The sequence below is a fragment of the Carcharhinus amblyrhynchos genome, chromosome 11, assembly GCF_965287045.1.
Source record: "Carcharhinus amblyrhynchos chromosome 11, sCarAmb.v2.hapA, whole genome shotgun sequence".
Classification (NCBI taxonomy): domain Eukaryota; kingdom Metazoa; phylum Chordata; class Chondrichthyes; order Carcharhiniformes; family Carcharhinidae; genus Carcharhinus; species Carcharhinus amblyrhynchos.
Genome location: NC_137334.1, coordinates 63,479,037 through 63,551,125, shown reverse-complemented (window position 1 = coordinate 63,551,125; position 72,089 = coordinate 63,479,037).

Sequence of the window (72,089 nt, the reverse complement as noted above, 5' to 3'; positions counted from 1 at the left end):
CCAATAACTACTACGTTCCTTTTCCTTTTCTCTTTGCCTATGTCCTGCTGCAGCACTGTACCGTGTGCAGCTTGCTCACCAACCTCACCTGCCTCATTATCGTCCAACTTGGAAGCAAGAACCTCAAACCTGTTATGCAGATTAAGAGGCTGAGGCCTCCGCTCCTCACCCCCTTTCCTCTTCCCAGTAGCCCCCTCTTGTCCCTGACTCTTAGAGTTAGCCAGTCTAGGGGGGGTGGATGTCACTTGCACCCCATTGACAATGGCACCCTCTCTCCCCTTGATGAGCCTCATCCTGCCCCCCATTGCCACCTTTGTCTGCACTTTGACCTCCATCCCCACTGAAATGAAATGCTTTGACTTTCAAGGTGCTCCTGTGATTGTGCTAAGGGCTGATGAATCTTACCCAACCAATGCAAGTAAAAAAGTGACAGATATTCTGAACGTCACAGGTTTCTGGTTGAAACTAATTCACCTACTGCTGAGATACATCAACTCACCTGAGAAGTTAAAATGGAATTTGTACAAAAACTAAATAAATATGTGTATTCTGCTCCTTCCTGAAATGCAGTCTAATAATATTACAGCAAGACTAAGAGGATAGTAAGCCTATAATAATACACATATGTAATCCATTCCAATAATTTGGAGGTTTCAAAACAATCCATTGTTTCACCAAGTAACATTCCACAAAATTCAGGATTGCTGCTATGATCTTAGATTTGAATACAGTAACATTATTGAAGCAGTAATGCCTATTTCTTTCTTTATGCATATTGTAAGAGAAATAGATTTTGTGGCTTTTAGATTTTTAATTGGATAGATCGGAAGTTTGAGATGAATTGTAGGTATAATGAAATGCTAATACAGTGTATTTTGTCATTTGATCTCTGAAATTAGAATAACAATTACAGTATAAATTTGTATAATGAGAATAATCACTGCATGGTGGACAAGGTTTGATGGTTATTAAACTCAGAATTTGGCAGCAAAAGCAAGTACAAGAGAAATGTGCAAAGAAGTATGTAAATGAATCAATAGTTAATTCTGAGCTGTGTTCTATATTATCAAATAATGAAAAGTATAAGGGCTAGGGAAGGGGAAGGAAGCACAGTTAGCAGTTTAGCCAAGTGAACAAAAAATATGCAAAGTTCTGAAACCAAATAGTGCCCAACATGGAGGGGTGTCTTTATTCACAATGCTGGACTGCAGGATGAACATTGGAAAAAATGACACAGAGCCTGCTTCTATAACGTCATGGTAAATTCTGCCTTATTGCTGTTTGCCATCTTTGAAAGACAATGACTGAGAAAAGCTTGGCACTCTGCCACTAACTTTCTACATTTCACCCTGCTTCATTCATCACATCTTTCTGCAGCTGCTGTCCTTTTATCAGTCTAAGCATTGCATTTCATATACGTAGCGACACATTCGTGTTTTTCTACACAAATTGCAAACTAAAAGCTTGCCATTTTTTTAAGAAAATGCTATGGTGAACACTGCCAAATAATATTGCCATTCATGCTGGCGCTGTTTCAATTTGGATTCTGAGAAACTGGTCACTGTGAGGCACCTTATAGTGCCTATCTTATTAATTGTGGCCCTTTATTCTAACCACAGAGCCACAAACCTAGAGAAGCAAAGTATCTACACATCTATCTCTGGGACAAGGCAACCATTTTAGCAAATGTAATTGAAAAGTCTTACAGACACCGGTATCCAATTATTCAACCTGAAACAATACCGATATAAAATTGCACTTAGCCCTTTTTTGAGCTGTTTCTGAATAAATAGGGGAACATATAAAGCATTTGAACAGTTTTAACTGTACACCAAATTGGTGGAACTTAAGGTCAGCCTGTTTTTAATGTAACTACCAGTCACAGTATATAGCAGCACCTGACAATGTTACAGCTAATGGGGCCTACAAAGAGCAGTTAAGGGAACAGGCTGTTTTTAACAGCCTCTATATCTTTTTGCAGATGACAAATTAAGTGAACACAAGTTGCATTTTCTCAGCATTCCTCCATAAACTGCTAGTACGTCTAATTGCCACATGTTTAAAAGATCAAGAAAAATGTGTCCTGTTTTCAATCTGACAAGTGAATGTCAGACAATGGTACAAATATATGCACGCTGAATTTTTAAAAAAGTCCACATATTGATCACATAGACAAGATGAAAGAACCAAGATTTTTTTTAAAGTTGTGAATTTTTTTTCAACATTTTTTTCAATAAAGCAGATGATAAACCTGGTGGCAACATGATTACATTGCCAAACATGCAGTGAATATAATGTTAAGTGCTGGGGTCAATGCTCCAGGATTCACACCAGGGCAAATTATATCACATGCCTTAGATATTTATGTAAAGTGACCTACTGTCTGCTCTGTGAGCTGTGGACATTTCCTATAGTTGTATGCATGCCTAATTAATGCCTTTATATAGGATGAATACAATGGCATGCAATTTGCATTTTGAAAAGAACAGAACTGCATGCTGAAATAGGTTTACTGTTTTTTTTCCATACCAGCTAATAGTGTTTTCAGGGCAGCGACCCATGTGTCGGCAAGATGATAAATCTGGTTGTGATTTGGCATTGTATGAGAGTTACTGAAACATAGCTTTTTGTGGCAACTGCCAGTTAAAGTGCTGAGTCTGACCACAAGCAACCAAATGGCATTCATTAGGCTTTTGTTGCAGAAGCACTCTCTTTGTGACCAAACCTGTCAGGCTATACTCCAAGTTACAATATGCTCTTCAGAATGGAGGATTTGTTATTGAATCTCATGCTGTTCAGTGTGAAACCTTGTAATCACTCAAATCGGCAATGCTGAAGGAAAATTTTGTCAATTAAATAAGCATGTGATGTGATCACTTACTATTCACCAAAAAAACTAAAAACCTAAGTAAGAGATTTATACTTTGATATGAACAGAAGATGAAAGCCGAACAAATTAAAATTACTGATTTAATGCAAGGACTCGGGTGCAAAATTGAATACTACATCAGTAATAAACATTAAATATGTATTAAATTAAATATGATACCATGTTATTCCCATATGCAAGAAAGACTGAATAATTCACCAACAAGATGGACCAAATTTATTTGGATATTTTGTTAAGTAAATTATTAGCCAGTTTGCGGTTTTAACATGAAGCTTTAGCTGTGTAAGAATACAACACCTGAGAGAGATATGCATTCAAGAACAGTTTTTCATGTTGTAAGACAACATAATTTTTCTAAAAAATTGATTGCTAAATTGGAAGGCATATGTGGATAGTAATATGTGATAAAAGCTCGTGTTTCTAATTTTAGTTTAAGGAGAATTATGAGAATGTATGCTATCTATTCAGTTTTAAATAATCCCTTGTAGCAGCCTACTATTTAATTTTGATTGAAGCATTTTTGCTCAAAAGTATATCTGCTAACTTCTAGCAGTTTCAACATTCATTTGGATATTTCCATTGTAACAACAATTCAGAGAAGATTAAACAAAACAGGACAGAACACAAGTCAGACAGAGTGGTATCACATTCTCAAAATGCCTATGATCTTTGCTGGGATTCAGATTTCATAATCAACCAAATTTTACCATATATTCTAAGAAAAAGTAATGGAGCCCTGGATTTTTTAAAAAATCAATAATTATATAACTAAAATTGCACTAAATGATAGCAAGGGACAAATTTACAACAATGTCAAATGAAAAGTTAAATGCTTTGTGTGGCTGTATGAAATTAACATTGCTAAGACATGATGTTCTCAGTACTTCAAGAAAACCATTGCTGGCCTGAATTCTGTGCTGGTAATGATGGTGAAACTGTTAATGTTTGCAGCCACTGCTTCACTAAAACTGACAGCAAATTTTGGGGCCTGGACATGCACAGGATAACATAGAAGTTCCTGTGATTCAGTACTCCTCCAGAGGTTGTGCTACAGAGTAATCCACGCACAGGGTACACTACTGAAATCTTTTATGTTATTATCTTACTGTAAAAACCTTTAACAACTTTCTGAATCAAGTGCAAATGGATTTAAATAGTGTATAAACTTCATAATTATTGCTAAAAACTCTCACTGGCTGTAATTTATATTTGTACAATGTCAAATTTCTCAATTATGTTAAAAACAATCACTGATTTCTAAAATCACATTTTCTAAGTTTATTTCTAATGTTGTAGCTTTTATCTTCATCCATAATCATAGTCATTTAATTTTCTATCCGAAAATTTAAATTAAAAGTAAAGACATTCAGTGCTTTTAATGTCCTACCTTGCTGTCTGTAAGAGTATCCTAATGTGATTAGCTGGTTACCGTCCTTGCTCCTCGACACATTATGATTCACTTGAATCAAACAAAAGCTGGTAAATGGAGGTCAGTGCCAAAGGGATCACCAGATTTTTGTGGATAAGTTTTGTTGAGACCAGTGGCAAGCAGCATTGTTCCATTGTTCACTGTATAATCTCAGTCATTATTTCTGAGTATTTTAGGAAAACCTTCAAGAGTTTTTGACCAGCAGGGATCTGTATAATAAGAAAGTTTATGTCCAATATTTTGACTCTGATTTGCTTTTGCAATAATGCAAGGTATAATTGCTTTGAAATATTCATTAGCCTTGCTATCAGAAAAAGCTGAATGAAGACATGATTACCAAATAATTGGCTTGAAATGCCAAATTATGTATTTCCATATTTTATTTTACAGATCTATCATCATCTCCATCTCTTTCTGCAGTCATTATATTCGAGATTAAGCCATGATGAACAGCAGCTTAAAAGTTCAGTTAGGACGGAATGATTTCTTTTAGCACCTGTTGTGTCCAAGATTTCTTCAGTCATTCTATAAAATTATCCTTCACCAAATCAAGAGCTTATAGCAGAGACAGGCCTTAAAATGGGGAGCCAGCAGCTTGAGTCAAGTGTACGAAAAACTGGATGATTGCATGAAGTGAGATCTGTCTCATTATGCAAAGCTTAATTCTCAGGCTGTTAATAACATCACAGAACAGTACATAATACAGTCCTGTGACTGCTATATTATTTCTATTGGTTTCTATTAGTGACAGCCTTATATTACCAGTATTAATTTCAGAGTATTGAGATATGCTCCAAAATGATTCAACACAATTGTTGTTTTGCTGTTTTATGTTGCAGCCCTTTACACTCCTGAAGGCATTGCTAACATAGTCTGACATCCAGCAGTGACAAAGATGAAAGTGTCACATGTGGAGGTAGCAGCCCTCCAGTAAGTTTTCCTTGGAGATAAATTAGGTAGCGAGCAAGGAACCTGGTAGCGGGGGAAGAGGAATTATGGGAATAAGTAAAATATCCAAAAGGGAGAATAAGTGGAGGAAGAAATTAGAGAGCTTTCACATGTCTGGGAATTAGTTGAGAATTGGTTTGTGCATACGAACATATAAAATAGGAAAAGACATAGGCCATTTGACACTTCAAGCCTTTTTCGCTATTCAGTAAGATCATGGCTGATTTGTTTGTTTTTCTAATTCCAAATTCCAATCTACCCCCAATGACTTTTGATTCCCTTGCTCAACTAGAATCTATCTACCCCCTCCTTAAAACTATTCAATGATTCTGCCTCAACCATCTTCTGGAGCAAAGAGTTCAAGTTTGTACAACTTCTGAGAGAAATAATTTTGTCTTCTGTCCTAAAAGGCTGATCCCTAGTTTTAAAATGGGATGCAATAGTTCTGGACTTGCCCAGAGGAAGAAACATCCTTGCCATGTCCACCTTGTCAAGACCGTTCAGGATTCTATGTATCTCAATCAGGTCTCCCCTCGCTCTTTTAAATTCTATTGGAAGCAAGCTCAGCCTGTCCAACCTATCCTCATAAGACAACCAGCTCATTCCAGGTATCATAGTAAACCTCCTCTACAACATGTTTACCTCCTTCCTTGCATTAGAAGACCAAAACTGCACACAGTGTTCAAGATATGGACCGGAATTCTCCCATTCCGCCCTCCACTGGAATTTTGGCGGACAGCTTGTGGACAATGTGAAACCCCATTGGCAGTCGGACGTGAATCATCAGCTTCTAGACTAGCTTGGCATTGGTCTCAACAATGCGCTGCACAACTGAAACATATCATATTTACTTTTATGTTCGATTCCTCTTGTAATAAAGGACAGCATTGCATTTCCTTCTTAATTTTTTTTGTACCTGCACGCTAATATTTTGTGACTCATGCTCTAGAACTACTACATCCCTCTGCACCTCAGGGTTTTGCAGTCATTCTCCATTTAAGTAATACTCTTTTTATATTTTATATTTTTCCTGCCAAAGTGAACAACTTTTGACATTATACTCCATTCGTCAGATACTTGTATACTCACTTAAACTATCTACATCTGTTAGAAACCTCCTTTCCATAACATGCTTTCCTACCTCTCTTTGTGTCAGCTGCAAATTTAGCTACCATGCCTTTGCTCCCCTCATCTAAGTCATAGTTATAAATTGTAAAATGTTGAGGCCCTACACAGATCCCTTACATCCTGATAATCAGAAAAAGGCCCATTTGTGCATACTCTCTGTTTTTTCCCACCAATCTTCTATTCATGTTAATATGTTAGCTCCTACAGCCTGAGCTTTTATTTTCCATAATAATCTTTGATGTGGCACCTTATCAAATGTCTACAGATTTCCCTTCATTCACGTTGCATGTTATTTCTTCAAAAGATTCCAATAAATTGGTTAAACATGATTTCCCTTTCACAAAATCATGCTGACTCTTCTCAATTACCTTGTGTTTTTCAAAATTCCAGCTATAATCTCTAGATGATTGACTCTAACACCTTCCTCACAATAGGCATCAAGTTAACTGGCCTATAGTTTCCTGTTTCCTGCCTTTCTCCTTTCATGAATACAGAGGTTTTATTTATGATGTTATTATAGACCCAATGTTGGGATCTGAATGGCTCATTTTCACTACATAGCAACGAATCAAACAGCAATGTCAGAGTTTCACTATTATAGAGAATTACAATATTGTATTGCAATCACATCACAAGCTGTTTCCTGCATTGCTCGTGACAATATAGTGAATGATCACATTTTTAATGAGTTAAAAAATTAAAGAGATCAAGATAAATGAAAAATCAAGTTAACATTGAGGCTTTCATAAAGGAATTAATAAAAAAGATAGGTCAACGTTTGCAATTACATTCTTGTTACCATAGCCCTCATTACTAGTGCAAACATTGCTGAAGCTCATTATACAATTGCCTATTGCTACACTCTGCATGGGATCATGATACAAAGTAAAATCCAAGTACTGCCTACACTCCAAGTGTGATTTATTGATGTTACATTGTGCTAATCAATGGTAATAGTTGGAGGAACAATCCTAGTTTAAAAGTATAAGTAAAAATGCCAAAAATAGATCTTACCTGTAGAGCACAAACAATACGATAACAGTGATAAAGATTATTTAAAGAGTCATGCACGAACATGCAAGTATAAGAATTTTCTTCAGGTCAAACATCATTCCATTTGAAAAAACAAATTCATAATAATGAAGCAAATAATCAATAACCACCAACTGTTAGAATGGATCATATTTTTTCTAAAATTAATAAATATTACTTTTTGTAATTATGCACCGTGCCATACTAATGTACATAATCTACATCTATTATTTGAAAATTTCAGACTTGCAGCCCTCGTTCATTGAAAATCCATTGGAATTTTGCTGTTCAAGTTATCCCTGCAGGTGGCAGTGTGTCAGGTATTTTCAGTGCTCGAAGTCATGCATTGCATAACATACAATCGCTGGCTCCTTTCCTCACCAAACAATGCCATGCAATTTAGCACTTCACACCTGCAAGGAGAGAAACAGAAGAAAGAAAGGCAAATCCTCATCCACATCAAGAGATTTGAAAAAAAGAATGAAGAAGAGATAGCAGGCAAAGAAGAGAAAGAAAGAGCAGCAAAAGGAAAGATAGACATCAGCGCAAAGCCATCAGAAACAAGGAAGAGTGCGACCACTTTCTCCGACTTATCTGTGCAATGCCATAATAAATCAACTGGTATTTTATGTACACAAAAGCTCTTACATTCGGTACATTTTCACTAAACGGTGTGATGCATGTGCAGCACACTTCATAGACAAATGGCTAATAACCTAAACTAAAAGTAAAAAAAAAGCCTCTGACTGCATCTGTGACTAACCTGCAAAATCTGTTACAATATAGATCAAGGTTTGGAGACTTAAAAAAACAAAAGACTCTGGTGGTCTGGCCACCCTCAATGTCATGGTACAGCCTGCAGAATCAAACAGCCTATCTAAAAAATTAGTTCCATGAACATACACTGCCTTGCAAACACTGCTGTAGCAGTGGAGTGTGTCACCAACACATTTTTGATGTATGTCTACTTTTTTTTTCTGAAAGAGCGAAAAATTTCCCACACCACTCGTCTGCACTTGTGTTTCAAGATCTGCACCTGGCAACAAATGTGCTCCAAATGACTGAAATACTGATCACATGGATATCCAAAGGTCACATCTTGTCTATGTAATCATTTTGAAGAGTTGCTGTTCACTTACTTGGCAGAAACAGGGTTTCTCAACAAGAACATATGCTATCCAGCATTTTTAAAGGAATGGCTCTTTGTAAAAATCAATCAGTGGCAAACTGTCATCAAAGCAGCATTAAACATAATATTCCATGCTTTCCACAAGGAATACTGACAATGATACTTGCTTTCTAAATGTCAAAATATTAACTCAACAAGAATTAAATTGATTGTCAAAGCCAACTGAATGATGGTAGAGAAACCTAAAATGGGAAACCTGGGGAGATTGAGTTTAATCAACAGATAGTATCTTTAGCTCTGAGCTAGATTTTCCTACATGCTTTAGGACCCTAATATTGGAACCAACTAGGCAACCCAAGCCTCCACTTGTTGATTTTGTGCCTGATGGAGCAATCTACTGAGATGTGGCTATTGAATCAGCCTCCTCAGTGCTCGCTGCGTGATTAAGGACAGTGAATGCTATTAATGTTCCTGATCCAAACAATGACCCAACTGCCCTTGGCAGCTAGGTCAGAGAGGTGATGTGAGCAAGGTTGAGGTGGGGTCGAAGACCACAAGTGTATCTCAACACGGAGGTATCCTCATTAGTCAGTTCAGAAGCATTGCGCTGAAAACTCCAGAGGCTGGTTGGAACACCAAGATGGAGAGGAAACCTCCACAGAGGAACTGTTTGGGCAGTGGTAATGTGATCTTTTCTGTCCAAGGGCATTGTGCTTCTGGCTGTGAAGGCCTGGCTTGTTTAGGGAAGCTGTGTACACTGACTTGACAGGCTCCGCATGTTCCGCCAGTAGTAAAATACCAGCAAGGTTGTAAAATACCCCTAATATGGCCAAAATCATCGAAAATAGCTTCCCCCTCTATGGTGCACGCAGCTTTGATGGATCCCTGGCACCCAGGGAAACCTGGATGTGAGTGCATAGATTTTGTAATGATCTAGCTATTAACCCACTATATAAGTTATTATCCATCTTGATGAGCTAGGAAGACATATCTCTATATAACCATTGTCTTAGTAAAACTGTCTCCACCGAAGGTGTAGCCTTATAGAAATGCAAATTTAGGTCCAGTACATTGACATTCTCAGGTGTGAAATTCCAGAGAAGGACCTGTTGTGGCACATCTAAACTGTATTCATCGTGGAACTTTTTAGAAACTGATCAAACTTGCAATACCAGATGTCAGGTGAATTGTGGCAACCTGCTTTAGTCAATACCTTTCTTGTCTTTAAAAAGTCCCTTTAAAGCAGTTCAGAACATGATTGGTTAGCCAGTGAAATTACAGGTTAATATGCACAAGTCAGGTCACTGGGCCTATGTATATAAAGATTATTGAAGGTACAGTAAGAACCGACTTGAAATATTATTGCCAATTAAATTATAGAACTAGAAATAGAAATTTTAGGAATGATAGCAGGTAATTCTCCTTCACACAAAAATTGGTCAATGCGTGAAATAGATTTCCAAATAGAGTAGAGGAGTTCAAACTCTGGAATAAGAGAATTGAATGCTTCATGGGAAAATGTTTGGATCTCACTGAATGAATAAAGTATGACAAATCAAAATGTCTTCCTCATCTTTAATTATCTAATGCTGTTCTAAAGCCCAATTTCAGTGGAGCTTGATTATACCAACCAAATTTAACTGGTTTGGTGATTAACTTGCAAACTACAATTATCTCCACTCTGAGATATCAGTCTTTAAGATGACAGTTCTGGCTGAACAGTTGAACAGCAAACTGGAGTCAATCACTTAAGAAAGGAGCAGTGTTTCCCTCGCTCACTACGGCCTCGGAAAAGTGAGACTCTCAGCTGTGATTCACGATTTTTTTCCCTCTGATACTTCTCAGGAGTGTCAGCAAAAGGAAGCACTGAAACAAGCAGTCGAATAAGGCACCTGGGTATGAGACGCAGGCAAGGATGTAAAACACAATATTTTACAGATTCTGACTTTCAAACTATGTGTTCAGAAGGAAATAGGACTAAGACTGCTAATTGTCCTTGCCAGCAAAGTATCTAGGCACCAGCTCAGATATCATTCTCCAGAGGTAATTAATACTGATCTGATTTGATTTTGAATTGATTGATTATTGTCACATGTATTTGTATACAGTGAAAAGTATTGTTACTTGCGCACTATGCAGACAAAGCATACTGTTTTCATAAAGAAAGAAGAGGGTGCAGAATGAAGTGTTACAGTCATAGCTAGGGTGTAGAGAAAGATCAACTTAATGTGAGGTACGTCCATTCAAGAGTCTGATGGCAGCAGAGAAGAAACTGTTCTTGAGTCAGTTGGTATTTGATCTCAGGATTTTGTATCTCTTTCCCAACGGAAGAACGGGGAAGAGTGAATGTCCAGGGTGGTGAGGTCCTTAATTATACTGGATGCTTTTCCAAGGCAGTGGGGAGCATGGACAGTGTCAATGGATGGGAGATTGTTTTGAGTGATGGACTGGACTTCGTTCATGACCCTTTGTAGTTTCTTGCAATCTTGGACAGAGCAGGAGCCATACCAAGCTGTGATTCAACCAGAAAGAATGCTTTCTATGGTGCGTGTTAGTGAGGATGTAGCACTGGATGATTCACAGAGGACAAGGAAAACAATTATCATGGTTTTTGAGTCATGAGATCCAGCACTTAAGACACACCTGAGAAAGAGGGAATTTGGACAATATGGTACTCCACAGATACTGTCAGGCCTGCTGAGATTTTCCAGCATTTTCTGTTTTTTTTTCAGATTTCAGCATTTGCAGTATTTTGCCTTTACTTCCAGTTAGTTGTGTTGTCTGTATTCAGGAGGATGGGGAGTAGGTGCAGAATGATACTTGGCATGGTGCATCTTCCTTGAAGGTGGCCTAACTCCATTGCTCCTCTACCTCCGCAGTAATGACACTGAAGGATGCCCATATGGAATATCACCTTTGCTCTTGAGAAGATCACACAGTGGGTAGGGGGATGGTGGTCTGACACCTTCAGAAGCAGTTAAAATAAAGTTCAGATGAGTTTAGGCAGAATGGGCAGAACAGGGAACCACTGCAGCAATAAAAAAAATTCCAAACTGCAGAAATCACTAGTCAAACTGTCCAGACTCTTCAGGCTTTTCACATGTCTGCCTCGGTCAGCTGTTCCTAGTAACAGCTGCACCTTATAATTCCCAATAAACGCACTGTAAGGGTGAAAACAGGAAAATCCCACCATTTGTCTTTGTTTATACAAACCTTTATATGACCTTGATTGAGAGAAACATTCATGCCCACGACATTCAGTTCTCAAACTGTGGTTGGCTGTGCATCCCTACCACTTGTGACCGAACCTCTACTCCATCACTTGCCATCATCCCAGTGCCTCGCTGAACTCCCTTTCCAGCTTTTGAAGCCCTCCTCAAAACTCATAAAACTTGACTCTCCTTTCAGGCATAGAAAGACTTGCATTTACATTGTGATTTTTAGGACTACTGGACGTCAAAAAATAGCCAATGATATACTTTTTTTGAATTGTTATCACTATTGTGATGTTGAAAATTTTCTACCATTGCTATTGTGGCAGAATTTCAGTTTCAGGTCCACTTGTGCCTAATTAAACATTTACTAAGGCAAGTTGCTAAAAGTCATTGGGTGGAATTTTACACAAATTTTTTCTCAGTGTTCACCTGGCATGAAAACGGGAGAGTTGTTGATCTGTTTCTCGGGCGAGTTTTCACATCCAGTCTTATGCACTGAGTCTTTGAAAATACAGGCTAGCCATTTGAGGCATAATTTGCCAGACAGCCAGCATCTTGGAACCACAAACCGCATATGCACAGGCGATTTATAGGATTGAGGGGTATAGGTAAGCCTAGTAGGTAGAGATAAGATCGGCGCAACTTGTGAGCCGAAGAGCCTGTTTGTGCTGTAGTTTTTCTATGATTTTAGAGCTGGGAAAAAAGCAGAACTCCCAAGGGCCAGATACAGCCTCCCCCCCAACAGACATCAGAGACCCTCCCCCTGACATTACTGACCCCTTAACCCACTGGTCCCCCCACCCTCCCTGGACCCCCTGGCACATAGTCCCCTCATCACCCCCCCGGCCCCAATGGCTGATTGACCCTCTCTCTCCCTACTGACTTGACCATCACAGAGGCACAAATTCCAGCCCCCCCTTTCCCCTTCCATCAGCACACCTGCAAGAGCTGACTTGGCCTCCACTTCATGGCAATAACGTAAACTTCATTAAGCTCGCTAGGATGCTCTAATGGGCATGTGACTCACCCAAACCTCCTGCAACTGATCTGCCCTAACAACGGATAGCTCCACAAAAGCCCCAAGGAAGGACAAATAGGCAGGCAGTGCAGGAGGAAATGGCCTCCAGGAAGTTCTGTTTTTCAGATGCTGATCTGGCCGGATTCTGGAGGCGGTGGAGGCAAGGTGGGACACCCTCTTCCCCTCAGCAGGATGCTGTCCCAGAAGAAGGGATGGAAACACAGCCTGGGACATGCATTGGCCAGGAGAACTGGAAAGCAGCGCCGCAAAAAAACTGAATGACCATAATGACCCTCACATCTTGGGTACTCCTGCTGCTTTATTCATTAGAAAGGTTCAAATAAGTGATTGACACAGGATAAACTAGCAGCCCTCATCAGAAGGTGGACCAGGAAAGATCGAGCGAGATGGGCGAAGAGTTCTCTAACGCTGAGGAGCAGAATGCTGCTGTGACGAGCCACTCAGATCAAGACGCTATGCCAGTGTCTGTTCATCTTCTGGGATCAGTAAACCACTCTCAACTGTCGCGGGTCATATTTTTGTCTATTTAGCTAATTCATCATATTTAAACTTAATACCCTTTCTCCAAATTACTTACGAACACTTAACTGCCTTTTTAGGTCTCTGTGGCTCCCGAACCCAAAACCTTATAAGTAATCACATTTGTTTTCTGTGTGTATGAGAGGGTGGTAATGGCAACCACTCTGTATAATTGAATTTTGATAGAGATGTGCAGTGCATGGCTTGTTTCCATAGATGGCCAAAGGAGTTGTCGGCCTTGAACAGTCAATTGTCTATATCCTTGTGACAGTGACATCATTTGAAATGATATCTACATAGGTAAATGGTTGCCCTGCATTGGGGTTGTTGCTGTCAATGCTGATCTGTGGCAGATTGTAATGGTTGGTTGGCTTCTCATTTCTTTAGGCTAATTGTAAGGCCAAAGGCTCTTGTTACCTCAAAGAAATGGTTTACCTTGAACTGCATTGCATCATCTGAGGGTTTCATGAGACATAAGGAGGCAACTCTGATAAATGCACGATGTTGTTATTGACACTGTAACAGTACCAACATTACTGAGTAGATATGGAGCAGGCGAGGGGTGGAGAATGGGAAGGCTTGTTGAAATCGGGCAGGATTTTACGGTTTCAGGATGAGCAAGGCCATAAAATCCTGCTCACATACTCTTTCTACTTGGTCAGAAGTAAAATCGAAGATGGATATAACTCCCAGAGGAGATGACCTTGCTCGCTTTGACTGAGTCCTCACAAAAAGACTGGAGTGGTGCAAATATTGGGGTAGTACCACTGCTAAAAGTGCAATTTATAGCCAACATAATATTCAATGATTAAAAGCGTCACTGCATTTAAACAGTAAATGTAAATAGGATTAGTACTGTCAAGAACTAGCCACACATCAATATCATTAACTTGTTAAGTTCTTCTCAATTTCTAATGGATACACTTATCAGTAATACCTATAGCAATGAATGCATGTGGGCAGCTGAAAAAACTTTCAAACATAAAATTGCACCAGTAAAATTTAATGACTATTAGTAACCTGCTGAGTAAATGTTTAATTAGACACACATCGGCCTGGAACTGAAATTCTGCCATGGTTTCTCTTGTGCCTCAGTATAACTCTTTCACTGTAACTCTAATATGCAGAACATCCCCCTCCCCACCCATCCCCTATGTTCACAGAATTTTAACACCAAGATAATTTTCTGAGTTATTTCAGAGTAAAGCAAAATTCATCCCCATAAAGAATGTTATGTGAACAGGCTCTTAATAAGTCTAAACAAAGGAAACAGAATCTCTGTTGAATGTTTTACCTTTCAAATCAGTCTTGTATAATAAAACAAAAAAGTCTTTTGGCTTTTTAAATTAACTACAAAGCAGTATTGGAGTGCGACGTATAGGAGGGTGGTTTATTCCATTGGGAAAAGGAAGCGTGAAGAAACTGTGGGTCAGGAATAGGGAGACAATAGAAAGACATCAATTCTCTGACTTGTGCTCTCTGTGAACGTGTCTTTGCTGCTGGAATCTTCCCTGGTGTCTTAAGGTATCATGCTTTTAGGGTGCTTTCATACCTCTAGCATTCACTGACAGAATAACATGAAACAAAACCACTAATTGTCTCATCAAACTAGTTTTTTTGTCAGCTTGAGGTACATTCTCAGCATTCCAAATCAACTGGGGGTTTGTTCTCTGAAGTGTCTAGAGCAGGACATAGCACTCAACACAGTATGATAGATGAGGAGGGGCCATGGTGGCCTGAGCGGACAGTGACATGAGAGTGATTTGTCCCTTTTGTCATTGTTTTTTTCTGGTGGTTCCACAACTCTACAGGGGGTGATAATTGAGATCTTTTCAGAAATCTGTACTGTCATCAAACCCCCTTTAATCATAATTGTCCTTGCACAATATTATTCCTCTCACCAGTGCTGAACCACAAACATCAGCTTGAAAAACTGAAAGCAGGAATATGGGCTAAAATTAAAATGAGAAGTTGATTAAAAATGAATAATAGTCTGGTCACTTAGCACGAGTGACCTAGAATTGATTCCCTAAATGTCAGATTCAGATAGGTTGATTTAGTTAGCTTTAAAAAGGTTATATCACATTTCTTTGCATTTCAGAACATTGCATTGATTATTGGTGTTGACCTAAATGATTACAATTTTTCTCTGTTCCACACTATATCAGGCCTGATTTTATCATCAAGTTGCGCCCGTTTTTGAGTGTGAAGAATTGTTTAACTCAGGGGACAGCCCAGTAGCAAAATCCGTGACTGCCTCCATGGCCATTCCCACTTTACCAATGGCTGAAAATGGCCTCGATCGGGACTGTGCCTGAAACAGGCACAACGTCAATTTAAATGCATTTGCATGTCTTTAAATTGACTTAATGGGCTGAACACCCAAACTTACCAGCGCTTCCCCTTTTACCACCGCATTCACCCATCCAGATTCGGCGCGAAACAGTCATGGTCCACAAAAGTCTGTTTCAGATGCTTCAGCTTCTGAGGAAGTAAGAGCAGAGCTTCCAGCTTCCGGGGGGGCGCAGGGCGCGGGGCTGGGGGTTGGGGAAACCATGTCAGATGGATCCCTGGTGGGGAGGGATGGGGAGGGAGGTGGGTCAGATGGATCTCTGATGGGTGGGGCAAGAGGGTCAGATGGATCTCTGGTCAGGAGGGACATAGGTCAGACAGCCCTTTGGTGGGGGGGGGGCGGTGGGTAGGGAGGTGAGTCAGATTGGTCTCTGGTGGGGGGAGGAAAGTGGGTCAGATGGATCTCTGGTGGGGGGAGGGAGGTGGGTCAGATGGATCTCTGGTGGAGGGAGGGAGGTGGGTCAGATTGCTCTCTGGTGGGGGGGAGGGAGGTGGGTCAGATCGCTCTCTGGTGGGGGGGGAAAGAAGCAGGTCAGATGGATCTCTGGTGGGGTGGAGGGGAGATAGGTCAGATGGATCTCTGGTGGGGTGGAGGGGAGATAGGTCAGATGGATCTCTTGTTGCGGGGAGGGAGATGGGTCAGATGGATCTCTGGTGTGGGGGGAGGGAGATGGGTCAGATGGATCTCTGGTGTGGGGGGAGGGAGAGGGGTCCACTGCCATTCTGCATGTGGAAGGAAGGCAGGGGCCACGATCATTTTGGGTAGCGGGAGATGGGGGGATAACGGGGTCGGTAATGTTGTGGGGAAGGGGCAATGTCTGTGGGGGCCAGAGGGGGAGGTATTATGTGGCCCGGGAGTGGCAGCGGAATGTTTTTCAAAATATTTTTTACTGCGCATGCACAGTTGAAGACTCCTATTGGAGCTGCAGTGTTTTGGTTGTGATAAGCCCCACCACAGGCTTTTGTATCACGATTCAGAATTGCTGCTATTTTTCCCGGCTGAGTGCATATGGGAGCGCCTGAGAACATCCCTAAAAGTCGGATCTGAAACACTCCCAGATTCAAGTCCGCCCAGAACTTAGAATCAAAATGGTAAAATCGGACCTATGATGTGAGCACAAACAGATAAAACATTAATGAAGGTACTGATGGACTACTTATCCATGATTAACATTCTTACTCCCCCACTCCCTTAATGGATTAACAAATCCAAGTGAAAAGTAAACAGTTGATTTTTTTCTAAGTAGAAACACATGCAAACTTTCTCACAATGTGGTGACTAGGGGATTTTCACAGGAACTTCATTGCAGTGTTAAATGTAGGCCTACTTGTGACACAAATAAATAAACTTTTTAAAAAACTTCAGAACAGTGAGCATTTTCAGTTCAAACCTGCTTTCGTGAAGTTAAAGACATCAGGAAGTGATAAAGTATCATCACTGTAATGTAACTTTCAACAAATGGTTGAAAGTTAAATCAGAGACCACTGCCTCTGTTAAGGAAACACTGGATAAGCTTTTGAAGCAAAAAAGATCCAGGACTATGGGAAGAGAGTGCTGCAGTTGAATTAGTTTTGGATTATCTGGCAGACACAATGTACCATATTGTCTCCTGCTGTGCTGTAAACATACATGGTTCGAGTTAATTTGACTCTTTCACTAATCAGATATTCTGAAACAAACTGTTTGATCTGCAAAGATAAAGTTACAATATTTACTGGTGTCTATTCTCCACAGTTGGAAACTAAATATGTAAAATAGCTTTCCTCATTCAAAATTGCCTTGTATATAATAAAAACAAACTGGTATTTTTTAGAGTGGTGTTAAAAAATCTATAAGACAACTTTTTTTTAAAGATAAATAATCAGTCATTCTCTTAGATGAATTAAATACATTGATTTTGTGACAAAGAGGGAGGCTGTCAGCTGATGCTATCCTGTTATAGAGCTATCTAGCAGTCAAAAATGGCAATGGGACAGCAGTCACCCTATCGATGTCCAAGGCCCATTTGATGAAGTTTCTTGTGGACTGTGTAAATGGTCACTCTACACTCATTCCTGAAACAGATGAAATATTCTGTGCATGTGTAAATCAGGGAGCCAACCAAGATCCTGATGGTATTTTTGGGATATTAGGAAGAGCAGGATTGTACTCCCTGATCACAAACTGTAGTGACAGGAATAGGCCATTCGGCCCTTTGAGTCCGCTCCATCATTTATTTTGATCATGTCTGATCATCTAATTCAATATCCTAAATGTCCCCTTCCCCCGCCATATCCCTAGGCCCCTTTAGCCCCAAGAGCTATATCTAATTTCTTCTTGAAGTCACACAATAGTTTGTACTCCCACCCCCATTGCTCAGAGTGCATGCACCAACACACCTTTTATATTTGCCCTTTCATATCCTTTCTCCTCACCATCCATTGCCCCAAACACTCCTTTGGAGTAAGTCATGGATTTGCGTGTGCCTCTTTCAATTTATTGGTCCGAATATTCCAAGTGATGACAATCACCTTCAGATTTATCCTATTTCTATTTTACTATGCCATATTTGAGTTCCACATTTCTGGCTGGGATTTTCAGCTTCTTCATTAATGCCTTCAATCCAACTGTTTGCTTGTACCATTAGATCATAGGTCAAGAAGGACCATGCTCTAGTTTTACAGCACTGGCTAGGTATTAGCTGCTACACTGAAAAGCTGGCACATTTAAACAGTTTTTCAGTGTGTTAGTGTATGAGTGTCTGGCTGAATGAGAGACTGAATGGGTGAATGTGTAGGTGTGGTCGTATAAGTTGGGTGAGTTAAGGGGGTAAGGAAATAGAGTAATTGGGTAGGGTGTGCAGTCAGGTCAAGTCTGGTCAGGTCAGGTCAGGGGATGGAGGGCGGGGTTGGGGGGTGAGGTCAGATCAAGTCAGGTCAGGGGATAGAGAAGAATCAGGTCAGAGGATGGAGGGAGGGGTCAGGTGGTGAGATGGGTCAGGTCAGGTCAGCTTATGTTGAGGGCAGTTGGTGTTGTTGAGGGAGAGTCATGGGGATCAATGGGGTGGTTGGCGGAGGGGGTAGATTTCAAGGTGGGAGTCAGGGCTATCAGTATGAATGAATGAGGGGTCAATTTCACTGATACCCAGGAGTTAGACTCAGATTTTATGTTTCACATTTCCTGGGTAACTATTCAGGTAAGGAAGGCAGAATTGTCCGAAGTCTCCTACTCTACTCAGAGTTGCAGACTTTTTCCTGAGGCTCCAGGGAAGCGGAAGAACTGCCCATTGGAAGTTCAAATTTCTGGGGCAAATCCCATGAAATCAATGTATTGAGGCTTCCAAGGGTATGCGATGACCTGAAGATCGGAAAATGTGGACAATCATACTCTGCTACAAAATATAACATCATAATGCACACATGCAGTTTAATCTACACTATGGAGACAAAACGCAAATTGAAAATCAGTTCTGGTACACCTTGGTTCAATCATGTGTGACCCTGAACTTCTGACCACTGGTCATTTTTATTTCCTCCATTGCCTTCATGCTAGCCCCTTCCAGTGTGTCAGCAAAATTCAATGTAAACTCAATGAAAAGTACCTCATCTGTCGATTAAGCTCTTTACAACCTTCTGGACTCAACATTGGTTGGGATTTTCCACTCCCATTCTTCTCGGGTAGGATTAGTGACAGGAGCAGAAAATCTTGTGAGAGGCTCAAATCTCACTTTACATCACCAGGAAGTCTCATCATTATTATCCCCACCCTCTGCCAGTGACATAACATTCAACATCAGGAACTGCATTTAATAAATCTGAATGTAATTATCGTGCCTCTATGTTTGATAATCACCCCATTACGTTATCCATTCACACAGGCATGAAAGCACGCTGATGGAAAGTATGACTCATTTCCCATAGCACGCACCTGGTGGGCAATCCCGCTGGAGGAGCTCAGGTGATTATATTGCTCAGTGGGTCATGCCCAGGCAGTGCCAGGACACTGCCCTCATTCTGCCCTCTGTTGCTGCATCTGCACTGCCCTTGGCACTGCTCAGTTTCAATGGGCTGTACTACGGGCCGTACTGGGACAGCGGCAGGGTGCAGTGTCAGGACGCATTGCATAGGGGGAGTGCAAGGGGGTGTTCCATTTTTACTTTTGTTTATTACAGCAGCCTTTAAATGGCCTTCATTAAAAAATTAAGTTGTTGGTGGGGCAGGCTCAATCAAAGCCAATGTGGTATTGTGGGCCCAGTTCTTTCAATTGTTTTTGATTATGTCCTGAGTGATATGGTGGAGAAAGCCAACGCTGAGGGCTTCATTGTCGCTTTTCCAACACGCTGCCGCACTCTGCCAAAAAAAGGAGAAAAGCCCACATGTTGTGTTTAACAACTCCAGTCTGTAAACTCTGTCACAGAGTCATAGTGGTATACAGCATAGAAAAAGGCCCTTTGGCCCAACTTATCCATACTGCCCAGGTTTTACCACTAAGCTAGTCCCAATTGCCCACATTTGGCCCATATCCCTCTGTACCCATCTTACCCATGCAACTGTTTAAATGCTTTTTAAAAGAAAGTTGTACGTGTCTCAACTATTAACTCTGGCAACTCTTCCTAGACACTCACCACCCTCTGAGCAAAAACACAAAACTGTCCCTCTGGACTTCTTTGTATCTCTCCCCTCTGACTTTAAACTTATGCCATCTAGTTTTAGACTCTTCTACCTTTGGGAAAAGATGTTGACTATCTACCTAATCTATGCCCGTCATTATTTTATAGGCCTTTATAAGATTACCCCAAAGTCTCCATGCTCCAGGGAAAAAAGTCCCAGTCTACCCAGCCTGTCCTCATCAAGTCCCAGTAGCATCCTAGTAAATCTTTTCTGCACTCTTTCCAGTTTAATAAATGTTCTTCTATAATAGGTTGACTAGAAATGCCTCCCTTTTGCTTCCTTTTTCATTAGGCTTTGGTTTCACTCTCATTTTTCTCTTACTTTTCTTATGCACAGCAACTATTCTTGACTCTGTCAGCCACACCTCCTCTGGACATATCGTGTGTTTCTTTATTTTTGGTTTATTCATTTACAAGGAGTAAGGAATTCCTGCAGTGGTGTTCCAGAGCCAAGATGATTAATCTTCAATCGCCACAACCACTTTCCTTTGTACCAGGTATGAATCTAACCCGTGGAGCATTTTGCCCCTGACTCCAGTTTTGCTAGGGCTCCTTGCTGCTATACTTAGTCAAATGCTGCCTTGATGTCAAAGGCAGTCACTCTCACTTCAGCTCTGGAATTCAGCTGTTTTGTCGATGTTTGAACCAAAGCTGTAATGTGGCCAGGAGCTGAGTGACCTTGGTGGAACCAGCTTGAGCATCAAAGAGCAGGGTACTGCTAACTAAGTGCCTCTTTATAATACCATTGATGACCCTTTCCATTACTTTATTGATGATTGAGAGAAGCATGGCTGGGTTGGATTTGTTCTGCTTTTAATGTGAAGAACCTGCACATTTTTCCACATTGTCAGTTAGATGTCAGTGTTGTAACTGTTCTTGAGCAGCTCGACTAGGGGTGCTGCAGGTTCTGGAGCACAAGTCTTCAGTACTATTGCTAGAATATTGTCAGGGACCATAACCTTTGCAGTATCCAGTGCCTTCAGTCATTTCTTGCTATCATGTGGAGAGAATCAAATTGACTAAAGACTGGAAACTTATGGAGGAGTTTAAGATGGATTATCCACTCAGCACTTCTGGTTGAAGATTGGTGCAAATTCTTCAGCCTTATCTTTTGCACTGATGTGCTGGGCTCCTCCACCACTGAGGTTGGTGGTATTTGTGGTACCTCCTCCTCCAGTGAGTTGTTTAATTGTCCACTACCATTCACAACTGGATATGACATGACTGGCAAGCTTAGATCTGATCTATTGGTTGTGGGATTGTTTAGCTCTGTTTATCATTTGCTGTTTATGCTGTTTGGCATGCAAGTAGTCATATTTTGTACCTTCACCAGATTGACACCTCATTTTTAGGTATAGCTAGTGTTACTCCAGACATGCCCTTCTGTACTTCTCATTGATCCAGGGTTGATTCCCTGGCTTGGAGGTAATGGTAGAGTGGAGGATAAGATGGGACATGAGGTTACAGATTATGGTTGAGTATAATTCTGCTGCTGTTGATGGCCCACAACTCCTCATGAATGTCCAGGCTAGAGTTGCTGGATCTATTTGAAATCTGTGCCATTTAGCACAGTAATAGTGCCATGCAGCAGAATGAAAGGTATCCTTAATGTGAAGATGGGACTTCGTCTTCACCAGGACTATGTGGTGATCATTCCTAATGATACTTTCTGACAGATGCATCTCATCCTCATCCTCACCAACCTACCTGTCGCAGAGGCATCTGTCAGAAAGTGAGGTCAAGTACGTTTTTCCCTCTTGGTGGTTCCTTCACTACCTGCTACGGACTCAAATTGCAGCTATGTCTGTTAGGACATGGCCAGCTCAGTCAGTAATGATGGATATTGAAGTTCATTTTGCTTTTGCCACCCTCAGTGCTTCCTCCAAGTGGTATTCAACATGGAGGAAGGAATACCAATTCATCAACTGAAGGGGGTCAGCAAGAGATTGAAGACTCCCGGGCCAATTCCCTTCCGACTGGAAACCACTGCGCTGTGATGGGCCATTATCTGTAAGGTGTACTTCCAAGAGTATGACTATGTCAAGCTGTTGCTTGATTTGTTTGTGAGACAGCTGTCCTAATTTTGGAGCGAGTCACCCAATGTTAGTAATGAGGATTTTGCAGGGTTAACAGGGTTCTGTTTGCCGGTATCATTTCTGATGCCGAGGTCGATGTAGAGTCATCCAATCAGTTTCACTCTGATATGGTCAAGCAAGTGTCTTGCTTGGCCATATCAGAGGACAGAATTAAGAGTCAACCACATTGCTGTGCGTTTGGAGTCATATGTATGCCAGACCAGGTATTGACAGGAGATCTCCTTCCCTATGACACATTAGTGAACTAGATGGGTAATTAAGACAATCACGGGTTTTTCCATCAACAATGATCTCTGTTGTGGTGAAATTTGAACCTGGGTCCCCAAACCTGGGTCTCTGGTCCAGTGACATTACCACAACACAACCACTCCCCCATTTGTCCCATAAAAATCCAATGGTAATCCGCAAAGGAAAAGAGAAAGTTGTCCCTGCTAGTATTGTTTTCTTAATGAACAATACACCAAAATCAAATCGGCTGACTGGTCATTCAGCTGGGAGTTTGCTGTGCATGAAATTTAGGCTCTGTTAACTTGATAAAAAACAATAATTGTAGAATGTAATTCTTTGTGGACGAAGCAGTTTGGAATGTTATTGCAAGATGTGCTGAAATGATATATACATGCAAGTTCTTTCTATTATACAGGACCAGGGGGAGTGATGATGTGACAGGAATTTAGAATGGTAGCAGGGCTTTGAATAGAGATTAGAGAATAAAGAAGGGCATTAAGAAAAGAAAGTTGACTAAAAGTACAATTCTTCAGTATTGAAAAAGAAACACATTCTCTCAAAAAAATCATTACTTTGTAATTCCTAGCCATCATGTTAAGGGATTATTTTAAAATATCTGAAGATCTTGAGTAAAATTATTCTTGATCACATTTATTGTGCTGAAATCCATGGACACTCTTTAAAATAGTGATAAAATAAATATAACTTTTAAAAAAGGTTATTGAGCTGCTTTTAAATCTTTTTGAATTAATATAACACAATCGCCGGAATTCTACCACTCTGCCTACCACAGAATTGGAGTGGGCAGAGGGTGGACGCGGAAATGTCCTTTGACCTTGACTGGGAATTTCTGGTCTCACTCGAGCAAGGCCGTAAAACCCCACTCAATGATTCTAGGGGCAGAATTTTCCCATCCCACCCCCACGGGAATTGTAGCAGGCGGGATATGGACCATGCAAAGGTCTTCTGACCTCGGCCGGGAGTTTCCGTCTCGGGGCGAGGGCAGCTGAAACATGCCACTGCAGGTTACTGGAAATTATGAACAGTAACTGGAAACAGAATGTTTTTAAAATGCTGTCTTTGTTTCCTGAAACTAAAAAAAATCACTTATTTCATGCAAAATATGTTAAACTGTCTCATCTCATTTTCCCATTTTAGAATTAAAGCATTGCTTTAGGAAGTTGAAGCACTCCAAGTTTCAAAGGCATCAAGAAACATTTTCGTAATCAATAATTAAAAGACAAGGGTAAAATTTAGTCAAGCCAAGAGAGGTAGTGCATAGACTGAGGAGCAGACATGCAGGAAAGGCTGAGATTAAATAGGGCAGTCAAATCTGGGACTGAAAGAACAACACAGAATTGGCAAGGAATTAAACAAATGATTCTAAGTTATAATGTATTCGTATGTTTGGCTGAGCTCCAAACACCACAATAAAAGGACAACTTCATAGAATCCCTACAGTGCAGAAAGAGGCCATTCGGCCCATCAAGCTGCGCCGACAACAATCTCACCCAGTCCCTATTCTTGTAACCCCATGTATTTAGCTTGCTAATCTCCCTAACATTAAGGGGCAATTCAGCATGGCCAATCAACCTAACCTATACATCTTTGGAGCGTGGGCAGAAACTGGGGCACTTGGAGGAAACCCATGCAGTCATGCGGAGAACACGCAAACTTCACACAAGTTACCCGAGGCTATAATTGAACACCAGTCCCTAGTGCTGTGAGGGAGTAATGCTAACCGCTGTGCCACTGTGCTTCCCCCTTATGGTACTTAAAGACATTCTTTGGAGACCTGATTACATGCGCTGTCTTGTCAGCAAGTCTATTTTACCTTAATTTTTTTTGACTATTTACCACAGAAATTGTGTAATTTACATCTGGATTAACAAAATTTTCAACATTTTAAACAATAAAATGGCTTGCCGACTGCCCAAGTAGAATAAAAGCAGCATTGCTACAGGTGCCTCATGATAGGCTGATAAGTTTTCATCATTACTGTATCCTCAAAAAGTGCAAATTTCAAAACCACATGTTCCATGATTTTATTAGTAGGCCATAAATTATCATCGAAGTAGGCAGTTATTCCATTTTCAAACAGGAAAAGAATTATTGTTCTCAGAGATCATTTTTAAAGCAGGTTAAAAAAAACTGAGCAGACCAATATTTCTTTCAGAGTTTTCGAGACTTCATGCTTGATCATTTTTTTAAGCATTTAAGCTGAGTAAAATGTGACAGATTTCAGCCTCAATAGTAAACTGTTTAAATAAAAAAAAAATTGATTGCATTGGGGTCCAGTTTAGTTGCATGCGTCTTGCTATGGAATTCATAATCAATGTCAAGCATCCTAGATTATCAATTACATCATTAAGTTCCAAAGAAGAAGAAAATAACTCACAAAACATTAGTTCATCTTAAATTCTTTCCATATTTTACCTTGATTGTATCTGTCAAAGTCTTTTAGCTAAGGGAGTGAGCGACATCTCAATACCAACATCAAAGGTCCTCTTTGGCCAACCGATAGGAACCATCTTTGCTACTGAATAGGATATTTAAGTCCATCTTTACAACACAGAAGATGAAGAACTGTTACCAACAGGCACACATCAATTGTATTTTTAAAGAACAAGTGGTACTCTTCACAAATTAGGCTGATAGATGGTGGGCAGCCATGACATCAAAACCTACAACTGAAATTATGAAGCTATTGTAATTTTCAATGCAATAATTTGGTTTAATTTGCTCCTTTTCTATATAAACACTGAGCATTGATTTTAGTCATATTTATTGCACGAGTAATAGGAACACCCAGAAGATTGATTTTGAAAAAAAAGATGTATTATATGGTAATGATATATGGCTGCAGTGCCAGAACTCAACCACTAGGAAGTGCTCTTGATCAGTTCATGAGAGAAAAAAATTGTGCTGACTACAAACTATTTTGGATCCCTGGTTTCCATTTGTGTAATCATAGACATATTTCCGATGCATTTTATTTACATTCATAATAATAAAGCAACAATAACAATAGTTTTGTTTCACATCATCCATTGCATATATAAAATAATCCTCACTAAAATGTGAGCGCAAGTTAAAAGTAGTTCAAATGAATAGTTAAAGTTTATTTATTAGTGTCATAAGTAGGCTTACATCAAGACTGCAATGAAGTTAGTGTGAAATGCCCCTAGTTGCCACCTTTTCAGGTACACAGAGAGAATTTAGTATGGCCAATGCACCTAACCAGCATGTCTTTTGGACTGTGGGAGAAAACCAGAGTGCCCAGATGAAATGCACACAGACATGGGGAGAATGTGCAAACTATGCACAGAAAGTGACCCAAGTCAGGAATTGAATCCAGATTCCTGGGAATGTGAAGCACCACTGCTGGCCATTGTGCCACAGTGCCACCTATTACTGACCAAATATTGACCAAAACAGCTATGTACATACTATTCAATAATGTTTGTAGGACCATGTTACCAAAATATACCTTGGAGGAATTATTTTTTCAAATGTCTTTTTTTGTATTCCTTCCAATAGTTTCCCATAACTATACACTACAATGGATTACGAGGCTGCCTCACTATATTTATGATACATTTGACAATTTGTTCAAAGCTCCTACTATTGAAAAAAATCAGTGCACCAAATGTTTTATAGAGTTCTTTTTATTTCAAATGAGCAACCTATTTAAATCAATTATCAGCTTAAAATGAGCAGCCTGATCTAATTAGCGTTATCCCCTAGTGAAATAGAGAATGAAAGGGAGGTGCTAGGCAGAGCTCCTGAGATCCAATACCCCAAAGGACTCTATTCTAGTGACCAATGTGACACAGAGTCCCCGCAGGATGATTGTTCTTGTAAGTGCTTGATCATGCAGCGTACTCCCAAGGCACAGGGATTCTGTTCAAAATCCATGGAAATAAAAAGGAGGATTTTCTATAAGGCAGACTTTTACTAGATTTACAATTTTATGATACACGACAAATCTAGTATTTCAACATGATGCTAATTTAGTGTTCCAATTCAAATGATCCTGATCAAATTAGGTGCAACCTCAATACAGGGACATATTTGCAAATATAACCAGCATAGACTGCAAGAAAGCAGTGCATACAATTGTTGTTCCATTATTCCTGTTCTGACTGTTTCATGGGCTGATAGCCCAGTTGGAAATATTAGTGTAATACAAATTATGATATTATTGTAGTTGCTAGCTCAATAGATATACACTCTTTAAACAAGACTCATTAAAATATGCCAACTTTGTTGTAAAAGATCAGATATATTTTTACATATATGACTTTTCTGTTAATGATCCAAATATCTGTAAAGCATTTTATCTACTGACCATGTATATCACGTACTTAAGTAAAAAGACAGATTAAAAATCAAAGAAAAACAAATTGCATTTACTAATCTGTAATCTATTGATCAACCTTGTCTTCAAGTGACACTTGTGAAACCGTCCATGTTATGGTTTTTTGTGTTAGGAGATGTAAATTTGAATGAAAATGACTCTTCACGTATCACTGTAGACCCTTGTTTTTACAGTAAAGTGGCTAGTTGTTGAAGAATGTTAGTAGATATGCCAAAATGCAGCATTACAATATAATAAGGCAGATCTGCATAAGCAATCTGCTGGCAGCAAATTCAGGGGCCAGTGGTTTATGGAAAATAAATACAGTAGCGTCAAATATATAAAGAAAAAGTGTCGCAGGAGTGAATGAATTATAGTGGGCATGACATGTCACAATTGCATAAATCACCAGTGCCAAATGTGATTTGTGCAATCCATTTGATTTAAGAGTTTAAATTCACTTGTACTTAGTTTTTCACCATCCTTTGGACTGACTTGTCAGCGTGGATTTAGTGAGAGGCTGCAAAACCTACAAGTAAGGTGACTCAAAGTAAATGGAAGAAAAATTAGTAAAAAATGGAATTCATTCATTTTACAAGCAGTTCATTCAAACAAAAAGAATGGCTATAGTTGTGTGGATCTCTATCAAACGTTTCATTAAGTGCATGACAAGGCTCCTCACATTGCAATGAAACAGCAGAATCCAATGTTTTGTCAGATACTTGAATTCAAAAGCATTAAAAAGGAACAGGGTAAAAAGTAAAATCAGATCATCATTTTCCATACTTTATCACAATAAAAGAAGAATGTGTCTGCTGATTTATCAAATTTAGAAGTTTTAAAAAGCTGTAGCCTGACCACAATGGTCTGTTTGGAAATAGAAAGAAAAGAACAGTTCTGATTCAATCTATTAAGTTCTTCCACTCTTGGCATTGTCCTGCTCCTAATCTGTATCTCTGTGTGTCTGATGTCCACCCCACAGGAAAAGAGAATTGAAATCAAACATATTATTTAAAGAAAATGCTTACTGACAGTCTTACTTGAGCACTTAACTCCAAATGATAACCTTTCAATATCATTCTACTTTTTTTACTCATCCATGGTACATGGGCATTTGTGGTGAAGCTAACATTTATTTCTGATCCCCATGGCTTTTGAGTAGGCGGTGGTGAACTGCCTTCTTGAGCTGCTGGAGCTCATGTGTTGCAGGTACATTCACAGCAATATTCGTGGGGGAATTTCGGGGTGGACACTGCTGCCTCATAGTGCAGGGACCCATCTTCGATTCCCAGCTTGGGTGAATGTCTGTTTACACATTCTCCCACTGTCTGCGTGGGTTTCCGCTGGGTGCTCCAGTTTCCTCCCATAATACAAAGATGTGCAAGTTAGGTTGATTGGCCATTTTAAATTGCCACTTAGTGTCATGGGGACTAGCAGGTAAATACGTGGGGGTTATGGGGATAGGGGCTGCGAGGGATTGTGATCGGTGCAGACTTGATGGTCCGGATGGCCTTCTTCTGAACTGTAGGGATTCAATGTTTTGACCCAATGGCATTGAAGGATGTAGCATATAGTGGGGTGCAGGCAAGGAAGCCCCTAAAATTCACCCGATGACTTTCCTGCCACCCTCCCACACCCAGCCGGCCAGTTTGATAGCTGGACTGGAAGACGCTGTCTTGGAGCACAGTTAGTTCTGGAGCTCATGTGTTCAGTGACCACAATAGAGCAGACGCAGCACGGTTTCGTTAAAGGGAAGTCGTGTCTGACAAATTTACTGGAGTTCTATGAGGATGTGTCTAGGGCGGTGGATAGAGGAGAGCCGGTGGATGTGGTCTTTCTGGATTTTCAGAAGGCGTTTGACAAGGTACCTCACAAGAGGTTATTGCAGAAGGTCAGGGGACATGGAGTTGGGGGTAGGGTGTTAGCGTGGATAGAGGATTGGCTGTCAAATAGGAGGCAGAGAGTGGGGGTCAATGGGTGCTATTCGGATTGGCGGATGGTGACTAGTGGAGTGCCCCAGGGGTCGGTGCTGGGGCCTCAGCTATTTACCATTTATATCGATGATCTGGAGGAGGGAACCGAGTGTATGGTGTCGAAATTTGCTGATGACACCAAGATTGGGGGAACGGCAAATTGTGCGGAGGGTGTGGAGAGTCTGCAGAAGGATCTAGATAGGCTGGGCGAATGGGCCAGGAACTGGCAAATGGAATTTAATGTTGGCAAGTGCGAGGTGGTCCACTTTGGTAGGAATAATGGTAGGAAGGATTATTACTTACATGGAGAAAAACTGCAGCAGGTGACGGTGCAGAGGGACCTCGGGGTCCTTGTGCATGAGTCGCAAAAACCCAGCTTGCAGGTGCAGCAGGTGGTCAGGAAGGCGAATGGGATGCTGGCCTTCATAGAGAGGGGGACTGAATATAAAAGTAGGGAGGTCTTGCTGCGGCTGTATAGGGCATTGGTGAGGCCGCAGCTGGAGTACTGTGTGCAGTTTTGGGCGCCGTACTTACGCAAGGATATTTTGGCCTTGGAGGGAGTGCAGAGGAGGTTTACTAGGCTGATGCCGGAGTTGAGGGGGTTGAGCTATGAGGAGAGGCTGAATAAACTAGGCTTGTACTCGTTAGAGTTTAGAAGAATGAGGGGAGATCTCATTGAGACGTATAAGATGATGAATGGGATGGATAGGATAGAGGTGGAGAGCCTCTTCCCGCTCAGAAAGGATAGTAGGACTAGGGGGCACAGCCTCAAGATAAAGGGGGGGAGGTTTAGAATGGAGTTGAGGAGGAACTTCTTCACTCAAAGGGTGGTGAATCTCTGGAATTCTCTACCCGTTGAAGTGGTGGAGGCTACCTCGCTAAATATTTTTAAGACGCGGGTTGATGGGTTTTTGATAAGAGAGGGGATTAAGGGTTATGGGGAGAGGGCGGGAATGTGGAACTGAGCCACGACAGATCAGCCATGATCTTATTGAATGGTGGGGCAGGCTCGAAGGGCTAGATGGCCTACTCCTGCTCCTATTTCTTATGTTCTTATGTTCTTAATCAGAGCTGTATCCAACATTTTCAATCATTTCCTGACGTCGCATGAAGAGAACCAAATTGCCTGAATACGGTCATCTGTGATGCTGGGACCTCAGGAAGAGGCTCATCATTGAATCATAGAATCCCTACTGTATAGAAGGAGGCCATTTGGCTCATCAAGTCTGCACCAACCACAATCTGACCCAGGCCCTATTCCCCTAACCCCACACGTTTACCCTGCTAATCCCCTCAACATTAGTGTCAATTTAGCACAGCCAATCAAGCTCACCCACACATCTTTGGATTGTGGGGTAGAAATTGGAACACTTGGAGGAAACTCACAGGGAGAACTGCAAACTCCACATAAACAGTTATCCAAGGCCGGAATTGAACCTGGTCCCTGCCACTGTGGGGCAGCAGTGCTAATCACCATGCCACCGTGCCATCCTAATGTATCATGTATTTGGTATTTCTGGCAGAAAATGGTTGCAAGTGCTTCAGCCTTGTATTTTCCCCATATGCGCTGGATCCCTTATCGTTGAAGATGGAGATCTTTGTGGTTGTTTAATTCCCCAACAGTAATTACAATTGAGTGGAGGAGGGTTGCAGAGCTTTGATCTGACCTGATCGTTCTTGGGATTGCTTAATCTGATCTAAGTTATGCCACTTTCATTCTTTAGTATGGAGGGCACAGACCAGCTGCAAATAGACGTAGACAGTTTAGGTGAGCGGGCATAAAGATGGCGGATGCAATGTAGGGAAATGTGAAATTATTCATTATGGTCAGAAAGATAAAAAGGCAAAATATTATTGAAAAGATGAGAAACTTGCAAGTGCTGATGGTAAAGAGACCTATGTGTGCTGATACAGTTAGGAACTCAGAAACTTAGCATACAAGTGCAGCAAGGAAGTAAGAAGGCAAATGACATGTTGGCCTTTATTGTAAGGCAATTTGAGTACAAAATAAAGAATTCTTGTTACAGCATTTTAATGAAACTGCGTTTGGAGTACAGTGTGTGTTGTTTTGATCACCACATTATAGAAAGGATATACTTGCGTTGAAAACAGCACAGTTTAATTAAATTCATCTTTAACCTGAGGGAGCTGTCCTATGATGAGAGGATGAATAGATTGGGCTTATATTACACTGTTTAGAAAGAATGAGAGGCGATCTCATTGAAACCTACAAAACTCTGAAAAGGCTGGATAGGTTGGATGCTGAGAGATTGTTCCCATTAGCTGCAGAATCTAAAACGTGGAGGTACAATCTCTGGTAAGTGATTGATCATTTAGGACTGAGATTCAGGGAAAATACTGCACTAAACATAGAAACATAGAAAATAGGTGCAGGAGTAGACCACTCGTCCCTTCGAGCCTACTCCGCCATTCAATATGATCAAGCTGATCATGCACTTTCAGTGTCCCACTCCTGCTTTCCCTCTATACCCCTTGATCCTTTTAGTCACAAAAGCCACTTCCAGCTCCCTTTTGAACATATCTAACAAACTGGTCCTTACAGCTTTCTGTGATAGAGAATTCCACAGGTTTACAACTCTTTGACAAGAAGTTCTTCCTCATCTCAATCCACAATGGCTTATTCCAAAAGAAGTAATGTTGAGCAAGTTAATGGGGCTAAAAGTAGGCAAGTCTCCTGGTCCTGATGAACTGCATCCCAGGGTACTAAATGAGATGGCGGGAGAAATAGCAAATGCACTAGTGGTAATTTACTAAAATTCGCTGGACTCTGGGGTGGTTGCCACAGATTAGAAAACAGAAAATGTGACGCCATTGTTTAAAAAAGGGGGTAGACAAAAGGCAGGTAACTGTAGGCTGGTTAGCTTAACTTCTGTAGTAGGGAAAATGCTTGAATCTATCATTAAGGAAGAAATAATGAGACATCTGGATATAAATTATCCTATTGGTAAGATGCAGCATGTGTTCATGAAGGGCAAGTCATGTTTGACTAATTTGGTGGAATTTGTGAGAACATTACATGTGTAGTGGACAATGGGGAACCTGTGGATGTGGTGTAACTGGATTTCCAGAAGGCATTTGACAAGGTGCCGTACCAAAAACTGCTACATAAGATAAAGGTGCAGTGTTACGGATAATGTATTAGCATGGATAAAGGATTTGTTAACTAACAGAAAGCAAAGACTGGGGGGGTAAATGGGTGTTTTTCTGGTTGGCGATCAGTGACTAGGTGACTAGTTGTGTGCCTCAGAGATCAGTGTTGGGACTGCAATTGTTTACCACTTACATAGATGATTTAGAGTTGGGGACCATGTATACTGTGTCAAAATTCACAGATGACACTAAGATGGGTGGATGAGCAAAGTGTGCAGAGGATGCTGAAAGTCTGCAAGGGATATAGATAATCTAAGTGAGTGGGCAAGGGTCTGGCAGATGGAGTACAATATTGGTAAATGTGAAATCATCCATTTTGGTAGGAATAACAGCAAAATGGATTATTATTTAAATGTTAAAAAATTGCAGCATGCTGTTGTGCGGAGGCACCTGGCTGTCCTTGTGCAGGAATCTCAAGGAGTTGGTTTGAAGGTGCAGCAGGTAATTATGAAGGCAAATGGAATTTTGTCCTTCATCGCTAGAGGGATGGAGTTTAAAAACAGCGTGATTATGTTGCAGCTGTGTAAGGTGCTAGTGAGGCCACATTTAGAGTTCTGTGTACAGTTTTGGTCTCCTTACTTGAGAAAGGAAATACTGGCACTGGAGGAGGGTGCAGAGGAGATTCACTAGGTTGATTCTGGAGTTGAGAGGGTTGGCTTATGAGGAGAGACGGAGTAGATTAGGGCTATACTCATTGGAATTCAGAGGAATGAGGGGAAAACTTATAGAAACATATAAAATTATGAAGGGAATATGTAAGATAGAAGCAGGGAAGTTGTTTCCACTGGCGGGTGAAACTAGAAGTAGGAGGCATAGCCTCAAAATAAAGGAAAGCAGATTTAGAACTGAGTTGAGGAGGAACTTCTTCACACAAAGGGTTATGAATCTGTGAAATTCCCTGCCTAGTGAAACAGTTGAGGTTACTTTATTGAATGTTTTTAAGGCAAACATAGATAAATTTTTGAACAGTAAAGGAATTAAGGGTTATGGTGAGTGGGCAGCTAAGTGGAGCTGAATCCACAAGAAGATCAGCCATGATCTTATTGAATGGTGGAGCAGGATTGAGGGGCCAGATGGCCTACTCCTGCTCTTTGATCTTACGTTCTTATGTTCTTATTCTTAGATTGTGACATCTAGTTCTGGACTTCCCCAACATTGGGAACATTTTTCCTACATCTAGCCTGTCCAGTCCCATCAGAATTTTATATGTTTTTATGAAATCCCCTCTCATTCTTCTAAGTTCTAATGAGTACAAGCCCGATTGATCCAGTCTCTCTTCATATATCAGTCTTGCCATTCCAGGACTCAGTCTGGTGAACCTTCACTAGACCCCATCAATAACAAAAATGTCCTTCCTCAGACTAGGATACCAAAACCGCACACAATACTCCAGATGTGGCCTCATCAAGGCTCTGTATAACAGCAGCAAGACATCCCTACTCCTATACTCAATCTTCTTGCTATGAAGACCAGCATGCCATTAGCTTTCCTCACTGCCTACTGTACCCGCATGCCAACTTTCAGCAACTGTTCCACCATGATACCCAGGGCACGTTGCACTCCAAATTTCGCTGACTGTTCCACCATGACACCCAGGTCACGTTGCAATCCCCCTTTTCCTAAACTGTCACCATTCAGATAATAATCTTTCTTCTGTTTTTGCCACCAAAGTGGATAACCTCACATTCAACTACATCATATTCCATTTGTCAAGTATTTGGTGACTCAGCCAGCTTGTCCAAGTCACCCTGCAGCCTTATAGCATCCTCCTTACAGCATACACTGCCACCCAGCTTAGTGTCATTTGCAATTTTGATATTGCATTCAATCCCTTTGTCCAAATCATTAATGTACATTGTGAATAGCTGGGGTCACAGCACTGAACCTTGTGGTACTGTGGGAGATCTAGGGTATCAGCAACATTAGGCACTATTAGGTACTATAGTTGATTTGGATTCAAACAGTTCTAGACATGACTAGTACTCTATCTTACAAGCTTTAATTATTTGTGTACAAGGAGAAACTCACCTGCAGCCCTCTGCAGACTGTTTATGAAGTTATAGACAAAAAAACTTGGCAATTATAGTTAATTACAGCAAATGAGAAACAAGCAATTTTTCTAATCCTTCATTTGCATATATATTCATCAATCATACCCTAGCTTTTTGCCCTTTCCTGTTCGGTGAAAAACTGTCTCCTGCTAATCCTTCATTTGCGTAGCATGTCACCATACCTTATCTTTGGTATTCTGTTACGGAAAACTCTGATTTTTCTCATCCTCTGGTGAAGACCGAAAACAGAATGTTTACAGGATGCAGGTGAAGATTAGCAGTTCATGCTAAATACACAAGAACTGACCCCATTGAAGGCCTGTATGGTGATAAGCATTGACAGAAATCTATGGAACCTTAATTTTAACAACTTAACTTCCACAGTACCCCACTTGTCACTGCCTGCCACTTTAAAAAGGATCCATTTATTCCCATCCTCTGCTTCCTGTCTGCCAAACAGGTCTCTATCCATGTCAATACATTACCCTGAATACCATGAGCTTTAATTTTGCTCATTAATCTCATGTGTGGGCCTTGTCAAAAGCCTTTTGAAAGTCAAGATGCACAACATCCATTGGTTCACCCTTGTCCACTCTGCTGGTCACATCCTCAAAAAATTCCATAAAATTTGTCAAGCACAATTTCCCATTAGTGAATCCATGCTGACTTGGACCAATCCTGTCACCACTTTCCAAATACTCAGTTATTGCATCCTTAGTAATTGACTTTAGCATTCTCCCCATCTCCGATGTCAGGTGAACTAGTCTATAATTCCCGGTTTTCTCTCTCCTTCCCTTTTTAAAAAGTGGGGTTACATTAGTTACCCTCCAATCCACTGGAACTCTTCCAGAGCCTACAGAATGCTGGAAAATAATCTCCAATGCTTCTATTATTTCTAGGGCCACAGCCTTGAGCACACTGGGATGCAGAGCATTAGGTCCTGGGGACTTATCGGGTTTTAATCCCACACAGTAATTTCCCCAATACAATTTGAAAGTTAATTTATTTGTCACTGGTAAGGCTTACATTAATACTGCAATGAAGTTACTGTGAAATTCCCCTAGTCACCACAGTCTTGCGCCTGTTTGGATCAATGCACGTAACCAGCACGTCTTTCAAAATGTGAGAGGAAACTGGAGCACCTGGAGGAAATCCACACAGACATGGGGAGAACGTATAAACTCCACACAGACAGCGACCCAAGCCAGGAATTGAACCCAGGTCCCTGGCGCTGTGAAGCAGCAGTGCTAACCACTGTACTATCACGCCGTCCACATTTCCTGATTAATAAGGATTTCTTTTAGTTCCCCCTTTATGCTAAACCATTTGTCCTCTAATATTTTTGGAAAGTTATTTATGTAAATGGGTTGTGAATCTGGAATTTTCTACTAAAGAAGATTGTGGATACTCCATCATTAAATACATTCATTTTGTCTCTAAGGGAATAAGGGATATGTGGAGTGTGTGGGAAAATGGAGTTGAAACTCAATATCTGCCATGATCAGATTGAATGGTGGAGCAGGCTTGATGGGCCATGTGATATATTGGCCTTCATTACAAGAGGACTTGAGTATAGGAACAAGGATGTCTGACTGCAGCCGTACAGGGCCTTGGTGAAAGCACATCCAGAATATTGTACACGTCGCTTTTGTCACTTTATCAAAGAAAGGATATACTTGCCATAGCAGGAATGTAGCGAAGGCTAATCTGGCTGCTTCTTGGATGGTAGGATTGTCATATGAGGAGAGATGTGGTCAACTGAAAGTCTATTCACTGGAGTTTAGAAAATTGCAAGGGGACCTCATTGAAATATATAAAATCCTGACAGGGCTGGACTGACTGGATGTAGGGGTATTGCTTCCTGGGGGGTTCTACAACAAAGGGTCACTATTTCAGAATATGAAATAGGCCACTTAGGACTGTGATGAGGAGAAACTTCTTCACACAGTGGGTGGTGAACCTAGGGAATTCTCTACCACAGAAAACTGTGGAGGCCAAGTCACTGAATATATTTAAGAAGGAACTAGAAAGATTCATAATTAAGGCATCATGGGTTTGGGGAGAGTGTGGCAGTATGATGCTGTGATGAAGGATCAGCCATGATCATATTGAATGGCAGAGCATGCTCAGAAGGACAAATTACCTCCTCCTGCTTCTACTTTCTGTCTCTATGGTCTACTTCTGCTCCTATTTCTTATGTTAGAACATAAGAACATAAGAAATAGGAGCAGGAGTAGGCCATCTAGCCCTTCGAGCCTGCCCCGCCATTCAATAAGATCATGGCTGATCTGTCGTGGCTCAGTTCCACATTCCTGCCCTCTCCCCATAACCCTTAATCCCCTCTCTTATCAAGAACCCATCAACCCGCTTCTTAAAAATATTTAGCGAGGCAGCCTCCACCACTTCAACGGGCAGAGAATTCCAGAGATTCACCACCCTTTGAGTGAAGAAGTTCCTCCTCAACTCCGTTCTAAACCGCCTCCCCTTTATCTTGAGGCTGTGCCCCCTAGTCCTACTGTCTTTTTTGAGCTGGAAGAGTCTCTCCACCTCTATCCTATCCATCCCATTCATCATCTTATACGTCTCAATGAGATCTCCCCTCATTCTTCTAAACTCTAACGAGTACAAGCCTAGTTTATTCAGCCTCTCCTCATAGCTCAACCCCCTCAACTCCGGTATCAGCCTAGTAAACCTCCTCTGCACTCCCTCCAAGGCCAAAATATCCTTGCGCAGGTGCGGCGCCCAAAACTGCACACAGTACTCCAGCTGCGGCCTCACCAATGCCCTATACAGCTGCAGCAAGACCTCCCTACTTTTATATTCAATCCCCCTCGCTATGAAGGCCAGCATCCCATTTGCCTTCCTGACCACCTGCTGCACCTGCAAGCTGGGTTTTTGCGACTCATGCACAAGGACCCCGAGGTCCCTCTGCACCGTCGCCTGCTGCAGTTTTTCGCCACGTAAGTAATAGTCCTTCCTACCATTCTTCCTACCAAAGTGGACCACCTCCCACTTGCCAACATTAAATTCCATTTGCCATTTCCTGGCCCATTCGCCCAGCCTATCTAGATCCTTCTGCAGACTCTCCACACCCTCCGCACAATTTGCCTTTCCCCCAATCTTGGTGTCATCAGCAAATTTCGACACCCTACACTCGGTTCCCTCCTCCAGATCATCTATATAAATGGTAAATAGCTGAGGCCCCAGCACCGACCCCTGGGGCACCCCACTAGTCACCAACCGCCAATCCGAATAGCACCCATTGACCCCCACTCTCTGCCTCCTATTTGACAACCAATCCTCTATCCACGCTAACACCCTACCCCCAACTCCATGTCCCCTGACCTTCTGCAATAACCTCTTGTGAGGTACCTTGTCAAACGCCTTCTGAAAATCTAGAAAGACCACATCCACCGGCTCTCCTCTATCCACCGCCCTAGACACGTCCTCATAGAACTCCAGTAAATTTGTCAGACACGACTTCCCTTTAATGAAACCGTGCTGCGTCTGCCCTATCAAGCAATTCCCCTCAAGATGCCTCGCTATTTCCTCCTTAATGACGGATTCTAACATTTTACCTACAACAGACGTTAAACTAACCGGCCTATAATTCCCCGCCTTTTGCCTGGCACTCTTCTTAAACAACGGCATAACATTAGCCGTTTTCCAATCTTCCGGCACTTCCCCGGAATCCAGCGGCGTCTGGAAAATAACCACCAAGGCATCCACTATCACCTCCGCCATTTCTTTCAGAAAAAACCGAGCCACGGCGCGACGAGGATGGGACCTTTTTATGTACCTGTAGCATACACTGAACATATACAACTTCATATTAATTAAATCACGTTGGTAAACCATGAGCTTAAGGTATATATGTTGATACATATATTTTACTTTAGTTTTTATTATTAAGGCCTCATTTTCAAAGGACAGAGGGAATAGGAATGATGTGCTGGACCTCGTAGTGAGGGGCACATCCAAAGAGTTCAGAAGGCTAGGCTGATCTTATTGACAGGTCCTCATTTAAAACAAAGTTCCTGGCCAGGAACTACAATTCCCAAGGTTCTCCAGCAAGCCATGCTGAAGAACCTTGGGAAAGTTCCCATCAGTCAGGTCTGAAGTCAGCCATGGAGCTGAGTTCGGGGGAGCATATTCTGTTGTAACTATTGGGAAGTCGGGACTAGTGTGGAGCAAGGACACCTTACGTGGCCGGATGGGAGCTCTGCAGCTCCTCTTGGCCCGCAAGGAATTCATCAGCTACAGTTTTATAATTTTTTATGACCATTTGAGTCCTCACAGTGTGGTTCTGCTGCCGAACTGCAGACAGCATATGATTTGGGGGTGGCACAGTGGCACCGTGGTTAGCATGGTTAGCACTGCTGCTTCACAGTTCAGGACCCTGAGTTCAATTCCAGCCTCAGTCGCTGTCTGTGTGGAGTTTGCATGTTCTCCCCATGTCTCCTTGGGTTTCCTCTGGGTGATCCCACACTCCAAAGATGTGCAAGTTAGGTGGATTGGCCATGCTAAATTGCCCCTTAGTGCCAGGGGAGACCAGCAGCGTAAATACGTGGGGTTACAGGGATAGGAGTTGGTGGGGTTGTTGTCGGTGCAGGCTCAATGGGCCAAATGGCCTTCTGCTGCACTGTAGGGATTCTATGATCCTCCCTGGCTTGAAATTATTTTTGTGTGCCTAACAATGTCAGCAGTCCACAACTGCCCTCCATAGATCACCACCTTAAATTCGTGGAGGGCCTGGTTATTCCAGTGATACCTGGAGGGATGCTATCAGAAGTGCTTCATAGAGCTACCCATGGTATCAGGTCATTAGGGGAAATGCCAGACAAAATGTGGTCCTAAAATTCCTCAACAATAGAAAAGAAGGAAGATTGCACCTCACCGACTGTGAAGTCAGAAGAAAGCTGGAATAGCAGGCAGATTGCAGTCATTGCGGCTCAAAATATCACTGAAATCTGACCACCAAACCATTAAGATCATATGGATAATGATGATGCCTCAATATCCCTAAATTAAACAAAATCATATTCTGGTTTCTACTGGGGTTCAAGTGCTGTGGTGATGGTACAGTAGGTTATTAGATACACATGGGGTAATGGGAATAGGGCCTGGGTGAGATGCTCTGCTAGAGAATTGGTGCAGACCCAGTGGGCCAAATGGCCTCTTTCAGCACAGTACAGTTGGCCTGGAGCAGCAGCATCTGTCACTATGCTGGCCTCTTCGGGATATGCCCCGCTCACCAAAGATAGGGAGGGGAGCTAGAAAAGGTACCAGAAAAAATAGGTTGCCCCAACTTTCTCCTTGTGGGGATCCACACACTGTGGGATTAACCATTTTCATGGTCAAAGAAAGAAAACTTTAAATTTTCCAACTTGGAAGGGTAGAATATTCATGGATAATTTCAAAGTGCAGAAATAAACACTTCAAGACAAGTTGACGTTACTACCCTGGATGAGTGTCACCTTCCTGGGGTGAAGCAGCTGAAGGACCACACAGGACAGAAGACCTTCTGCTAGAAGGGAAAGTCTGACAGTGACCCTCATGTCCATGGAGTTGGTTTTGCCATTCAAAGTAGGATCTTGGATGCACTGCCAGAGTTCCCCAGTCGTATAAATGAAAAGCTTATGACACATGACCCACAATCAATCTGCCACCATCATCAGTGATTGTGCTTCAACTAGTTACTGTTCAGGGAACGTTCTAGTCTGCCATCCTAAAAGAAGAATAAATCATCCTTCCAGTTGAGAGAATTTAATGTCAGGGTTGGCCGTTACTCGGATGTGTGGAGTAGAACCATTGGGAAAAACAACGTGGGAAATGCCAATGCAAATGGTATCTTAGGGCTGACAAAGTCTGCTCGATACGGCTTCAGTATAACAAACACCCTCTTCCATCAGAAGGACAAATAGAATACTACATAGAGGTATCCTAGATCAAATATTGGCAGCTCTTGGATTATGTAATTGGTTGAATCAAAAATCTAAGTGATGTCCAAATTACTCTACCCATATCGGGGGATTAACTCCTGCTGGACAGATGGTCAACTTGTTCAATATATAATGAACTGTCACCCAGCACAAGGCATTTCCAGACCCAAAGGTCCAAAAGAAAGATGGGAGGATGGTCAACGTCTTAGCTCTAAAACAGCCCAATCAAGGGGAAAAATTCCAAGCGCAACTTCTGGCCTCTCTAGAAAATCTTCACACACAGAAACATAGAAACCAGAAGCAGGGGCAGACCATTTGGCCCTTCAAGCCTGCGCCACCATTCATTTTGATCATGGCTGATCATCAAATCCAATATCCTGATCCTTCCTTCTCCCCCGCCCCGGATATCTCTTGATCCCTTTAGACCCAAGAGTTATATCTAATTTCCTATGAAATCAGGCAACGTTTGGCCTCAACCACTTTCTATGATAATGAATTCCACACATTCACCAGTCTCTGGGTGAAGGAATTTCTCTCAAAATTTCTTCATTCCCAAATGGAGTCAACTGCACCAGACACTTGCATCCAGACCATTTGGGTTTGAGCATTGCCGTCACCAGGGCTGGCTCAATGAAAAAGATGCTGAAATATGTGATCTCATACAAAAACTAATGAGCAGCTTTTATTACCTGGCAAAATTTTTTGTCTCCACAGGCATTTAAGTCCAGCAAGGGGCATGCATGCGGCAGGTTGTAGTGGGCTGCTCTTGGACGTTGCTTCGGGAGTTGCCTATTGCTTCATGTCGTTAGTGTGCTTAAACTGGACCATCTCGAGGGCAACATGACAGCTCAGAGACTATCTCTGTTGCTGTGCGGACACATGGATTTGGGCCTGTGTCTGTGGGAGTTTGCACGTTCTCCCCGTGGTTGCGTGGGTTTCCTCCGGGTGCTCCGGTTTCCTCCCACATCCCCAAAGATGTGCTTTTAGGCTGATTGATTGGGTACTAAATTGTCCCTAAATTGGACCTCCCTGATCCTCGCACATTAGGCGTAGACTAAAGTCATGAATAGGACACTGAGACAGTGGGACGGCGGCGCGGGCTCGTTGGGCCGAAGGGCCTGTTTCCCGTGCTGTGTTGTTCTTTGTTCTTTGTTCTTTGTTCTAAATAACCCAAGGCTACATGTCAGGAAGGTAACATTCCATCAGCTCTAGGCTTGCACCCAAAGACAAACCCAGAAGATAAAAGACATGTGGTAGGAAGGGAAAGCCAGAGAAACCCATTGAATGATGCTCACTATCGGAATACATGAGGCTTTTTTGAAGCCACCAGGGCCATCTATAGACCAAGGTAAAATAGACCAAATCCCTTTCACTCACAATAGGATAGTGTCTTTCTCCATGTGGGGATTGCTATTTCCATGGTCAAAGAAAGAAAGTTTTAACTTTTTCAACTTGGAGTGGTAGAACTTTCATGGATAATCTCAAAGTGCAGAAAGAAGAACTGTAATTGTATCATATGAACTATCAAGACAAATTGACATCACTGTCCTTGGTGAGACTCACCTTCCTGCGGTGAAGCAGCTGAAGGAACATGCAGGACAAAAGACCTTCTGCTTGAAGGGAAAGACTGACAGTGACCCTCAAGTTCATGGAGTTGGTTTTTCCATTCAGAATAGGATCTTGGATGCACTGCCAGAGCTCCGCAATTGTATAAATGAAAAGCTCATGATACATCATCTACAACTGAGCCAAATCAATATACCACCATCATCAGTGATGGTGCCCCAACTAGTTACTGTTTAGGGGAAGTTCTATTCTGCCATCCTGAAAGAAAAATAAATCATCCTTGCAGCTAGGAGAATTTAATGCCAGGGTTGACTGTTACTCGGATGACTGGAGTAGAACTCATTGGGAAAAACAACGTGGGAAATGCTAATGCAAATGGTATCTCTTCATAAGGATAACAATGCCATTGTCAATATTGGAAAGAATATGGGTAACTTTGATAAAGACTGAAGCCGATACAACAATGTAATTTAGTCAGATCTGGTGAGTGATGTCTATGCTGGCTACACTAGTTGTGCTAGACATGCTGAAGTCCACTCTCTTGAAACTGATGGGGGGAAGTGATGTTTTACATTTTGCGGGGTATTGGGTGAAGATGGAGGATGGAGGGCAGAGCAGTTTTGGAAGGGGATGGAGGTGTGTAAAGCTAAGTTGGGTCTCCACATTTAAGAAAGAATACGCTGGCGTTGGAGCGGTGCAGCACAGGTTTATACATTCCATTAGTTCCTAGGATGAGGGAATTGTTCAATGATGAGAGGTTGAGTAAATTAAGCCGATATTCTCCTGAGTTTAGAAGAATGGGAGGCAATTTATTGAAACCCATAAGATTTTGAAGGGGTTTAATAAGATAGATGCTGAGAGATTGTTTCCACTGGAATCTGAAATATGGGGGCACGGTCTCAGGGTAAGGGGCTGATTATTTAGGATCGAGATGTGGAAAAATTACATCACTAAAAGGATTGTGAATGTTTCGAATTCTCTACCCTAGAGGGTCGTGGATGTTCCATCACTGAATACATTTAAGGCTGGGATGGACAGATTTTTGATCTCTCAGGGGATGAAGGGATATGGATAGCAGATGGGAAAATGGAATTGAAGCCCGGATCAGCTATGATCAAATTGAATGGGAGAGTAGGCTCGATGGGCCATGTGGTCTACTCCTGCTCCTATTTCTTGTGTTCTTGTGCTTTATAATTTACAAGCACATCAAAAGTGAATGTAAGAAAGTAGTTGACCAACAGCTGCAGTTACTTTTGGTGACTGGATTGCGCATTTTAGTTGGGAATTTGAAAGTGAAATTCTAAGTCATTTGCAGGAGAGGTTTTTTTTCATATTGTAGGAAGTGGAGTTGAAAGTTTGTGACAGTGAATGCGTTGTGAACAATATAAAGGAGTTGACGGAAATGGCTTATCATGTTATCATGGGAGAAGAGAGGCCACATGAGATGGCAAAGTCAAGGTCATGGAATGTATATATGAAGGGAGAAATGTGGTTCAGCAGAAGGGCAATTAAATTAAAAGTAATAAGATGAAGCAATTGAAATTGAGATTTGAATTGCCGAAGATAAGATGTCGCTCACCGCAGATTCTGAAGGAGAGAAAGGGCAAAGATATCTCAGCGAAAAAACTGGGTGGGAAGTGATATGCAAACAGCATCAACACATCCAATAACTGAATTCCACGGCACTCTTCTGCCATCTATTTTTGCAATTGTTTACAATTAAAAAATCACCTTCCTGAGAAACCCATTTCTGTTCTGAAATGTTTTTTGTACTTCATTCCCATAAACACATGAAAACACACAGGAAATGTCAGAGGTATGAAATTTCTCCGTGATCTGTAACTTAAAAGTTCCTCTTGAATCACCAGCATGGAAGCATAAATAAAACTGAAACATTCTTTGTGGCTGTTGCTGCATACAAATCTAATGCATGAAACCACAAAAATAAGGGATTCTCCAATCTCATTTGTACCTTCCCCGCCCGGCTGCCAGCGAGAATGGAGAATCTGGCGCTCAGCCAAAACTCCAATCACTGCAGCAGCGCTGGAGAATCCCAGCACCAGATGAGGTTGGAGATTTTCAGTGCAGATGTCCTCAGGCATAACTATGAAAGGGTCTAATTTCAAAGGAAAATGTTTAATACGTAAATTCAATACGTAAGTTTGAAAAGTAAAACGTTATTATGATACAAATCTGAACAAACAATTGACTTTCTATTTAGTTAAAATTGTGTTTAGAAGAAAAATACACTGGAACTTTGATGTACATTTACATAATATACTTTCTGAAATGCATACTGCGAATACTGAAACTCACGCATTGAACATTTAATGCCCAACCAGAAATATATAAGTCGGAGCCGCCTGTCACTCAGATGTGCCTGTCTCAGTCGAGTGAATTTCATCAGTTCTTGGTCAGTTTGTTGAATAGAATGACATGTGGAAATTAGATGCTCCATCCCAGCAGGGGTGAAAAAATAATTAACAGCTTGCACTTACTTCCTACAGGTCTTTGCCTGAACCAAACTGATAATTGTCACTCTGAACCACTTCCTTCTTCACACTAAACATGACCTCTGGTTCCAAATGACCCGGCAAGAGTAGAAAAAAAGTAGCAGACAGGTGTCTAGTACTACCCTGACACTATTAAATGCACATAATGATCATACTTCCAAAGGATAGTCTACTCTATATTGCTAGCAAACCAGTTAACAGTTCAGAGGCATTGGTAGTTATGCTAGACTCACCAGGTTAATCACTTGGGTTACAAATGCAAGGTTTTATAAGTTTTGGAATTGCGTCTTTAAGTTAAGGTAAAATGGAGGAATGAAGTGTTCTGAATTCAGCTGGCAACAAGCCTGGGTAGCTTGATTGTTAAAGACCAAAGGTGGCTGGAGGAGGGATGTTTTACTGGAAAAAGGTGCAAGATGTTTACACCTGGAAACAGTGGCCAAAGCATTTATGTGCGACAGTGGATAGACAGTCAAAACCAAATTTTGCCTACTGAGTAGATAGTTCTGGCAGGAATATTTCCCAAATTGCTGGACCCACTTCAGGGAAAAAAGGAACTTGAAATACACAATTTCTGGGTATGGAACTTCCACACCCAGGGTCTGACCACCATTTTTAAAGGCCTCATCATGTCCCTGGCTGCAAAAATCCAGCCCATGGTCAAAGGCCAAAGGAAGTATTAGGAATGTCAGGTGTATAAATGGTTATATTTTAAACTATCAATTTAATTTCAAGATATAGTGGAGCTGGGAGCCTAAAGGATCTTTAATTAGCATTTATACTTGGTTGCAGGGTTCATGTGATACACAGTGTAAAGAAAATGGGTTTTAAAGGGGAAGAAGTCATTGTATGATCAGGTTACATGCATTCATAAAAAAAAACACAGAACTTCACATGTTCAATCTGCAAGAACCTGAGAGGGTGAAAGAAAGCATAGAGATAGAGACAGCAATTCTCTACTGTCCACCATTCAAAATGCAGGTGGAAGCTTGTGCTCAGTTTGAAGGGACCATGGTTATGAGGGATTAAATGAACTTAGAAGATATGTCTATAGAGAGAAATCTCCAGTGTAACCCACATCATGAAAGCCAGTTCAGGGATTAAAAGTTGGCAGGAAAAGGAAAAGGGAGCCAAGAATCACTTTGCACTGGTTACTAGGAAGTTAACTGTCCAGTTAAAGAACAGAGTAAAGTCTAAGCACGGAGGGAGATTTTTGATTGTGCTAAAGCATGTAACAAGCATGTTTTTCCTGTAGGTTAGAGTACAAGTTATCTCAGAAAAAAGTATTTTGCTAATGTTGCTTTTTGGTTGTTGTAGTAAAAGTCTTAAAACTTGAAATCTTGTTGTGCAATTTCTTTGGTTTGCTCACTGAGTGTTTGAATTTCTTTTCATAAGTTGTTGTTCTCTAAAGAGATCATAACAGTGGTGCTAACTATTTAAAATAGGTTTCTACTTCTAAGCTTTATTTATAAATTCCAGAAGGTCCATTTTACAACTCCCAATGTGAATACATTGCAATTAATATTGTACTGTATTGCATTAATACACACAGTAAAGCAAGTTTCAAATGTTACAAGTTAAAACTGAAAAATTCAATTAGATTTCAAATGTAGAAGGGATGTCATGTTCAGCATTGAGATATGATAAATTTACTGAACCCACACGAGCAACAAAGTGACAAGTAAATGATGTTCAGTTTTATGAGTTGGGATATTCATCATATCTCACTATTCACAGGCAGTAAATGTACCATGTATTTAAAATAGAGTTTTAATTTTTTTTGTTTTAATTGTGATTTATTTTCATGATGTCAGCAGTGTATAAGATTCTATATGTCTTGATACAGTTCTTAAACTGTACATATGCTATGAAAAGTGATATATTAAAAATAGTCAAGATCTTTTGTGAGCTCTATCAAGCCTCACTAATAAACAGGTGTTCCACATTACAGCAGGCTGCACTATTCTTGAACATTTGCTAGTATCCAACATCTGGTAAATAATGGAGCAAGTATGTACGATTGTAGCTCAGCTGAGTTCATGCAGACTAAATCCAGTTTTTCATCCTTAATAATTGGTCTAAAATTTGAAATTTAGCAGGCACTTCTACCAAGTTCACACCCAGAAATGATAAGTGACATTATTGAGCTGTGGGGATTTTATTTCTTTCCTCTGTAAAGTTAACCTTTCACATTTGAGTTTATGCATGGTGCTCGCTGTGCATCTGAAGATAATCATGGAGGTTTTTGAAAGTTGCGGTGGTTAAAGAGCTCCACTACGTAACACATAATTTATTTTAAGAGAAAAAAATGACACAAAACAAACAAAACCCAACCAGAAAATCCAGCAAAGTATATTTCACCTACTGTGATAGTACCTTCCTCATTATGAATTAAAATACTCCTGCATATTTCCAGATTGTTGTATTTATTAAACAAGGGAAACTGGACATGGGCAATATTGAGATGGTACTTTTTACCAGCATTACTACTTCCATAGGCTACCCCTTAGCTGGCGTTGGACTGGAGTGGTCATAGTAAGAAGTCTCACAACACCAGATTAAAGTCCAACAAGCACAAGCTTTCAGAGCGCTGCCCCTTCGCTAGGTGAATGGAGAGTTGGGCTTATAAACAGAGCATATACATATGCATATAAATAAGTCTGTTGGACTTTAATCTAGCGTTGTGAGACCGCTTTCATCCAACGTGGATGCTGATTCAATACATAATTATTCTCCTTTGAGAAAATAACTGTAATATCAACATAAATATTAACTTATAATAGCATATCAATTTAAATCTCATCAGAGAGATGAGTAGATAGAAAATTTGAGTGAAAGCTAACAAATATGGAAGAAGGATATATTGATAGTAGAGTATTCTTCAATTCAGCATATCCTCCATATGCTGAATATCTTTCCTTCTGTTTGCCTTTTCTAACGGTGATAACAAAGTTTAGCCAAGAATGGAGAAGTCAGGGTAGGATGGAAATTCATCTGTGCTCTTCTTCATTTGTCATCTTTCACAAGCCCCAGGATTCTGATCCAACGATGCATTAAGATGAGTGTGGGCCTTCTGAACTGACACAGCATCTGCTTCGAAGGTTTTACAGCTCCTTTTATTGATATACTGAAGATAAATGTTTGTTGACATTATGGTATTGCTTTCTGAAGCTTTGCTGGTACACATCACTATTTTCTTTTGCTGAAGAAGTAATCACAGCCCTCAAGCAACTTACAATCATCTCAAGCTAGAATTTTATTAATTTTAAATGCTAACAATGCAAAATAGCATACTCCTATTTGCAAATAGGTTTATTGAATGTATATGTTCTATGAGACAGATATACAGCTGTCCCAATTTATAGGAAAGTTTTGGTTGGTTTACATATGTATGTAGCATGGTACCTATAAGATACGATCTTTTGTGGGCCACATGATCATGTGACCGGGTCAGAACCAATGGCGTATGAGTACATGAAATTTGTCTGATTGGCAGCAACGGCACACATTCCTGCGGCTGGAACTGTCAAAGTACTCGGCTGTGAGTATGTGAAATATGCTGGGAGGGAGACCCGATGGATGTCTGCTGGGGGGAGGAGCAGGGGGGCAGGGACAGGGGGTTTCGCTGCCACTCTGTGGCTGATTGATGGGGGGAAAGGGAGGCAGATTTCATGATCGGCCTGGGTAGCAGGGGCGGTGGGTGGATAAGAGGGAAAGTTATGTTGTAGAGGTGGGGGGTGATATCTGTGGGAATCAGTGCTCCTGGGCCACGTTATCCAGCCTAGGAGCAAAGTGACAGGGGCACGATATTCAAAATTTTTTCCTCACTGCGCATGCGCAGTTCAAAGCTCCGATCATTTCAGGCACAATAAGCCTCGCCCACAGCGCAATGCAGAGCTGCGATGTTTTTTTCAGGCTAAGTGCGTATGGGGGCACTCAGGAACAGATTTCCAAGTTAGATCTGAATTGCACCCAGATTCAGCACTTAGAATGAAAATGTTAAGATCGGGCCCAATGTCTGGGGGGGGCAGTGTGACAATCTCCCAATGCACTGTGTACTATACTACATAGTGCATTGAAAGGTCTGATGCATCCACAATGGCTCCCTCTAGCAGTCAGCAGCCAGCTTCCCAGCATGAATAGACTTCATCCACTCCCACTACTGGTGAGAATCACACTTTGCGTCATTTTTTTCTCCAAGTGTGATAAGATTTGAATTTTTCTCTCACTGAACAAATGGGTCTGAAAATCCCTGGTTTTCATGATTGTTGAGCATTTAGTATTATTTTGGTAAGATTACCTCTAAAAGCATTGACAAGTTAGCCAATTTAGTTAAGGATAATACAAGACCTTCTGTTATCATGCAGAGGTACAAATTCCAATCTGCTTAGGGATCCAGGAAAGACTGACTGTGACGGCTGTCTGAGCACTGCAAGTCTGAGTCTTCATTTAGAGAACATGTGTAGGGGTGATCATTCACCAGTTTAAAGAAAACACAACCTGTTTATTTACAAGTTAAAACTATGCAGGAGCTTGGAGCTTTGTGGCTGCAATCAGCTCCTGAGATGACTCTGCCAATGCCCAAAAACTCTTGCTTACCAGAGTGATCTTCCACTCTGCTCCTGATTGGTTCCGCAGATCGTGTGACCCTTATTCTACAGCTTGATCCTTTAAAGGGCAATCACCACAATATGGAATAAAACTTTGTGAGCATCCCCCCTTGTGGAATCTGGAATCTCTTTCCAAGGAACTAAGTGAGATGACATTTGAGAATCTCTTAGCGAGGAATATTGCCAAAGTTTTCAAATACTAATTAACCTCTTGCCAAATGGGGTAAAGTTGATTAACCTCAAAAATATAGAGTTTGCAAATTGCTGGCTGAAACCAAGGCTACCTAAATAGCAATTTAGCATCTAAGAAAATATAATTCATATGAGCATTTAGAAGGGTAGAATCTTGTATATGTTTACCACTCCAAACTTCCTTCATGATCCAAGATAAAAACCTACTATTTATTGACTGTTTTACTATCAAGGAAATGAAAAATTGCAATAGCTTTCACGCAAAACCAACCAGAGTTTGGTTTCTGACCAAATTTTGTAGATCAGTGCAGCACGGTGACACAGTGGTCAGCCCTGCTGCCTCACAGTGCCAGGGTCCCAGGTTCATATTCCCAGCTTGGATCACTATTCGTGTGGAGTTTGCTTATTCTCCCCTTGTCTGTGTGGGTTTCTTCCGGGTTCTCTGGTTTCCTCCCACAGATATAGAGATGCCGGCATTGGACTGGGGTAAAACAGAAAGAAATCCCACAACACTAGTTTAAAGTCCCAACAGGTTTATTTGTAGCAAAAGCCACAAACTTTCAAGACAGCTTGTCCCTTCGTCAAGTGGGACAAGCTGTCCCGAAAGCTTGCGGCTTTTGCTACAAATAAACCTGTTGGGACTTTAAACTGATGTTATGGGATTTCTTTCTGTTCTTCCTGCCACAGTCCAAAGATGTGTGGGTTAGGTGGATTGACCATGCTATATTTCCACTTAGTTTCAGGGGACTAGCTAGGGTAAATGCATGAGGTAATGGGGATAGGGCCTGGGTGGGATTGTGGTTGGTGCAGACTCAATGGGCCACGTGGTCTCCTTCTGCACTGTAGGATTCTACTATTCTCTGTGATTCTATGATCTCATGATGAAGAATACTCTTGAGCTGATCTGATCAAATTCTGAATTGCACGGCTGTTAGGAAAGAATCTCTTAACAGCAATTATGATTTATTGTAGCTATGCCCAACAGTTTCTTTTCAGTAGTCCAACTATAAAGAAAAAATGAATGGAAGTTCCTATCTTCCTATTCCTGTTAAGAAATCTGATCTTTTTCCCTGATAAAGATTTAAATAAGTACTTGCTTCCAGATTGCAAGATGAACTATTTTATTTATTCATGAAAAAAATTACTGCTGATGAGGAGCTTCGGATTTTCTTTTTCATCTTCAGCTGGCTACATAATTGAAGCTTTAACAACTTGGTATAATGATCTCCATCTAAGATACTTAATTGGGCATGACAATTGGGATGAAACTCCCTACATTGCAAGCTGAGCACCTTTATTGTACAATACTGTTACAGTGTACTGGTCTGCAGTGTTTTTCCATCAAATTGGTAGATAATTTTCTGCTTGCCATTTGGCAGTTTTAAAACCATACCGTGAATTTAGGGTGTCCACTACTCAGTAGACCTAATCAAAATTTTATTCTTTGCTGAGCCAGTGAAAACATTCTCCTGCCCTATGATACAAGAAATTCTGTATAATCATAGAATTCTGACAGTGCAGAAGGAGGTCATTCATCCTATCAACTCTGCGACGAAGCACCCTACTCAGGTCCACCCCTCTGTAACCCCACACATTTACCCCACTAATTGCTGTAACCTACCCATCTTTGGGCACTGAGGGGCAATTTAGTATGGTCAATCCACCTAACCAGCACATCTTTCAGACTGTGGGAGGAAACCAGAGCACCTGGAGAAAACCCACGCAGACACAGGGAGAATGTGCAAACTTTATACAGACAGTGACCCAAGCTAGGAATCGAATCCAAGTCCCTGGTACTGTGAGGCAGCAGTGATAACCATTGTGCCACCAAGCCTTTGGAGGGAATGGAGAGAACAAAATTTATGCAGTGTTTGGAAATGTTTAAATAATTCCTTTTCATCAACCCACTTAGAAAGTGTGACCACATTCTTGTAAAATTTGACTCCATCTCTTTAAACGCTAATGACAACGAAAATGTTTCCACTTTTGACTTCCAAGATGGGTACAATTTGCGGCAGGAGCCTGCTATGCATTTGTAACATGGACTGTGGGAAGTTATGAGGTTGTTAGGGTGTGTCTGATAAGTGTTAAACAAACTCTTAAAACAAAATCCCACAAACTCTGGAAGTCTGAATAAAAATAAATGCTGGAAACATTTAGTCGCTCCGACAGCATCTGTGGAGAAAGGAAAGTGGGCTTTAATTTTCGGGCTGATGACCTTTCGTCAGAACAGAGAGCAGGCAAACTTACCCTTTTGCTGCATTTTGAGGCAGAACATCTGAAAAGGCATTGGAAGCAAAATTTAAAATTGGGCAAAGATCATACTAACAGTGTGTACTCAACTCAGAAGGAAAAATTACCCAGCACTTCGGAAGTCACAGCGCTGAACTGTTCAGAAGACTTTCATTTTGTACTCAGCTGCTTTATATCTCACATAATGATAGCATGCCAGACTATAAAATACATTTAGCACAAAATAATATTCTTAAAAATTGCAATGGATGTATTGTATGTGTTCAGTGGCCCTTCCAAAAGGTAAAGTGTGCCTGGATTTGCACCACACTATCAGAAGTAATGTCCACCTGTGTTTGCAGAGCTAAATCTCTCAAAATGTCCTGGGTATTTGCATATCCATTGTGAGCATCATGCTGGAAGTGCTTAGAAATTAAAGTATAGTCGCTAAAAATAGATCTGGTTGAATGTTATAGCAACAAGCTGGAGAAGCAGCACTTGAGATCTGGCTGAATGCTACAGTCATGATGTGGAGATACCGGTGTTGGACTGGGGTAAGCACAGTAAGAAGTTTCACAATACCAAGTTAAAAGAAGGAGCAGCGCTCCGAAAGCTAGTGGCTTTTCCTACCAAATAAACCTGTTGGACTTTAACCTGGTGTTGTGAGACTTCTTACTGTGAATGCTGTAGTAACAGGCTGGGTAAGCAGCAAGTAAGACCATAAGAAATAGGAACAGAATTAGGCTGTTTGGCCCTTCAAGCCTGCTCTGCCATTCAGTAGGATCATGGCTGATCCAACAGCCCTTACGTTGAGTTTCCTGCCCTTCCCCCTTACTCCTCGATTCCCTTACTGATCAAGAATCTGTCTATCTCAGCCTTAAATATATACAAGGACTCTGCCCCCACAGAGGCAAGGAGTTCCAAAGACACCCAACCCTCTGAGAGAAGAAATTCCTCCTCATCTAAGTCTTATATTGGTTTCCCTTACATTCTGAGACTATACCCTCTGGTCCTGGACCCTCCCATGAGGGGAAACATCCTTTCAGCATTTACCCTGACAAACCCCTTAAGAATCCAAATGTTTCAATGAAATCACCTCTCATTCTTCTAAATTCCTATGAGTAGAGTCCCAACCTGTTTAACTTTTGCCCATAAGACAATCCCTCCATACCGGGAGTCATTCTAGCAAACCTTCTCTGAACTGTCTCCAATGAAATAATGGGCAGATTTTATGGCCTCGCTTGGGTGAGACCGGAGGTTCCCACCAGGGGTCAACAGAGATTTCTGTTGTTGGACCCTCACCCACTCCAACCTATAGCTGATGAGGTGGTAGAATTCCAGCGAATACCTTTCCTTAAATAAGGGCACCAAAACTGCTCACAGTATTCCAGATGTAATCTCACCAGTACCTTGTACAGTTGCAGCAAGAAGTCCCTACCCTTATACTCCAACCCTCTTGAAATAAGGACCAGCATTTTGTTAGCTTTTCCCAATACCTGCTTTCCATGTGCTAGCTTTCTATGTTTTGTGCACAAGTAACCCCCAAGTCACTTTGTGTTGCAGTTTTCTGCAGTTTTTTCCAATTAAATAATACAATCCGGTCAAATATTAGCACAACAAATTGAAGAAGCAGCAGTTAAGTTGTAAAGTGTATGAGCCATTCAGTTCACTGTCATTTCCTTCTGTTGCATGGCTTTCTGTGCATTTGACCTACATTTCATAAAGGTCTAGCACTGCAGGATTGGGTACATAGAGTCAAACATGGACAGAGCATGTCAAAAAGGGAAAAAAAGAGCTTACAATTTTACTCACTCAAACCTCCAAACCTTCCTCTAGGAGGTAGAATCAAGGTGATAATGGCGGCTGGGTTTACATCGAATGAAACCACAACATAAGTCTATCATATCAATGGAAGGAGGCGGCACTGGTTGAGTGAATGCTCCTTCTTCCTCAGAAACTGCAGACCAGTTTTGCAAGAAATGCAAGTGCCTTGGCAGGACAAGGCACAGTAAGGTATTGGCCACACTGTCTTTCTCCCTTACCCTCACAGATCAATATACTCTTCATCTTCGAATGTTAGTATATGTATAGCCTACCCTTCACACCACATTCTGATTAAGGAGTGCATGGAGTAGGCATCTTACAACATGTCTAGACAATTGCCCTTAACAGCATTTATTTACAAGCAGTTTGAAAATCTCTTTCCTCACTTGAACAGATCAAAACAATTACATCTATTACATCAGAACTGAATGCCTTCTAATTTGTTCCCATCTACCTAATTCACTCCACATTATTTTAAAATAAACTTGCATGTGGTCCCTCTGAGAGGAAGGGCACCAGAGGGAAATTTCTGATACTGACAATGTTGTCTTCCATGATCAGACTAAGGAGTTGATGGGGAGGCATTGTGCTCTGCTGTTGACAAGTTGGAGGATACAATTCTAGCAGCAAGTTACTGGTTGCTTGTCATGGCATTTCTGTAAAACTGGACTGTTTCACAAGCTTCCACTGCTATCTGTATCTCCTTAATCCTAAACAGATAATACTCAGCTATTTTTAGCTTATTCCTTGTTATTTTGAGGATCCACTACAACAAGTACAGGATGGGAAAAAAGAAAATGATGATAAGGTAGAGAGATAGGACCTCTTCCTCATTAGTTAGTTGGGGGGGGGGAGCGGTGGGTAAAGATGTGGAAGATAAGTTGAAAAGGAAGATCAGCAGAAGACTACCTATGAGTTATTGTCACAACATCCTACCCCAAATGTCTCTGCCACAATCCCTTAATGTCACTAGCTACATCACTTACATTCTTAATTCCAAACACCATCTCAGCTATTTTCACCCTGGGGAATCATATAGTATTAGGGAGAATGAAACATAAGAACATAAGAAATAGGAGCAGGAGTAGGCCATCTAGCCCTTCGAGCCTGCCCCGCCATTCAATAAGATCATGGCTGATCTGAAGTGAATCAGTTCCACTTTCCCGCTTTCTCCCCATAACCCTTAATTCCCTTGTCTGTCAAAAACCTATCTACCTGTGACTTAAACATATTTAGCAAGGCAGCCTCCACCACTTCAACGGGCAGAGAATTCCAGAGATTCACCACCCTTTGAGTGAAGAAGTTCCTCCTCAACTCTGATCTAAACTGCCCCCCAAAGGCTGTGACTTAGTGAAACTAAACTGACAAAACTTGAACTTAAAATGCCTCACAAATCCTATAACGTGACATAAGAACGTGACAACACTACAATTCACAAAGCAAAACAGTATTGGGTGAATTGTGAATGTAAAGAAGCCACCTTTGAACTGCTGACTGGGGACAAAGCTACTCAAAACTTTGGATTCTGAGACCCAGAAGACTTGGAAACTCCCCAAAGATAAAAATGATTGAGAAAAAATTGTATGCAATCTCCTAGGATGTAGGACAACTGACTTTAAGTTCGTGGCCATAATTTTTGGCAACATCAGAGAAGCTACTTCTACATTTCAGACAGTGAAGTCTGTGTGTGTGACATATCCATTGGAATTTGCAATAGCTCAAAACTGTTGATATCTCCTCATCAGTGGTGATGGGGCAGAACAATATATTCAGTGCCACACATACTGGTCTCCAGACCCTAGTGGTTAGGGTGAAATCTTCTGTATCTTAGGGCCTTCAGGGTGTTATAGCTGTGGTTAGGCCATCCATCTGGACAGTGAAGATACTGGAGGCAATGTGTATAAAGACTTTCTCTTCAGAAATCCACATCATTGCTGCACAAGAGGCAATACCAAGCTGCCCTGATACAGTATCTAGCAGCACAGCATGAGTAATTTTCCCCCAGGAGGAAGGACCAATAAGATAAGGGCCACCTCAGTTCATGAGTCTTTTGGAATCCAGGAGCCATCAACCATTCCACATGATATTGGTGCCTGGGTTGCACCGAGAGAAAACAATAGAATTAGGGGAACAAAAGGCAAAGTTAACCAGCTAAGAAAAGCACAGTTTCAAAAAAAGAATAATTTGGGGGGCAATTCTGAGCCTGCACTCTACATCTGCAGGAATGGTGGTGCATGCTCAAAATCCGGAGAGCACAAATTGCGCTGGCGAGTTTCCGAGTTCCGTTTATGCTGGCAGGCTCGTGAGGCCAGATGGTCTACTCCTGCTCTCAGTTCTTACGTTCTTATGTTGCCCAAGGTTCCTTCCTTTTTCCATTGCTGCGACGACCTCCTTTAGCAGCGGTATGTTTTATCTCTTGCTGCTGCAGCAGGCTTCTGTCAAATCTCTGGGTACTTGTATCCTGCCTGAAGATTTTCATCACCCCATCCCCCCCATCCTTCTGCCCCTTTCTCTGTCAGTCTTTCAGTCTCAAACTGGAGCCTAACCCTCCACCTCTGCGGGATTTCTCATCTCTGCCTCCCCAATCTCAATCAATATCTCTAAAGCAGTGTTAACATAGCCCACACACCTCTCGGTACCTTAACCTCAGGGCTGCTTTCAGACCCCCAGTTTCAATTCCAATGATGCCACAGCACAGTGGTGCCTTTGGATATCTAGGCCCCATGTATTTATTCTTTGTTTTGAAACTTGTCAGTCATTCTAATGCTTAAGCCTCAGAGTTATTAACCATCTAAATATACTACTTAAGAATGAACTGATTAAATTGTATACAAGAGATTAATTGCATACAAAGAATGTTGCAATAGTTCTTCTTTATTATTGAAAGTTACTTTTCATCATTTTATTAATTTTGAATGATGTTCTTGACTTTCGGGGGAGAAAGCTGTTTGAAAACCTTCTGTTGTTCATCAATAAAACAAATCTTCCCAGTTACTGACATAGTTTAAAATGCATGGCGTGCTTTTGAGAGTATAGGTTATTGTATCTCTCAAGAATTGAGTTCTCTTTGTGAAGCTAAAAGGTCAGATGTGACACCGTGATTTCCAGAAGAACTTGAAATTCAAGTCACACATGTTTCAGAGGAACATTGCAAAGTTAATATGCTTTAATAAATTAATAATGTTGATCTATATCAATCTATGTTGTTTACTGGTAGATCAGTTTAAATATAAAAGTTCCAATTCTGCTTTTCTCTATGTTAATGATCTAACTCCTCAATTAATTACTCCATCTATTAGAAATGGAAAAGAGTGAATACCTAATGCTCTTCAAAACATCAAAAAATTATCATGAATGATTTCCATTTTCAATTCGAAGTGTCGCTGGTTTCCAGATTCATTAACACTGTTATCCTGTCGTGTGATTCCCCATGTTTTCTACTGAGAACAATTCTCCCCCACCTTGGCAATAGTGTTCACACTAGCACCTAAGCCAATTCTGACTTATCTCAAATAGTATAAACAGATAGAATGGACATCATTCCAGTCAGCACAAGACAAATGTTTCAGTACGATGTCTCAAGGGAAAGTATCATCAATCAATTGCCACCACCATTCTTGTGTAGCCATGGTTCTTTTTAGATGGCAGATGTTGTTTCCTCTGATCATCCTCCTCTTGCGCGGCAACTATGGGTAAACTGTGTGCTGATGCCTCTGTCAATGGCAAAGTTGTACAGCATACTACCACTCATTAGGCAACATTCTTGGGACATCTGTGAAGCAGCCACCAGAGCAGTCCAGACATTTGAATGCTCTTTCAGAATGACAAAGGCCTACTCAATTAGCATTGTGATTCAGCAAAGGGCCTTATTGCACTTAATGTGCATTATGAGTCATGATTATAATGCACAGCTAAATTTCCCAAGAGCCAACCATCAAGCTTTCTGATTATCAAGCTCGGTAAAACTGAATTGATACTAAATATTTGAATCATGGTTACTCCAGGGAAAGTGGCCATTAATCTGCTTCATCATAAGTCAGGGGTCACATTAGCATCTGAACATTAAGTGAGTGAAAGTCACAAGGGTGTCACCAATTTATTCATTGAGCCCTGGGGATCAGAATAAATTGTAGGAGTCTTGAGGTTTTGATGCCCAATGGCAAATTTCATGCACTGGAAGGAGTGACTATGACCAAACAGTCACCTGATCAATGGCTTTGTGAGCGGAAAATTACTAATACCTATGAAGCCCCCACACCCGATGGGGTTTGCAACTAATTAGGCTCCAATCCATGAGCTGGAGTTCTCTGGCACTGCCACAATGCTAATGCCCCTACTGCGAGACCAGGAGTTCTGGATACAAGTTCAGGTTCAGGACTGGTAGGCCACATAAAGCATGTTCATAATTCGGTTCAATGGCTTGATAATTTGCTCAGGAATCCTTTCACCATTTCCCTACATGGAAGAACTGTGCGTACGTGAAGGTATAAAATAAATCCATGTGCAAAGAAATGCATTGCTGAGGCCTTGATCAACTAAAATACAAAGGTCTGTGTGACGTATGCCCCTACAGACTAAGAGTGCAAAAGGAACCTCAAGGTAGGTTTGGTTTGGTTTCTTGAACACTGAGAGCTCTTGTTTAGAAGTGTGTGCTGTTCCATTTGCCCAACAGGGTCATACACTGGGCAGAGCTAATTGGCCAGGGGTTACCTGACCCACACGCTTAAAAGGGCAGTCTGCATCCCAAACACCAACGTACAACATATACATATATCACAGTCTGGTGAATGACTATATAATTTAGGCTAAATATTCCTTAAGTATGCAACTGTTGGGTTCAGGTACCAGTTTCACTAGCTGCCAAGGAACAGTATGCCCAGAAAAGGTTGAGGGAATTGTTAAGTTTTTGAAAGGGTTCTTTATGGTCCAGGAGGAGCAGTAATGCTTCTGTAACAGTTATCCTTTCCCATCCCTGATTGCAGTTCAAATATGAGAACGAGGCCTGTGAGTTCAAATGGTTTGGCCTTCAGGTCAGAAATTTAATTGGATCGAGCCTACCGCTCACACTGCCAGCACCACACTGACCTCTTACCCCGAGTTACACTTAAGATTGAAGTATCTGAAAGGCAAACAAAATGTCAGACAAACATATATATATGAAAAGAAAAACTGAGATGAAAGGCAGGATTTCTAGGCCCTGATGTGGAGAATGTGGAGGATGACAGATGTGAGAGTTTGCGCCGTTATCCGGCATAATTGCTTGCAAAACCGTCCCGTTCCCCATGCCATTTTTCTGAGGTGGAATGGGAGGATCCCAAGACTACCTACTCACAAGTGACAGATAGTCAACTAAGCTAGTCAAAAGCCTATTAAGCGCATTGTCAGAAACCGATTGGAAATTTCCAGTCAGTCTGCAGGACCCCCAGCATTAGGGACTAGGCCAGCTGCATGGTGGCAGACCCAGTCGCCAACACTCCTGGCAGGGTTTGAGGCCAGTCTCCACTTGCTCAGTCTCAGCTGTGCCCTGTGGAAGAACCCCCTTCCTCCCACCCCTCCTCAGTGGTGGCAAAGTTACCAAAGGTATTTTTTATTTTAAAAGTATGAAAGATTAGAGACAGGGTGCTACAAAATGGAGGTGTTTCTTCACTCTCCCTTCCTTTCTTACCTCAACTGTAAGTTGCTGTTCCTTCAGTACTGAAGAGCCTTCCATTAGCCATCCTGCTTCAAGAGACTAGTCACATTCCTCAATTAGATGGTAAGCCTATTTTCTGGTCACTAATTGATCAATTCAGAGAAATCACTGAAGTTGATTGTTTCCCCCACAGTCTGAGTTATAACCCTCTTTCAACCTCCAAAATCCTGCCGATAGAGAGTGAGACTCATGGGGCAGAATTTAATACCCTGCCCCATGGGGAGTTTGGTGTTGGGGAGTATTTAATCGGATGGGATATCGGCAGGTTTGACAATGCGATCTTCCCACTTCTGTCCAAATTAAGAATGTGCAGGATGGCCTTACCATGCTGCTGCTATTAATGCCCACTTAAGGGCCTCATGTCATTGCCATAGGTAGGGAAATCACCGCGCAGAAAGCCCAAAAATTAAATCCTGTTGGGATTACTTTTGCAAGCTTCTAGAGATGGTCCTTCATTCAAAGACACTCAGTATCTGATCAAGGAACCCTGCATAAAAAAAGGGGATCTGCTGAATGCCGCCCCTTGGCAACAAAACCGCTTTTTCACAACCCTCCTTCCCACCTGGTCTTCACTCATCTGTGCCTGGGGCTATCGGAAAACTTGGGCCTGCAGGTGGGTATAGTACCAACAGCAGCCACCATCTCACTGGTGGCGCTGCTGAGCAACGAAGAACTGCTGGGCCTGATTGTCCAGCACCTTTTGGGAGGTGAACCTTCCACACCCCAGGTGCTTGATCATAAGAACATAAGAACATAAGAAATAGGAGCAGGAGTAGGCCATCTAGCCCTTCGAGCCTGCCCTGCCATTCAATAAGATCACGTGATCTGTTGTGGCTCAGTTCCACATTCCTGCTTTCTCCCCATAACCCTTAATCCCCTCTCTTATCAAAAACCCATCAACCCGCGTCTTAAAAATATTTAGCGATCCCGGGGAAGATCTACCACTGCCCAATTAAATACTCGATTGGCACTTAATGGGATGGGCCTTTCCATGAAGAGGTGACACATGGCTCCGAGCTGCTCTCCAGTTTGTGGGTAAGTCCCCCATCACTTCCGTTAGACACTGCTCATGCACATTGGAAGGGATTTTGAAAAATGCAAGCAAAACATATAACATAAGAGGCATGCAGAAGAGAAAAAACAAACATAACAGAAATATGCAAACAAAAATGAGGAAGAATTTGCTGAACAAATATAATGACATTGAGTTTAAGTTTATTAGTGCCACATGAGGCTTACATTAACACTGTAATGAAGTTACTGTGAAAATCCCCGAATCACCACACTCCAGTACATGTTCGGGTACACTGAGGGAGAATGTAGCATGACCAAGGCACCTTACCGGTAGGAGTTTCAGACTGTGGGAGAAAACTGGAGCACCCAAAGGAAACCCAGGCAGTCACGGGGAGAGTGTGCAGGCCCCGCACAGACAGTCAGGAATCAAAGCCGGGTCCCTGGTGTTATGAAGTAGCAGTGCTAACCACTGTGCCACCATGAGGTGACAAGAAAATATCTGTGAAAGAGATACAGAGAGTGAGAGAGAAACAGATAGAATGGAAGACAAACAGAAATACGAAGAATGTGAGACAAAAATAATTAGCTGAGACAAGCGGAGAAACAGTTACAGGGAAATATGTCTTTTGCAAATGTTTTGCTCATGTGCAACACCTTGGGAGATTAATGAGTGCATATTTTTGTTTTTGCCTACTGACTTTGTCAAAGCAATATCACACCTTTTGTTCAGTGCCACATAAGCTTGTTTGCTCCCTGACACCCCTGTGGAATTTCGGTGTGCCAATTTAAAAGTCTATTTAAATTAGCTCATTAATATTTATTCAGTACCTCTTTGCTCTGTCGAACAGAATAACTTAATCAGTGCCTTGAAGCACTGTATGGAATTGGATTCAACGATGAGTGGTATGGCAGAGCAACGTGCTGAAGAAAGTTCGATGGATCAATCCTAACTTTAGTTAATTTTAGGTTTGAAAAACATTAAAAACATGTAGAACTGGGGCTGGCATACCAAAGAACTGAGTTGCCATTACCATCAATTTGCCTTTCCATCTAGCTAACCTGAAAATGGATCTAAACGGTAAAATAATCATGCTAAAATAGAGTTATGTTGTCAATTCAATAGGAAAGATCAACAAGGATACGGACTGATCTCATTCATAAATCTTAAAAACAAAGGCTAAATTACTGCTACACTGGCAGCAGTAGAAGAATAATCAGACTAGTTCTGCCCTGGCCTTTATTTTCCTCCCCATGTCCTCACTGAGAAGGCTGTCAGCTGCCCTCTCACTGATCTGCTTCCAGGAGGCTGTTGTACGTTTTATGTGCCTCAAAACAATGCTGAGATGACACCAGTTTCTAAGTGAGCCACAGATTTACAAGATATTTACAATTTATTTACAAGAGTTTTAAAATTTGCCTGCATTCACAAAATGTCGGCACTCATGCTTATCCAATCTGTAACTTCTGTGGTATCTGTTTACTTTACTCTGAGTCCACACCCGGACTTCATTAATCGAGCACAGTGAGCATTGATCAGTTACCAGATTCTCATAATCGAGCACAGGACAATTCAATAATTGAACACTACAGTGGCAAATCCAAACAAGCTGCCCCATTTCCTCACTTACATCACAGATTATACCATATCAAGGAACTAGCAGAGGGCGTCTCCATACAGTAGAATGGAAAACTTGCTGATGTAATTTTCAAAGGAGATATCCTAGTCTTGTACCAGATTTTTCCCTCTGTTCCGTTTCATCTCATTGGGTTCCACAGCAACTCCATTGTATCTTCCTTCTCTGAAAGCACTGGACTCCCTCTCGGCAGTGGAGATCTCACCAGCAGCTCACTCGTGTTTTGGTGAACTAAGACCAAGGGTGATATGGGATATAGCTACAGGCTTAAGTTCTGCCAACATCTTTGGGGCAGAAAAAGAAAAATCTGACCCGAACAGAAGCACTTCAAAACACAAGATATTTCAAAGTGGTCGAAAATTCCGTCATGCCTGTAAGTGCCCGTATGGCAAATCAAATGTAATCAAATAGTCCATTTACACATACTGGAAATGGTCGCTTACTGCTGGTAGCCATTAACAAATTACCAGAGACAGCCGGTAACCATGGATTAATAACTTACTAAAATAAGTTACCAAAGATGCGTGGGTTAGCTTAATTGGCCATGCTAAATTGACCCTTAGTGTAAGGGTAATTTGCTGGATAAATGTGTGGTGTTGCGAGAATAAGGCCTGGGTGGGATTATTGTCAGTGCAGTTCGATGGGCTGAATGGCTTCCTGGTGCATTGCAGGAATTTGATGATAGAAATACTTTCATAACAAGCATGGTGAAAAATATGAATTTGCAGCAGGTTTACACATAGGCCATAAAAAAAACTGGAATGCAGATTGAATATTCTTATTTAGGTATGAAATTTATGTAATCTCAACTTGTGAACTTAAATTAAACAAAAGCTGGCAAATCAGACTTGCTTTAAAATGCAATTGGAGTCCTACTGACATAATAGTACTCTGATCTGCATACATTCTGGAGGACCCTGTCCACTTTAAGCGGATGCCTCAGCCACTTGTAAGTTAAAGTCACAGGCAGTAGGAAAGAAGTGCGTTTGATTTGATTTAGATTTAGACCACTCACTAGCTGAGTTCCACCAAGTGGGTAAGGTGAAATTCAAATTCCAATCTTTTAAAGTTCACATACAACATGTGTTTCTGGATATCAGCTTTTCTACCTTGCTTCATAGTACTTCTCCTCCCCTCTCCTTTGATTGTCAATTGTTTTAGCTTTTCCGTGAAAGGTGTTCTTGAAAGGTCACCATGCCATAATCAAACTGGAAACTACATGACACTTCATTGCTGTCTGTATAACTAAAAGGAAAGTAGTAGGAAATATAGAATAACTTAAAATATCAGAAAGAAAATGGTATTAAGGTGCTATGCAGATCAAATTTCAATCTGGTGTATTTATCCTTAGCCTTTTGGCATAAAGAAGCATTCATTATGTTCTGAGGCTATGGGCGGTATCTTGGAGTTGAGCTGAGTGTCCCGATGACAGGACCAAAAACATAGAAGATTTTTGCTTGAAGGCGAGTTGGCTGACCCTAATTTTTCAGTGCTAACCAATTAGCCAAAGTCAAACATCGGAATTCTACCGCCCCACCTGCCATGGAATCGGAGCAGGCGAGAGGCGGACTATGGACATGTCCATTGACCTCAGGCAGGATTTTCTGGTCTCAGGCTGAGTGAGACCATAAAGTCCCGCCCAAGGGGGCTGCCAGTTGTGCAGTGGGTTACATTATGAGGTCGGAAGTCCATGCACCATATTTAAAAAGCACCCAGACTGGCATAGACTTCCTGAAATTCAGCATTACCAGACTGGCTGTGTAACTGGGCATTTTGAAAACTGCAGCTACTGCTGCAACTATGTGCTGTTTGAGTGGGATTTTACGGCCTCGCTTGGGCAAGACTGGAAATTCCCACTGGAGGTCAACGGAGATTTCCATTGTCGGAATCTTGCCCGCTTCGATTCCGTGGCGGGTAAGGTGGTAGAGTTCTGGCCAGGAACTGCAGATGGTCCTGCTTTCCAGCCAAGGCAGCAGGAGAGCTTTCCCATCTGATCAAGGTGGGCTGGATGAAGATTGCAATAGTGGATAGCAGTGAAATGTTGCAAAAGAGTCAATAATCATCTGTTCAGCACAAGGATAAGTGGTATGGTGTAGTTAAGATCAGACTCTCCATTCACCTGATGAAGAGTTTAACCTCGAAAGTTGTGAGTTTATTATCAAATAATTCAGTTGGACTAAAACCTGGTGTTGTCAGACTTCTTGCTTATGGTGTAGTTAATGCAGAGAGGCACTCATGATGCTATTAAGTAATGTAAGTGTGCAAACAGAGAGGTATGCCAGGCAGGACTTTGGGTTCTAAGCCTAAGATGGAACAAGCAGACTGAATGTGTGGGTGACATTTCATACAGTGAAAGTTGCAGGAGAGTATGTGCGTGAAACACTTACAAGGGGTGACAATAGCTGTTACAGGCCTACATGCTTACAGAAGGGTTTTGATACTCAATCCTTCCGTCTTTCTGAAAGACAAAAGAGCACTTAAACGTCAAGGAGCATTCCAAAGTTGATGTCTCCGACCTCTACATATTGATCCCTACAGAGGAGGAAGAGGTGGGTGAACTGATCATGGAGTAGGAAGGTTGCTCAGTTGCCAATAGCAAGGACGAACTGCCAAGCCAATAATGAGAGGATGTCTTCAACTTGGTGTTGAGAACTGCCTATACAGGAGATGTGTGACACTGTACTGGGAAATGGTGTTGTGCATTCTGCTTTGTGTTCTTCACTGCAGTTCCTCATGGTTAGGAGACCCATTGCCCTCTGTCTGCCGCAAGCCAGTCAGCCATTTCTGAGGATGATGACACAGACATCACAGAGGATGGACTGTCTCATCGTTCCCTGCACCCTCTGCCAGAGCAGAAACAGTAACCTCGTTGGCAATGCATTTGCGATTAGGCTTGGGTCACAATCTAGTGAACACGTCATGGACACTTCAAAGAAACTGCTGAAGGATGTGACAGACAAGGTCTCTGACAGACTGCTGGAGACCAGGCCAATGCTGAGGATCTCTTGGGAATGGCTCTGAGGAAATTGCTGGAGATACATAGACAGGGAGGGAACATCTGGCAATTTGCCTTGTGCAAATGGTGGATGAGTCCTTCCAAGCAATTGAATCATGGAATCCCTACAATGCAAAAGGAGGCCATTCGGCCCATCAAGTCTGCAACCGACCACAATCCCACCCAGGCCTTCTCCCCATTACCCAATACATTTACCCTAGCTAGTCCCTCTGACACTAAGAGGCAATCCACCCAACCCACTCATCTTTGGACTGTGGGAGGAAACCGGAGCACCTGGAGGAAATCCACATATACACGGGGAGAATGTGCAAAGTCCACATCGACAATGTCCCAAGCCGGGAATCAAACCCGAGTCCTGGTGTTGTGAGGCAGCAGTGCTAACCACTGTGCCACCGATGAGCTCTCTCTTGGCTCTAGCAAGTGAATGCATGGCCCCCTTTCAGAAAAACACACATTTGTTGTCAAATTTGCTCTTGGGCCTGCATTCCATCACTCTGGTGATGTGCTCTATAAATGTTTTACATGTTGGGGGAGGTCCAGGGAAATGTGCTGGGGATACGGGCTCAAATCCCACTATGGCAGCTAGTGGAATTTAAATTCAGTTAAAAAATCTGAAATTCAAAAACAAAAGTTAGTCTCAGGAATGCCATGAAACTATCGTCAATTGTTGTAAAAACCAATCTGGTGCATTAATGTCCTTCGGCAAAGAAATCTACCACTCAATTATATCAAAACCACTACAAAGTCTACAAAAAGTAATAAAACCAGATGGATCATCTAGCATCGGCCTCCGCACCGGAAATGTCAAACAAAGCCCTGTGGGTGTCGCTAGCAAAACCAACATTTGTTACCCATCCCTAATTTCCCTTGAATAATTGCTAGGACATTTCAGAGGCATTTAAGAATCAACCACATTTTTGAGTGTCTGGAGTCATGTGTAGGCTAGAACCAGGTAACAACGGCAGATTTCCTTCCCTAAAGTTTAATTAAACAGATGTTTTCTTTTACGACAATCAACAATGGTTTATTGGTCATCATTAGACTTTTAATTTCAGATTTGTATTCAAATTTCACCATTTGCCTTGGTGGGATTTGAACAAAGGTCCACAGAGCTGTATCACTGGATTACTAGTCCAGTGGCAATACCAATGCATAACTGCCACGCCTCTCTCCTCCTCCACTAATAACCCTGAAAAGTCCTCCTTCCTAACGTCTGGGAGCTTGTGCTAACATTGGGAGAGCTGTCCCATCGACTAGTCTAGTCAAGCAACGACCTCCCTTAGTCATACTTGCTGAATACCTTACAGACAATGTTCCTCGCATAATGATCTCAGCTAATTTACTACTGGATAGTTGGATCCCAGAGTGGGACCCTGGCTCAATAGATCATAACCTTTATTTTTTGTGAATAGAGACTTGGATGAACAGAGTCACTGGATTGCCAATTAACCTTTAACAAAAGGATATAACATTTGTTCAACAATAAACAATTAACTTTAATACACTACTCCTTTACTTCCACTACACCTTTGCAGTGACATGCAGATCTGTAAGGATTACGCAAGTCACAAAATATCCTATAGTCTAGCGTTCTCAATAAGTACCCAGTCTATGTCAACCAATAAGTGAAATGGGGTCAGACACGTCACTGAAACTAAGTGACAGATGCCACACAATACAACTTCTGTAGATTTATCATCAAATCCCAATCCCCAGATACCTGTTACACTGTGAGCCAGCTGGTCTCACTGGAACTTTAACTTCCACGTGACTGTTTCCAATCTCCACTCTTGGAAAAAACACACCTTAGAATCTTCTCAGATGCCTTTGCCAAGGATCTACTTCCAGATTTCAGTCTCTCCTTTCAATATTCCTCTGCTTTGGATTGCTTCCACACAGTCTCTCAGGTACCCAGCCATGCCAACAGAACACTACTGCTTCACAGGCTGTATTAAGGCGTCACCAACCTTAGGATTACTTCAGATGTTTATCCTCTCGCAAGCGGGATTCACCAAGTCTGTACCTTTCAGCAGTGTCTGTAACTGGGATCCTCTCTCTGCCTCTTTCTTTAATATTAACGAACAGTACTTTGTTTAGATTCCAGATCTCTGTCCTGTTGACTTCAGTCTTCCTGGGACTTCGCTTTTCATTTCCTGGTTTCTAGAACTAACTGTTCTTCAGATTCTGGGACATGCTTTCTGCCCCTTACTCCATTGTCCTGTGCTCTGCTAGCAATCTTCTTAGATACCTGATTCCAACTGAACCTCAAGAGCATACGCTTTTCAGTGTAGGCTCTGGGTTGCTAAGCAACAGCCTAGACTTTCATTAAACCCTATTTGTTTTCACATCATAAACCCTTTAGTGCAATGCAAGCAGAGTTTAAAATGAAACCAAAACCCACAGATATGCAGACACCTTTGTTTCACATAAATATGAGGTGCCACAGGAATCGGTGCTAGGAACCCCAGCTATTCACAATATATATTAATGATTTGGATGAGAGAACAAAATGTAACATCTCAAAGTTTTGAGATGATACCAAGCTCGGTGAGAGGGTGGACTGTGACAAGGATGCAGAGATCCTTCAGAATGATCTGGATAGGTTGGGTGAGTGGGCTGATCAATGGCAGATGCAGTATAATTTGGACAAGTGTGAGGTTAGTCACTTTGGAAGCAAAAACAAGAAGGTAGATTACTACCTGAATGGCTGCAAATTGGGAGAGGGGAATGTATAGCGGGACCTGGGTATCATTGTGCACCAGTCACTGAAGATAAGCATGCATGTGCAGCAGGTGATAAAGAAGGCAAATGCCATGTTGGCCTTTATTGCAAGAGGTTTCAAGTACAGGAGCAGCGATGTATTGTTTCAATTATACAGAGCATTGGTGAGGCCACAGCTGGAGTATTGCATGCAGTTTTGTTCTTCTTTTCTGAGGAAGGATGTTCTTGCTCTCGAAGGAGTGCAGCAAAGATTTACCAGGCTGATTCTAGGGATGGCAGGACTGATGTATGAGGAGAGATTGACTAGGTAAGGATTGTTTTTGCTGGAGTTCAAAGGAATGAGGGGAGATCTCATTGAGACTTATAAAATTACTGCCCCATCAGTCTATTCTCGATCATCAGCAAATTAATGGAAGGGATCATCAACAGTTCTATCAAGTGGCACTTATTCAGCAATTACCTGCTCACTGTCATTCAGTTTGGTTTCTACAAGCACCCCTCAGCCCCTCACCTCATCACAGCCTTAGTCCAAACCCAGATAAAAGAGCTGAACTCAAGGTTAGATGAGAGCATTTGACCAAATATGGTATTAAGGAACCCTGGCAGAACTAGAGTCAATGGGATTCAGGGGGAAACCCTCCACTGGTTAGAGTCATACCTGGCACAAAGGAAGATGGTTGTGGTGGTTGGAGGTCAATCACCTGAGCTCCAGGACATCATTGCAGGAGTTCTTTAAGATAGTGTCCTAGGTTCAACCATCTTCAGCTACTCATTCAATGATCTTCCTTCCATCATAACATCAGAAGTGGAGATATCCGTTGAAGGCTGCACAATGTTCAGCAGTGTTCTCAACTCTCAGACATTGAGGCAGTCCATGTCCTAATGTAACAGGATCTGGACAATTTCCAGGCTTGCGTTGACAAGTGGCAAGTAACATTCGCGTCACACAAGTGCCAGGCAATGACAATTTCCAACAAGAGAGAATCTAACCATTACCCTTGACATTCAATCTCTGAATCTCCAACTAACAACCTGGGGGTTACTATTGACCAGAAACTAAACTGGAATATCTATATAAATACTGTGGCTACCAAAACAGGTCAAAGGCTAGGAATCCTGTGGAGATTAACTCCTGATTCCCCAAAGCTATCCACAATCTACAAGGGAAAAGTCAGGAATGTAATGGAATACTCTCCACTTGTCTGGATGAGTACAGCTCGAACAACACTCAAGAAGCTTGATACCATCCAGGACATCCTGCTTGACTGCTACCCCTTTCACAAACTTTTAATCCCTTCACCATTGATGAACAGTGGCAGCTACATGTACCACCTACAAAGTTCACTGTAGGAACTCACCAAAGTTCCTTAGACTGTAGCTTCCAAACTCACAACCACTATCATCTAGAAGGACAAGAGAAACACATACCTGGGAATACCATCACCTGGAGGTTTCCTTCCAAACCTCTCACCCACCGGAATTCCAGCCCCATCCACCATTGAATCGGAGCAGGCGAGGGGCGGACAATGAAAATGTCCGTTGACCTCAGATGGGAATTTCCAGTCTCAGTCAAGCGGGGCTGCAAAACCCCAGCCATTATCTTGAGTTGGAAAAATATTGCTGTTCCTTCACCATCACTTCATCAAAATCCTGAACTTCATTCCCAAACAGCACTGTGTGTGTACCTACACCTCGGGGACAGCAGCGATTCAAGAAGGCAGTACATCACCACCTTCTGAAGGGCGACTAGGGATGGGCAATAAATGCTGGTCTGGCTTACATCCAGTAAATGGATTTAAAAAAAGGAAGACTTCCAAATTTGCTGCACACCACCTTTTACCAGTTGTCAACCTGAAGACACTGTTTCTCATTTACTGACAAATTAACCCTCAACGGTTCAAGTTAACCTGACATACGCATGAAATGCCAATGCATTAGAAGTAAGTTCCTGGCACTTACTATTCAGAGTTACGATTTATCTTTAATCCGCCAGCAATGTAATTCCCAACCTCCAACACATCTTTGGGAAGCTGACATTTTGCCTTCTACACAATTGCCTAGCCTTGCCCGTCTTTGATTTCCACTCCGAGGAGTCTTGCAAGATTCCATTTGATATTTTCTATTTTATATCCCTATGTTTCTGATGTCTTCTAATATTTTTGAATCTGCATGTATACATGGGCAGAGGCAGCACTGGGCATTGTACATTGTACTTATGATAGATGCCCACTCTGATTATCTAAAGAAGATCATCTTAGTGAAGTACTAATGTTTTCTGACTGTGGCATTATGCGCATGTTTTCTTAACCTGGGTCTTACAAGTTGGACAACTCAATAAAGGCTTATTCTAAAAATAGCCTTTTGTGCGTGTCAAAATAGGAAGGCAGCTACTTCTACTGATTTAATTGTAAAAATGAACAATTAGTCAAAGGAGACATCATTAATCATGTAAGCAATTCATTTTGCGCCCAAACAATACATGATAATAAAATTAGTACCTAAGCACTGCTAAGTCAATAGAAGATAATTATTTGTGTTTACTCTGAACCCATTTTAAAGATGGGGGGAATATAATGGTTTACCCTGACATGAAGGTGACACATCAGGCACTGAATTTAATGTAGTCAGCAAGAATCAAGTCACCACTGGAACCATCCAGTGACTTGAAAACTCACTAGCAATCCTGCCTCGGTTGGTTTGGGCAGCATTAATCAGTTTCTATGGCAATCAGCCAGCTAATGAGCTGCCATCCTTTTAAGGGATGAGATTGCACCTCCCAGGGCCAATTGGTGGGTCCAGCAGCTCTCCAGTCCCAGCATTCCCACCAAGAACACTGACCGCAGTGGAGACTGCACCCGACCAGGCCAACATTATAGATGCAGCTCTAGAGCTAAGATAAACGGAGTCAGGGTCACTGGGGTGGGTCAGGCAGACATCAACGAGGGGGATGATTCTTGGTGAGAACAAAGGGAGTGTTTCTGCTATAGTTATGTTTGTTACCGTGGGAGGTTGGAGGGACTTCATGGGCCACTTGGTATCAATCAGAACATCATTACATTGGTTTTGACTGACACCAGGCCAGCAAGGTAACCAGAACCATGGAGTTTGCCCACCTAGCTGGCTTCCCACAAGTGTAGGGGGCTATCGATTGCACGCGCATGACTTTCTGTTCCCCATGTCACCAAGGAGTTCCCTTCGTTAACCGCAAGGTGTTCACTTCTTGAATGTCCAGATTGTCTGTGACCATGCCAAGCGCATTCTGCTAGTATGTGCCAGGTTCCTCGGCAGTGCAAACGACAGTTACATCTTTGGCTACTCTCAGATACTGGAGGTATTTGCTGGAGCTCATTGGCTCTTCAATACAAGGAGTACCCCCTGAGGAAGTGGCTGATGACACCAGTGTGGAGGCCACAGTGTACAGCAGAGACTTGCTAAAATGAGGTTCATGCTGCTACTTTCACGTTGGTTGAACAAATGATCAGAATGCTGGTGATTCGGTTCCGGTGCCAGGCCTGGTCAGGTGGAGCCCTCCAACATAGCTCCCATAGACTGCCGTGCATCATTGTTGTGCTCTGTGCCTGCCACAAACTGGCACTGTAATGGGACAAGGAGCTGGCAGAGGTTGAGATGGACAAACAGCACATCTCTGATGAAGGAAACATTAAAGAAGGCACCAAGGGACAACCCATGAAGGAAGTGGAGGATGGCCATCAGGCAGTGGCAAGCGCCCAAAGAAGGAGGAGAGCTCAAGAGACCTTAGTATCCTCCTGCTTCATGGATTATCAGGACTAGGGTAGACTCAGAAGTCCCATCATGGGAAAAGGCCCTTCCTCACCGGTGGCAGTGCTAACCCAACCTTGCTATTGTTCCTGTCATGGGAAGGGAGTGGTTGTCCCTGTATCAACAATCCCAACAATGCAGGAGGATGGTGATGACTTGCATTGAGGACAGGCCATTGTCCCAGAAAAAGCTATTGTGAATATCTGACTTCTGTCTGGCTGAAGGCAGCTCACAGATGCCCTGTGACCAGGATAACACCAGGGCAAGGAGGCATGGGCAGACTCATCTCTGCTGATGCAGGCTCTTCTCTAGTTAGGAATGTTGTTGAGGACCCGTGTCACTGGTTACAGAGGAACAGCTCTCACAAAGGTCTAGCTGCTTGTTTCCTTGTGCTGAGTTGAGAGTTTCCAAATGAATAGTTTGAGTGGTGAACTTGACTATTGTTTGGGGAGCATCCCTTCCTCCTTACCAGAGTGACACTGGCATGACTGTGTCCTGTCAGTGTAAGGGAATGAAAACCAATGAGTTGATATTCTTGCAGACAGGAGATGGGGAAGGCTCAGGATGTGAGCATTCAGCCTTTCAGTGTTAGATGACACAGTCATGTATGTCGAATGTTATGGGGAAGTGTCAAATGAGGGTGCAAAAAGTCAGGTTAAATACTTTGACAGAGGCGGTTCAAGACATATTTAGGCGCTTGCTACCTACAAACGTCAAACAACACTTGTGTCCATGCTGTACAACTAAATTTTCTTAAGCTCTATAACCTTGGCACTACATTTTGGTATATCCCCAGGATCCACAGCTGAGGCGGAGGAAGCCTGCAGTCTGCCACGCCCTGTTATCTGAGATGACCTTGGCAGCTGTCCTCTGGACTTCAGAGACTTGGAGAGCCCCAGCCTGTGCCACCCTCCTCGGTTTGTGGGGCTGGAGCTGAAGTAGTCATAAGAAAAGGGGAGTCAGGTGCTGAATACTCTCAAGGTTGGGTTAGCACTGTCACCAATCAGTGATGAAGGGCCAACTCCCATGATGGGACTTCTGTGTCCACCTTAGTCCTGGTCATCCATGAAGGGGGAGGATACTAAGGCCTCTCGGGCTCTCTTCTCCCTTTGGGCCCTCACCATTTGCCTGATGGCCTTCCTCTGCT